The sequence below is a fragment of the Benincasa hispida genome, chromosome 9 (genome assembly GCF_009727055.1).
Source record: "Benincasa hispida cultivar B227 chromosome 9, ASM972705v1, whole genome shotgun sequence".
In the NCBI taxonomy this organism is placed as follows: domain Eukaryota; kingdom Viridiplantae; phylum Streptophyta; class Magnoliopsida; order Cucurbitales; family Cucurbitaceae; genus Benincasa; species Benincasa hispida.
The window spans coordinates 86,636,932-86,709,020 of NC_052357.1; the positions used below are offsets into that span (position 1 = coordinate 86,636,932).

At 34.5% G+C, this 72,089-nt stretch overlaps 3 protein-coding genes across 16 annotated transcripts; 1 reads left to right on the top strand and 2 right to left on the bottom strand.

Moving 5' to 3' along the window:
- Positions 1 to 2,110: 2,110 nt before the first annotated feature.
- On the bottom strand, positions 2,111 to 21,601 carry LOC120085624. 12 transcript variants are annotated; one of them, XM_039041709.1, is made up of 12 exons: positions 21,411 to 21,601; positions 21,136 to 21,248; positions 20,504 to 20,882; positions 19,753 to 20,034; positions 19,428 to 19,641; positions 19,141 to 19,250; positions 18,843 to 19,042; positions 14,656 to 14,759; positions 3,738 to 3,925; positions 3,427 to 3,626; positions 2,782 to 2,951; positions 2,111 to 2,396 (listed from the first exon to the last, which is right to left on the bottom strand). In XM_039041709.1, the coding sequence occupies exons 3-12, from the start codon at positions 20,760 to 20,762 to the stop codon at positions 2,333 to 2,335; spliced, it is 1,791 nt and encodes a 596-aa protein (XP_038897637.1). In that variant the 5' UTR covers positions 20,763 to 20,882; positions 21,136 to 21,248; positions 21,411 to 21,601; the 3' UTR covers positions 2,111 to 2,332. The 12 variants fall into 12 exon arrangements, 11 of the variants coding, with proteins under 11 accessions (XP_038897637.1, XP_038897642.1, XP_038897643.1 ...); XM_039041714.1 differs by having other exon boundaries at positions 19,753 to 19,959; positions 20,504 to 21,248; XM_039041715.1 differs by having other exon boundaries at positions 18,843 to 18,958; positions 20,504 to 21,248.
- An 8,359-nt stretch (positions 21,602 to 29,960) lies between these two features.
- Positions 29,961 to 37,642, top strand: LOC120085666 (protein SPA1-RELATED 3-like). Of its 3 annotated transcripts, XM_039041794.1 has the most exons (8): positions 29,965 to 30,348; positions 30,588 to 31,468; positions 31,636 to 31,793; positions 33,326 to 34,295; positions 34,373 to 34,519; positions 34,649 to 34,960; positions 36,614 to 36,673; positions 37,085 to 37,642. In XM_039041794.1, exons 2-8 carry the CDS (start codon positions 30,749 to 30,751, stop codon positions 37,268 to 37,270), a joined length of 2,553 nt encoding a protein of 850 aa, XP_038897722.1. In that variant the 5' UTR covers positions 29,965 to 30,348; positions 30,588 to 30,748; the 3' UTR covers positions 37,271 to 37,642. The 3 variants fall into 3 exon arrangements, with proteins under 3 accessions (XP_038897723.1, XP_038897722.1, XP_038897724.1); XM_039041796.1 differs by lacking the exon at positions 29,965 to 30,348 and having other exon boundaries at positions 31,327 to 31,468; positions 31,653 to 31,793; XM_039041795.1 differs by lacking the exons at positions 36,614 to 36,673; positions 37,085 to 37,642 and having other exon boundaries at positions 29,961 to 30,348; positions 34,373 to 34,565; positions 34,649 to 34,883.
- Positions 37,643 to 68,887: 31,245 nt separating this feature from the next.
- LOC120084969 lies at positions 68,888 to 69,376 on the bottom strand. The gene has a single exon (XM_039040781.1). The coding sequence runs from the start codon at positions 69,374 to 69,376 to the stop codon at positions 68,888 to 68,890; it is 489 nt and encodes a 162-aa protein (XP_038896709.1).
- Between the last annotated feature and the right edge of the window lie 2,713 nt (positions 69,377 to 72,089).

Genomic DNA, 72,089 nt, shown 5'->3' on the forward strand with positions numbered 1-72,089 from the left:
AAAATTAAAAATATATGAAAAACAATATTCAAATAAATATTGAAGTTTTATCAAATAGTGTAAAGGAGAAAAAATATATATAAACAAATTTTTTCTTCTAAATATTCACTTTGAATGACTAGAGATTTACAAGTGACAGTGAAAAGAAGAAAGAGAAAATCAAATAAAGAGAGAATAAAAATAGTTTAAAAACTATTGTGATTTATGTACTTTAGAAATTGCCCAAATTTAGTCAATAAATTTTGAAAATTGGGTTTTTATTGAAGTTGATTAAATAACATGATGGATTGGACAAAAGACCAAAATAAAATAGTATTTTTAAAAAATAATTAATTAATAATCAAATCCTAAAAAAATCTAACTCGGAGGAGATATACTAAATTTGTATGGAAATATAATTAAAAAAAGACTATTTTTTCAATTGGGTGTCCATTTTGACCATTCTACGCCATTTCTCTAAATAATAATAATGAATTTCAGGATAAGAAAATCCACGTGAATATATTGTAAACACATTTTTTACTACCTTATTTTCAACACTTATAAAAAGCAAAGGTAATAATGACTATCTTTTAAAAATAAAAAAGAAACATATTGTAACCATCAAATTCCTGAGTCATTTTAAATTTAAAAAAAAATATTTATATTTTATAGAAAAAAAAAATTCTAAAACTACAAAACACTTTTAAAACTTTTTGCTATGAAATCTAAATATTTTTAGAAATTTTCTATTTATAAGAATTTCCTTAAATTTCTAAAATTTGAATTACAAGACCAAAATTGTATTAATTAAATGTCATACACAGAGTATTATCGTTAATTTAATTTTTATATATTAAAATAATTTAAAATTTGTAGATTAGACATCTTAATTTTAGGTCATTAAATCAGTTGATAGTAAAAGAAAGATTCTTCCTAATATGTGATGTAAATGTGTAATTTACATGTTTTTATTTGATTCGCATCCTTCAATTATTATTATATATCTAGTACACAATTAATATATATATATATATAGCGAATATGGTTATAACATGAATTTATATTATCAATCTTGACGTATGAAGTTAAACCCCTCCAACCCATTTATTGTTTAAAATATATATATATAATATCAATGCTGCTCATTATCAAGGTTGACCGTTAGATCATTCGATCAGTTAAGTTAGGGGTTTCACACTTTTGGGTTGAGATCAACTTCTCCATCCTGTGGAAGCTCATTTCAAAACTATCAATATGAAATTGATGCTATAATTTTGACTTGAAGATCATCTTCCTTGAGTCTATGAGACCATTAATATAGATTTTTCCTCTTTATCTCGTGATGATTATTTTCTGTTTAGTTCTTTTTGTATTGAAAAAAAAAAAAAAAAAAAAAAAAAAAAAAAAAAAAAAAAAAAAAAAAAAAACTCAAGATAATTAATATAGATATCTTCACGGTAATAATTAAGTATACTTCCAAAACAATTTTTATAGAAGATTACATTAGATAAAATAGGTTTAATATATATTTGTTATATTTGAAAAAAATGGTATTTAATTTATGTTATTTATTTAAAACAACTTAAGACTGTTTGAGGTGAGGAGGAATCTAGAGGTATCTTTTTTCCTTAAAGAAAACAAACCTTAGAATTATCTATCTTAAGAGTTGTTTAGTCTGAAAAATTATTTAAATAGGTGTTTAGGAGTTTATGTTGCCTTTTTTTTTTTAAAAAAAAAATAACTCTTTTATTGTGGTTATTTAATAATATGTTGAGTTACTTTTCATTTAATTGTCTTTTAAATGTGAGTTTTAGTTAGTAAATATGAAATGAAAGGGAAAAAAAAAAAAGGAAATAAGTAATAACAAACTGGGGTTATTTTCAATAATATGTTTTAACTTTTAATTTAATTATTTTTCAAACAAAAGTGTTAATGATAAATAGGGTTAGTACCTAAACAGAGCATAGCTCAACTGATTTTTATATGTATCATCGACTATGAAATCTGTAACTCGAATTCCCCAATTACTATATATATATAAAAAGAGAAAAACTCTACCCCACCCCACCCCACCCCTTCTCCTCAAACACCTCGTTATTATGTAGCTGTCATATGAAGAGAAAGAAAATTAAATAATATTTTGACCTTATTCATTATGAGACTAACAGCAACATCAAAGTATTTTTCATCCCAGGCTCTACTAGATATTAACAAGTTGGCAAGGGAGAAAAAGATTCCAAAGAACATACTGTTTGGATAGAGAACAAAAAGGTTGTAATAATTTATCTTTACTTGACTGAACATGGCTTTGAAGATATCATCCGAAATCCAGCAAATGCCCCTGCCCTTATCAAAAGCCAGAGATGTTTGGTAGAATCTGGAAGTCCAAAACCAACAAGAAGCAGAATTGAATTCTGCAAGAAAACCAGCACACAAGGAAGCATTCAGGACTTCCATGTCAGTAGCAAGAAAGATTTAGCATATCTATGGATATGTGGCCTGGAAGAAACTTTCATATCTACAACAGAAACCAATATAATATATATATCAACAATTTCCAGTACAAAATTGGTATCAACTTGTCCCATCAAACAATGCTCTACATCTAAACCAGATCTCCCTGTATTAAGATGTAAAATTTAAGGAAATGAGAATGAGAATGAGAATGAAAATGAAACTAAAAATGTCAAAGGGAAAAAAGAAAAGAAAAACACTTTCTTTTTTTAATGTGAATTGAATTAGAACGAATTATCCTCTCTATGTCCAGAAATAACTTTACGATGCCGCTTTGAAGTGGACCTCTTATCATTTCTTCCTCGCCTGGAAGGATTTCTCTTTACTGGTGGAGTCTTTTGAACAATATGAACTGGAGGCCTAGAAACAGTATAACCATCAGGCACCGGTGGAGGACGACGGATAACTGCTCTGGCAGGAGGTGGCATGTGTTCCAGAAGTTCTCTATGATACGTCTATAAATGTGAAAGAGGAAAGAGCAGAATGTCAAGAAACATTTTTCTCAAATCTCAAAGAACAAAAGGTTTGGAACAAGATTGAAAAGCCTAGTTGAGAGGGAAAAAGGGGGGAAAAAGGGTTCTAGAACTCAATATTGCAAAAAGCTGAAAGACATGTCCATAGAATCATATGTTCCAGTAAATTTAGGACCTATTTGGATTGACTTGAGAAAAAAATATTTTTCAAAAAATTCATTTTTATTTAAAAGCTTTTGATAAAAAAAATTGATTAAAATATACTTGAAAGCTATTTCAAATGTGCCAAACACTCCAATTTCTTCTAAAATGACTTATTTTTTAAAATTAAACACTTGAAAATGTATTCCAAATACATCCTAAATTAAACCATGCTCTGTTAATACTTAATTCTAATTAGAATTTTTTAAGCTGCATGCATGCTTGTTTTTCTAACCAGAAGAAAGGAGTTCAAGACCTGTATAACAAAATTGCGCCTTTCACAGTCCAAGAACATGTTAAGGCTCCAATTGACTTTAGACATTATCTTATCTCTCACCATCGAGAAGCTTAACTGATCTCTTGAAGTAAAACGATCAACTTCATTGAACCAAAGGCAAGTGAATAAATTTGTTATAGGAACATGTTCTCGAATTAGAACGCATCCTTCAGGAACATCTGCAGGAAGCCCAATGTAGAGCCAAAAATTGTGAAACATAAAGAGATAGGTGGCATACATAAAAAGCAGGGGTGGAAAAACAGAACAAGTGCTTGTAATGAATAGCATACCACTAGTTATAGGAAGCTTAGCCAAAGAATATGGTGTTAACCCCTCGCTAACATAAAAATCAATCTGCTCGTCAATGGAGGAATTGTCATATTTTCCAGCAGCCTTATTAGCATCAGCTTCTTCAAAGACGTCAAATCGTTTATAGTGTCTTGAAATTGCAAAAGTTGCATTTTGACGCCACAAGAACCTGCCATGATAATTAACATAATGATACATCAGTGTCAAAAATACTTCGCAGTGATAAAGCTTAAATCAGCACCCAAACATACATCAGCATAGAACCTACAAACGAGAATCAAACCAAAAAATATATAGAAATTATTCATGAGAAAACATCATGTATAAGCAATAGGAAGAACCCATTATTATGTCGACTACCATATGATGTAAGAGGACATAAAAAAGATTCTTCTGTAAATGATGAGCCTTAACAGATCCATCCAAGCATTTTCAAAGCTTCCCACTAAAGGCAACACTGGGCCATTTGTTATTATGGTCTTAATTGTTCAATTTTATTGGTCACTCACAAAACATGAAAATAAATAAGATCCACAACAAATCTTTAGATAGCTTTTTACTGGAACTGAACAATCTCCCGTGCAAATTGGATTCATAATACAAAATGCGTCCAACAGTTCAATAAATGTTGGACAATCAAATAAGGTATGTATTGGAAAAAAAATGCACATTTCCTTAGTAATATTGAATTACCGTAGCCAAACAAAGCTCACAATCTCATTTATTTGTCTCATTAATTCAGTTAAGTCAAGAAGACAATTGGAGAAACAAATTAAAGTTGTGCCAACCTATTTTATTTTTGGTAAAAAAAATTGGCTCCCATGGAGAAAAATCAAAGAATACATGGGTATACAGAAAAGAAAAGTCTATGAAAAAGAACCAAACTACAAAAAGGGACTTAGTCACTAGCCGAGAAATAAGACCAAGCCAAGCGAATAGTTACAAAAAGAGCCTAGAAATGAACGTCCAAAGAGAAACAAAGAATTTTACTTTTATTTATTTTTTTTAATAAGAAACCTCAAAAGGAGTAAATTCAATAAAATAAAATAAAAAAAGATAGAAACAGCCTAAGGGCTGAGATGAGAGGACCCCACCTACTTCAAAAGAACCTTCCAATCTTTAGTGATCAATAGACTATAGTTACAAGAGAATCTATTGTGTAAAGCAATCCAACAAGATGTCGTATTTTGTACAACATTACAAAAAGAATCAAAACATTCAAAGTAACGAGCATTCCTTTCCTCCCACGAAAGCCACAAGAGAGCCCGGAAGTCTAGCTACCAATCACCACGCCTTACATTTCAGATTCCAAGCACTCAAACCCTCCAAAAGGCAACCATCAGTCTTTCTTGGCATACAAAACAAATTTCCCATGAGACCCGCCAGAAGTTCCAAGCCCGATGGGCAACATCACAATGAATGAAGAGGTGGCCAATAGACTCACCCTCAAACATTATTCTGCATCCATCCAGAGGCAGGAGAATACAATCTTTGAACATCCAAACATTGATAAAGGAGCTTTAACACCCTCTGAAGACTGTTATTTCTCTCTCCCCAAAACCCCCCACAAAATAGCACACACCTCAGCTTGCCACAAAAATCACCCTTTATCACGAAAAGGTGGGTGGAGGAAAAGCTCCTCAAATGACTCCCTACAACTTCGATGGCTGACAAAACTAAAACTTAAAACCCAAAAGAAAGCTTCAGACAACACGAGCAAATCACAACTCCACACGATATGTTCCATGTCCTCAACTCCCCTCCTGCAGAAAATACAATAAAGCAATCCAACCATTAAAGACCCTCTCCCTGAAGTCCAGTCCAAGATCTTAACTCTTCTGTGCAACACTTGCCACACAAAGAACCTAACGTTCTTGGAAATTTTCACTTTCCAAACCGCCCCAAGGATGGGTTGGATAAACACTAGATGAAAGAGCTACAAGAAAAACCTTTTGAAGGACATGAATTTCGAAGGCGGGAATCTCTTCGTCCGGGCTTAAAGAGAAAAGAGGAGAGGGAGGAAAGCAGAGCTAAGATGGTAACAAGTCCGACTGACCAAGGATAAAAGCAATCAAGTGGTTCCTGAGAGAAGATAAGTGATATAAGCTAGGGTATAAGGATAAAGGGGTGTATCCCCCAACCATTTGCCTTCCCAAAAACAGGTCTCCCACCTGTCCCCAACATCATTATGAATAAACTGAGAAAGCAAATGAAAAAACTGCCACTATCTCTAACCTTTTCGGCACTGCAGTCATTACATCCACACAAAGAAAGTCGTAAATGTTTTTGTTGAAAATAGGGTAATTAACCTAGGGGCGTTTATGTAATTATGTAGACCCCTAGGGTTTCCTACTGTCTATTTATAGAGTGTGTCCCTATGTATTCAGTGTATCAGATTAAAAATAATAAGAAAAGTCTCTATATTGTGGTTTTTCTCCTCGTACTAGGTTTCCGCGTAACTGTGTTGTTATTCTCTTCCCTACTCTTTTATTTGTAACAGTTTCTTTATAAGAAATCAAGCTTTCAATGAGCAGATGAAAGGATGTATTAAGGGCATACAAAAAACAAACCCACAAAAAGAGTTTCCGAACTACCTAGAGCAGTAGTCTCCAATCCAAAAAAATAAAACCAAGCTGATAACTACAAAAAGTCTGATTAACAAATGACCATATGAAGAAGCATTAAACCTTCACAACCTCTCAATCCTCCTCTAAAGATGTCTCGGCACTTAAAAAACCCTACTATTACCCTCCAACTTAACTCCTCACAAAATAGCAACAAGATTATAAATAAATAAATAAAGCCTACCAAAGCACATCTCCCGTATCCCATAACATAGAGGTTAGGACAACTTTATTGCTTATCATCCTATTGGTATGTCCTCTTTTAAATTGACTCATGTTCAATTTGTTGACGATAATCTATTGTTCACTGCGGATCCCACAGCTCAGACTCATCTTTTTAGGTTGTTTGCATCTTTGAAAGTGCTTCTGGTTTGAAAATTAATTTTTCATAGAGTGAACTATTGGGAATCAATATTATTGAGTCGAATTTGGATTGGATGTTGAAAACCTATGGGTGTAAGCACAAGGTAGCTAGCCTTCTACTTACCTTATGAAATTGCAATTCTATAAGCTTTTGGAAACCAGTTGTTGAACAGATACAACTTAAGCTACACAATTGGAAGTATGCTTTTATATCTAAGGGTGATCAACACATGCTTATTCAGGCTACGCTTTCTAGCATGCCTACTTATTTCTTCTCCATTTATCATACTCCTTCTGAAGTCATTAGGAGGCTTGATAAATTGATTTGAGATTTTTTCTGGGAAGGCTCTTCTGGTGATGGTGGGTACACAATGTTAACTGGAAGATTGTCCAACGTCCGAAATTATTAGGTGATATTGGTGTGAGTAACTTTCGTCATTGTAATGTTACTCTTTTGGTTAAATGGATAACACGCTTCATTCATAAGCATGATGCTTTCTGGAATTCGTTTATTGTTGCTAAATTTTATTCGACTGATTGTATTTGGCCCACTATAGTTCGCTATGGTTTATCAAAATCTTCTTGGCGGTATATTTGTCAAACGATTGATTTTGATGGCTGTTCGGATTCTTGGCTTAGTTGTAGTCCTCTATCTAATGCTTTTCCTCGTCTCTTTTGTCTAGCAATCTTTCCTACCGTCATGATAGCTTCTATGTGGTTTGCAGATTTAGAGGTTTAGGATTTGGACCTTCGTTGCCATCTTCATCTTAATGATTTAGAGACTCTTGAGTGGGCTTTTTTATCCCAATTTTTATCCTTAGTTAGATTGTGTTCTTGTCTCAACTCTTATCTTGGTCTCTTAATCCATATTCGTCTTTTTCTGTCAAATCTCGTGGGTACTGTAAAAAGATAGAAATAGAAGACACAAGGTTTATGTGGAAAACCCTAGAACGGGGAGAAAAAACTACGATAGAAAGTCTCCTTTTTATTTTTTTTAACATAATATGAAAGATACACAAGGGTTCTTATTTATAGGCTCCAACAAGCCTTAATACAAAAAATGAAAGAAAATTAGGATAAGGTAAATTACTATCATACCCCCGAAACTATAAACAATCACCTAAATCCCTTAGTTTCAACACTCCCCCTCAAGTTGGGGCGTAGATGTCAAACAGATCCAATTTGTTAACACATGAGTCAAAATTTTGCTTGAGTAACCCTTTAATGAGAACATCAGCAACTTGTTGATTTGATGGAATATACGGAATACAAATACTGCCATTGTCCAGTTTCTCTTTTATAAAGTGTCTATCAATCTCCACATGTTTCGTACGATCATGTTGTACTGGATTATTGGCTATACTTATATCTGCTTTATTATCACAATAGAGTTTCATCAGTAAAACACCATCTTGATGAAGATCGGACAATACTTTCTTCAACCAGATTTCTTCCCAAATTCTCAAACTCATAACTCTGTATTCAGCCTCAACACTGCTTCTAGCAACAACACTTTGCTTCTTACTTCTCCAAGTGACCAGGTTACCCCACACAAAGGTACAGTATCCCGAGGTTGACTTTCTGTCAATAACTGATCTTCCCCAGTCATAATCGATATAAGCCTCAATGCATTTCCTATCGTTTTTCTGAACATTAGACCTTTACTAGGAGTGCTTTTCAAATATCTTAGAATTTGATCAACGGCTTCCATATGTTCTTCATAAGGTACCTGCATAAACTGACTGACTACGTTGACAACATAGAAAATGTCTAGTCTGGTATGTGATAAGTAAATTAGTTTTCCCACTAGACGCTAATACCTCTCTTTATCAATAGGAGCTTTATTAACAAAATCTCCCAGTTTAGCATTGAATTCTATAGAAGTGTCAGCAGGTTTACATCCAGTCATGCCTGTTTCCTTTAAAAGGTCAAAAGTGTATTTTTGTTGTGAGACAGAAATCCCTTTCCTTGATTTGGCCACTTCCATTCCAAAGAAATAGTTTAGATTCCCAAGGACTTTAATTTCAAACTCGTCTGCCATTTTCTTTTTCAGTTTGGTGATCTCAACAGCATCATCTCCTGAAATATCATCCATATATACGATTACGACAACAATTTTTCTAGACACTAACCTTTTTGTGAATAATGTATGATCAAAGTATCCCTGAGTGAACTCTCAGGACTTAGCAAAGGTAGTAAACCTGTCAAACTAAGCTCTTGGGGACTGTTTCAAACCATACAAAGACTTCCTAAGTTTGCACACCTGATGATCAAACTGAGCTTCAAAACCTGGATAAGGGCTCATATACACCTCTTCTTCTAATTCACCATTTAGAAAAGCATTTTTCGCATCAAGTTGGTGGAGAGGCCACTTTATTTACTGCAACAGAGGGAAGAACCCAAATCGTGTTTAACTTCGGAGAGAAAGTTTCTGAATAGTCTACCCCATAGGTCTAAGTAAACCCTTTCACTACAAGTCTGGCCTTGTACTTGTCTAGAGTTCCATCAGATTTATACTTCAAAGTAAATACCCACTTGCACCCAACTGTTTTGTGCCCTTTTGGGAGAGCAACAAGGTCCCACGTATTATTTTTTTTCAAGAACCCTCATTTCTTCCATAACGGTAGTCTTCCACTAAGGAATTTCTATAACCACCTACATGTTTTTTGGTATTGTTGTTGTGTCAAGACTGGTAGTGAAAGCCTTGAACTCAGAAGACAGATTACTGTAAGATAGAAAGCTATACATAGGATACTTAGTGCAAGACCTGATGCCCTTTCTCAAGGCAATGGGCATGTCAAGAGAAACATCATAATCCCCAGGTTTGTCTAACTTCTCATTTGCTTTCCCACCTGTAGTAGGATTTTGATCACAACTTTCAGCTTGAGATAGAGTCTCACTCTCTTGTGTTCCTTTTGTAGTCTCATCACTATCAGCTACCCTGATATTTTCTGGAATCAACACATCAGTCCTGTCATTCTTAGTTACATCAACGATATCATCCTCAACACACAAGTTGTTATTGTCAGGGACACATTCATTAGTACCTTGAGCTTATGTTGGTTAAGATTCATGGACTGAAGCCAGCAGAACAGTAAGGGACACTATTTTCTTTATGAGATTCTTCTTGTAGTATGTTAGCCAAGGGACATGTTTAGTAGGTATAGGTTCAGGAAGATCAATAGGGACTGAGGATGTTGACCAATTAGTCTCTTCACTAGTACTCTCCCCCCTAAAGATGACTAACAGGGAAGAAGGGTTTATCCTCAAGAAATGTGACATCCATGGAGATGAAGTACTTTCAGGAAGAAGGAGGGAAGCATTTATAACCTCCCTGGTGAAGGGGATACCCAAGGAAGACACACGTTTGAGCACGAAAGGTAAACTTAGTTTGGTTAAGGCCATGACTATGGACAAAGACAGAGCACCCAAAAACCCGGAGAGGAACACCAGGAATAAGCCGTGTGGTCAGGTATGACTCCTTGAGGAATTCAAGAGGAGTTTGGAGTTAGAGGACTGGAAGATATTCGATTAATAAAATGAGTTGTAGTAAGAACTGCATCTCCCTACAAATAAGATGGAAGAGAAGAAGACAGCATGAGAGACCGGACAACCTCGAGGAGATGAAGATTTTTCCTTTCAACCACCCCATTCTGTTGAAGGGTATAGGTACACGAACTTTGGTGAACAATGCTTTTATAAAACAAAAATTCATTAAGGGCATTATTGAGAAATTCACAACCATTGTCACTTCGAAGAACAATTTTGGTATTAAACTGAGTCTCAATGGTGGTGTAAAATTGTTAAAATATCAATGAAACCTCTAATTTGTCAGTGAGTAGAAAGACTCGCGTAAGACGGGTATGATCATCGATAAAGGTCACGAACCACCGCTTTCCTGAAGAAGTGGTAACACTAGAGGGGCCTCAGACATCACTACGAATAAAGAGTAAAGGACTGAGAAGGTTTGTAAGGTTGAGAAGGAAAGGTGACCCTATGTTATTTTGCATGAATGCACACATCACAAGACAAAGAAGAGACATCAACTTTATTGAATAAACGAGGAAATAAAAATTTCATATATTGGAAATTTGGATGACTAAGGCAAAAATGCCACAACATACAATCTTTTTCTGAAGTTGAAAAATAAGAAGATAACAAACTAGTCCTATAATTGTTCCTAGAAGAAGCATCACCATCAAGGAAGTAGAGTCCCCTATTGTGTTGGACAATGCCAATCGTCATTCTCGAGTTCAAGTCCTGAAAGAAAACATTATCTGATGAGAAGGCAACTTGACAATTGAGATCTCTGGTTATCTTACTAATAGATAAGAGATTATAAGATATTTTAGGTACATGTAGCACATTCTATAAAGTTAAACCATAGAAGGGAGAAATATGACCCTTGCCCGCAATAGGAGCAAAAGACCCATTTGCAATTCTGATCTTTTCATTACCATCACATGGGGGATACAATAAAAAGTTATCAGACGACCAAGTTAAATGATTTGTAGGCCCTGAATCAAGTATCCATGGTTTATTTCATTTATACTTAGGAGACTTAAGGATTATGATGTACCTGATTGAGCTATTGCCCCAATGGAAGAGATAGCAGAGTCATTTTGACAATTCATCTGAGGTTGTGGCTGAGAAGTACTTGCAGATTCACTCACAAGAGCCCGACCAGGATTGGGCTTGTCATTCGGAGGGCATCGTTTGCCATTCGGTGGTCTACCATGTAATTTCCAGCACTATTTCTTTGTATGTCATAGTTTCTTACAATGTTCACACACTGGAGTTTGTTTCCCATTTTGCTTGTCACCATCATTGCCAAATAATTTCGCACTAAAAGCAGCTGAATCAGTAGTAGACACAATTGTGATGTTCATAGCACCGGATCTGTCTTCTTCAAAGTGAACCTCATAACACACTTCCATAAAAGAGGGTATAAGTCTTTCTCCCAGTATACGACCTTGTACTGCATCGAATTTGGAGTTCAAACCAACTAGGAAATCATATACATGATCTACTTCCACAAGGACAATCCCAAACAATTTCATGACACAAGTCCATCTCCTGCCAAATTAAGGACAATTTATTAAAGTATGAAGTGACATCCATCGTCCCCTGTTTGCATTCGTAAACTTGTTTATGTAGAGTGTAAAGACGAGATGCATTCTGCCTCTTAGAATATAATTTCTGAACTGCATTCCAGATATCTTGAACAATTGCAGCATACAACATGGTTTCCCTATCTGAGGCTCCATACTATTAATCAGCAGTGATCGTAGCAAGGAGTCTTCTCTTTTCCAAATGCACTCTTAAGGTCCCCTTGTCTAGGTCTAGGTATCTCACTAGTTAGATACCCAAACTTGTGATGGATTGAGACCAAGAGAAATAATTCTGGCCATTTAACTTTTCTCCTGCAACTAAGCTTGTGGAATTTCCCATAGATCCAGACAAATAGTTTGCAGTAGTTAAAGTAGGGAAAGAGGTTACTGGATTCTCTGGATACATCGGTAGACCGGAAGGAACATATGAATTCAATACGCTTGAATTTAAGTTTGTGGAAACGCTTAGGGCTACTCCAAGAGCAGCGATTTGTTGTTGAAAACTCGCCTGAAGATTAGCCAACTGTTATTAAACCATTGCCGGAGATAGATCCAGGAGAAAGAAATCTCGACGGCGGCAGGTATGCGGCTGGCAACTGTTTAGGAGTTGGACTGTAGCTCGTAGCCGGCACATCATACGCAGCTTGTGACTTGCCTCTTTGGTGGGCGAAAGACTCAACAGCACCGGTTTCAGATTCTGATGATGGCGGCTGCAGTCAGAGGTTCCATCAGCGGCGGTGGCGGAAGTAGGGGTCGTGAAGACCTAATGTTATCTTGCACCGGTTGGTTTTCCTCGACAACGATTAGGGTTTCGCCACCATGCTTTGATACCATGTTAAAAGATAGAAATAGAAGACACAAGGTTTACATGGCTGCAACAAGCCTTAATACAAAAAGGAAAGAAAATTGGGGTAAAGTAAATTACTATCATACCCCTGGGACTATAAACAACTCACATAAGTTCCTTAGTTTCAACAGGTACAACCGAGCCTTTTGTGATCGTTATCCTAAGAAAATAAAAACTTTCCTGTGAGAGTTTAGTCTTGTTGTGGTTAATATTGCTCACCAGTTACAAAGACGAATATCTTTAGTCTCTTTCTCCTTCTTGGAGCATCATGTGCCAATGCCATGAAGAGACTCTAGCTCATTTATTAATGCATTGTTCTTTTGCCTCGCGCTTCTAGTATATTATATTGAAAACTTTTGGGTGGTCTCTAGTATGTTCTAATACTAGCTATGATCTCTTTGCTTCCTTATTGATGGATCATCCTTTTGGTGGTACCAAAAAGATGGTTTGGTTGGCTATCATTCGTGCTTTCTTCTGGGATCTTTGGGGAGAGCGTAATGGTCGTCTTTTCAAAGGCTAATTTTCATCTTTTGACAATTTTAGTGACTTAGATTTATCTACTGCTTTTTATTGGTGCAAAACAAAGCACCCTATACTCAATTTTAGTTTATCTTATTTAGTTTCAGATTATTTTTTTTGGTAATATTTTAGTTTCAAATTAGAAGGTTATACTGTAATCACCTTTAGGCGTGGGGTTGCCCCTGTGTTATAATCAATGAAATGTTTCTTATAAAAAATATATATATAAAAAGAAATCCGAGACAAGCCTCTTATAATTCTTACCAATGACAAAGCTCCCAAATGAGAGACTTTTGAGGTTTTGACCAAAGGAGAAGATCTACATCAAAAAAGGGGAAAGTACCCAACTCACAACCCACAAAGGAAGCCAACTTGCCTAGCTTGTGCAAGTCACAATTTAGCCTTAAAATCTGACATTTGCCTCAATAAATCCTCAAACCTGAAATGGCCTAAAAAACCATAAGACTTGGATCATAATAAAAAAGGACTCCTCTCTTCCAAAATAGAAGAAAATTGTATGTTGACAAATTGGAGGTAAGAAAGGACGACTTTTTCTTTTCCAATTTGAAAGCCTTTACCAATGTTGCCCCCTCCACCCCCTTTGAAATAATATTGGTCAGAATGACCACCACCAAGAGGAAATGAAAGGGACAGAGCAGATCATCTCGTCTAAAACCTCTTGATGCACAAATCCTTCTCATTGGTTTACCATTGACAAGGATGGAGCACTTAACAAACCTGATGCAACTCCAAGTCCAAGATTTCCACTTACCTCCAAAGCCTCCTTTCTTTGGGCCTTCATCATTCCCTCACTGACCACCTCCGAGATCTCTTGGTCAGTGAGGGGAAAGCAAAGGCCCAAAGAAAGTGAGGAACTATAAGAGGAAGGTAATACATAAGCCACCAAGTGCAGGGACTTAACTGAAAAATGATAAAGTTGCAGAAACAAAACCCATGTCTTTCATCCAAGAATCCTCCCAAAAGTAAAGTATTTGAACATCCCCAACCAAGCATTTAATGAACTTAGAGAATAAAGGAAAACCCAAAGCAATAGTAATCTAGAGGTTTTTGTTTCAACCCTTAAACTCACCACTTGAAATTACTCGTTCTGATCCTATACAACATCAACATGTGACTCTATGAAGAAGTGCCACAACCATTTTGCTAATAGTGGCTCACTAAGATTGCCTATACCTAACCCTCCAAACTCCACGGGTTTCAAAATTACCTCTCATTTGACCAGGATCCAAAAATAAATGTAGATGGATGCAGAAAATTGAAAAAAGAAAAATAATTGGCATAATAACGGCCATGCTATGGGACAACAAGGAAGTAATTTATTATAGAATGCAAGTGAGAAGCTTAAAAGTGAGCAACTTAGAATTTCATGCTTTAGAAGTCCGAAAGCCCACAGAAAATAGAACATTGGACGTACCTCTCAAGAATTTGAAATGGATCCACAACAAGCTGAAGTTTTCCATCAATCCATATTGAGTATTGAATGTTAGGGAAAAGCCTATGCAGAAGAAGCTTGGGAATCTGCACAATTAGATCAAGTAAAACCTAATGAACCCATCACATTCCATCACAGTTCCAAACAAAAACACAAAAACCTATATAACCTGTTAATATATTGACCTCGTTTAAAAGGGATGAAAACATCTGTTGATTAATTTTTAAGTAGTAAAGTACCTTCAATCCAGAAACTGACTGCGTAAGATTTAAATCTAAAGAGTATATGTTCTCAGGACCCTATGAATGATGTTAACTTTGGCGCTAAGTTCAGTCTTACTAACTAATCTTAAAAAATAAAAAAGAAGTAATTTTATCAATTGGGATCTCTCATTTGTCTATCATTTTATCTTCCAGGTTCTCTTGTTTCTTTCCACGTTGCCAACCAACATCTAGATATATAGAAGTCCAATTGCTCTCTTCCTATCTCCAACATGTTATGGGCATATTTACTTTGCATTGTCTGGATGGGGATTATGAATGTCTTGGATCTTTAGAGGATGCATTTCAATGTCCCAAAACAGAATGACTAAATATGCCATCTAATTTGACTCTGGATCATCGGAACCTCAATGGTTACAAAGCATAAAAATGATGATGATAAAGTAACAATAATAAAATAAGGTTTAAACTTTTAATATTCTTTTGATCTCTCAACTTCCACAATTACTCTATTTTGGTTCTCATAAATTTAAATGTTCTGTTTTACCCATGAACTCTCCATAAGAATTCATTTTATCTTTATTGTTAAATTTTTTATTGCATCTAACAAAAAAGATAGCTTTCACAGTTACTCTTCTCATAAGTTCAAATGTTGCGTGTTATTCCATGAAGTTTACATAAGAACTCATATCATCTTTATTGTTAAATTTTAGTATTGCATCCAACAAAAAACCTTAAGCACACACTTTTAAACTCCATGTAGAGTTTGGCGATGAGTTTAAAAATGGACAGCATAAAATTTTTGTTAAATCTACACATAAACTTAACAAAGGAAAGTAAAATGGATCTTGAAAAAGTTTTTAAGATGAAAATAATTGATGTAGCCTAAAGGAGATAAAAGGAGAATTATCTCCAAGAATCAAGATTGTTGATCTTTTATTAGAATGAATAATGTATTTCATACAAGTGGAGAAAGTTCCTATTTATAGAGTTTTACTACAAGTGGAGTAAAAAGGGAATTAATCTAGAATATTATCTAATTACACAATTAACCCCTATTCTTCTTACATCATTCTACCCCTCCAAAAAGAAAACTCGCCCTCGAGTTTTAAAAAGGAAAAAATTATAAAGCAAACAAGGAATGAAATAAACTTGCTCAACGGATTATGACCAAACCAACCTCCTACATTTTGAACAAAAATATTATGATTTAAGGTATAAATTCGAGACAAAAAATCTAATATTGCCACCAAAAGATGAACTTCTTCATCGGGCATAACCCCAAAAAAGATGTTTCCTTCAAGCTCATTCAAACCATATTCAAAGGACCAATCACTGAAAAACCACCTTCCAAGAAAAATTATTCAAGCATCACGTCTTCTTTATCATTCGCTTCAAGTTCTTTGACAGTTTGGTGATCCATTTCCACCCCAATCAGTGTGTCATTGTTCTTGTTCGATTTTTGCTCGGTGTTTGATACTTCTTTTTCATCTTCTTCATTGGATTTTTCTTCTTCATTTGAAACTATTTCCAAATCAACATCTTCAAATTCTTGGTTTTCTTCATTTTTATCTTCAAGATTTTCTATTTGAAAATTTTCCAACCATGATTCTTTTGTTTTTTCTTCGGTATATGAAATCAATTCGTTCTTGAACTCTTGCAAATGAATTGATAGTTGATCAATATGTTGAGTCATTTTTCTCAATGAACATTGGATTTCTTTTGTTGTTTTCTTTATTTCCTCCAATGCTATAGGATCTAAGTAGTCATTTTGTTGGATTCTCAAATATGTTTTAATCTCATGATGGGTATAGGACTCAGCCATTGATTCTCTTAAATCAACCTTTCTTGATCGTGTTTCATAACGAAAAGAGTAATTTTGAGTCTTGAACGTTTTTCTTGGGCTAGCAAAATCCATTCTTGATGATTCTTGATGATTCTTTAATTCATCTAACTCCCAATCTTTACGTTGATATCTTGAAAAATGGGTTTGATTGGATCTTTGAGCCCTTTTTTGATATTGTTGCCTTCTTATTCCGTCCCAAACTGCCCTTGATACATCATCAGAATCACTAAAATCAAACTTCCAATGTGGATAATGATAGGTTCATTGAGAAAATCGAGCATAGGCAAAATTAGTATGTTGAAATTCTTCTTCGCAATCACTTGAGTCAGAATTCCAGCACTCTTTTTTCTAATAAATTTGATTTTCTTGCCCATACCAATTGTTGTATTTTTTTTTTCTTGGACGCCTTTTTTGGTCGGGAATAACATTCTTACAAAATCTTGAAAAATCCTTGGTTTCTTCTTTCTTTCTTGGAATTTCAAGGGTTCCCCCTAATTAGATGTGTGTTGTTTGGCAACGAGCATAACTCACGAAGCTCCCTCTTGTGATCAACGTCGCCAAGAGTTTCCCGGTCTTCCACCAGCGGCAGTCAATCTTGTCCCAGGCAGTTGCTCTGATACCAATTGATGTAGCTTAAAGGAGATAAAAGGAGAATTCTCTCCAAGAATCAAGACTGTTGATCTTTTATTAGAGTGAATAATGTATTTCATACAAGAGAGGAAAGTTCCTATTTATAGAGTTTTACTACAAGTGGGAGTAAAAAGGGAATTAATCTAGAATATTATTATCTAATTACCCAATTAACCTCTATTCTTCTTACATTAATAAAAGAATATTTGAAAGTGTCAAAACCAAATTAAGATCTTTCATTATCAATGCATCGTGGGAAACACAAGACATAAGCTAATAGAGAAAAATAGGCAATCACGATTTATGCTCCTTCCACTTCTGAGAAATGAATAGAAACAAAATTGTCGCCTATGCATCAAATCACAACTGTAAGGATAATAAGGGAGTTCCTGTTGCAGAAAGAAGAAACAAAGAACCGAACTTCAAAAAGTTTGAACAAAAAAAGTCTATATCAAGGCCAACAAGGATGCCACTCCGTAACATGTGCACGGCCATAGTGTTATCATTAGAAAAAGGGAAAAGTAGTAGGTTTCTAAATGGGGCTATGGAGTGAACTGAGTTTCAATTATCATCAGCATTCATATTCATACAACATGTTAATTATTTAACAACGTTCTCAACCCAAGAATCCACAAAATGACCAAGATCAAAGCATCCCAAGAGTTTTAAGCTACAAAATGGTATATATTTTATCAGAGTTATATTTGGCAGATCATGAAAAATGATGCCAATAAAAATACATGCATTCAAGCTGGTAAATTAATGCTTTGGAGATAAGCATTTGCTGTTCAGATTTAGGTTAGGACCAGGTTCTTCGACTTTTTTGGAGTAGATGCTGGCTCCTTCTCAGATTTGCGATGGTATGATGGAGTATGTAACCTTACATCCTCCTTCTATGGCAGGCTAGATTTTTGGCTATTTGAATATTTAGTTAGAGACAAATAGGAGGATTTTGAGTGTTTAGATTCTACATCATTTTAGTGATTCACTTTGGGTCCACATGATCAATCCTTTCTATTATTACCTTTGTTTCTGAACTTGATCATTACTTCTTGGAGCTTTTTTTTTTTTTTTCCTTTTTTTGTGAATTCAGTTCTTTATGTTCATCCTTTGATTTTGTATGACCGCATTCCAGTTTTACTTCTATTCATCTCAGTCTAAACATCCCTTTTTTTTTTTTTTTTACTTTTTTTTGGGGGAGTAAAAAAAATAGTGCCTGCCTAGATATAAGTAATCTACAACATACTCTTTGCTGCATTTAAGCCTCATATCCGCCCACGCAAACAATTTCATGGAACATTTATTTAGTCTAACCTTGCAGAAAAAATGATTCAATACAAGAAACAATCTTCTCACATGTTGAAAAAATCAACCTAAAGAATTCTTGAAACCAATATACTGTTGGAAGACTCAAATTTTTGGCACAGGTGTGGAAAGGAACAAATTGGGGAGAGGGAAAGAATTTAACTAACCTTGCCATTACGTCTCGAATCAGCATAAGGAACATTATGAACTACAATGATTCTCCACAAGCCAATCCTCTTTCTGCTATCTAAGAGGCTAGAATTCTTCATATACGCTTCTGTTTCTTCATCAATGAACATGTAGAAAGGAATAAATCTTTTTGATTCTTCACTAATATTAATAGGCTGTTGTAATACATCATAGTTCCCTTCGAAAAGAAAAAAGGGAAATGAAAATAGTAGTCACAAAAAGAACCACGTCCATAGAAAGAAGGTGAAAGAAAACTATTGCGATGCGACACCATACCAAATATGGCTGATGCAACAATGACCTCATGAAACTCCTCCAACTCCAAAAGGTCGGCTTCATCAATATCGAAACCACTCTGATTACCAGGTTTACTTCCTTTAACAAATCTAATAAGTACAGGAGAGCAGAAGACAAGAATGTATGCATTTACAACAACAAACAAATTTAACATTTTAGGAACTAAGAATACATGTATGATGAAAATCAAATTTTAAATCTTTGGAACAGTAATCATCACTACTTATTAAATCAGTACATGAAAACAGGTAGAAAGGAAAACATACCCACAGTGTACTGTCATTGACTCTTTTATATTAAAAGAATCATTCCTTTGTCTTAAAGAAGGATATCCACCAAAATCAGACCCCCCATGTGGTTCTGTTTTTATTGGATTTCTGTCGTGAATATATGTTAAATTACGTAGTACAGGAGAAATTGATGGTGCAATTGGCATACTAGCAATAGCCTGCTCCACAGGGATATAACATACCGGACAAGCTGGAAAAATTATTTAAGAGAACAGAAATCAGAATTTCTAACAGGAGGGTGAATAAATTGTACAGATCATGGTAGACATGAAAAAAAAATCATAAAATAACTAAAACTTACGACGTGCTCCAGTCCGCTTTCCGTTTGCTGGAGCTGGAGGAGGAAGCGCAAAGTTTCTGCATGGATGCAGTGATGGAAGGGAATGTCGAGGAAAAAAATAAGAGACTAAAGAACGATTTGGATGAGGGAAAGGAGGAAGCAGAGATGAAACTTCAGTTCTTTCAATCATATTCCCATGTGTAGATGTTATAAAATCCTTGAAGTTTTCTGTTATTGGAACAGCAGGATTTATCAAATGTCTTATTGTAGTTTCTTCATAAGGTGCCTTTAAATCACCGCTATCTGGTCAATCATCACAAGGGAAACCACAAAACAGCAGATGAAACAACTAAACACACGATGTTATTATTGCTGCAAGCAATCGTTGACACAATACACACACACACACACATAAAAAGCCAAATGACACATGGTTTTAAAATTCCATGATAAATTTAATAATAATCAAATTAACCACTGTGCAACAAATGAGCAAAGCTCCGTGTATGCAAGGTATATATTCAAACTCAGAGGTGAAATTAAGCTAATGTCTTGGTCTCAAATTCATACCGCAAAGAGCCTCACTTGAGGTAGAGGCAGAGATTTAGATACTACAAATTACTGAAATAAATGCTTAACTATTGAGTGTTTAGATTCATCTAATCAGAGTAGGTCCTACACTGCAGTCATCAGCCAATAAGTTCAGAATAATATCCATGCGATAATTGTGCAATACCCCCAAAAGTCAATAATGAAATAGAAAAGAACAAACCTCTACTGACTGCAAAGGATCCAAATACAAAAACCAAAAGGGCAAGGATAAACAAGAGGAGCATCGCAACCCTTCTCCGACCAAAGTATCGACAACACAAGGGAATGACTCTCTCCCTCTCTCTTGAACTTGAAAGATTTGTTTTCGAAAGCTTGTGCACAAGCAGTGATGTTGCTGAATTTTGCAAAGCATCATTTTGTAGCTGTTGATGCAGTGATGCATAGCTTCCCGTACGAAGACCGAATGACCCTCCAGTCATTATACCTCCAACCCCACAACTTCGACTTTCATCTCCTGTAACTTCCCAGGAAAGCAATCAATTCTCCAAAAACTGAATTACTTCCCAACACTGAAGTCTGAAGTGATGCACCAACTCTGGCTGTTACCACCACCAATCGTAAAAATTAATCAAGTTGAAGAATACAATAATTACAAACCCAGCATCGGTTGTGAAATTAAAAAAACCCAAATTCAAATCCACCAAAAACTACAATTCCTTTTCAATGCTGAATTCTATACGGTTGTGGACGACTTCAGGTCAAATACAATACGAGAAGTGAGGAAACCATCCCCGTAAAGCCAAAATTTAGACCTACAATCACGAATAACAATCATATATTGGATCTGCTAACCAGTCTCGCCGTAACATCGAACTCATCACACAACCACCTTCCAAAAGCAGAACTCAACTCTTAAACCCAGTGTTCCTTCCCCAAAACCGATTGCAGTGGTGGCTCGTTGAAGCCTACATATCGAAGAAACCAAAGCTGAGAAACAAACTCCATCCTATCCCATCCCATCCCCAAATCCAAATCAAAATCAAAATTCAAATCCACAAAAAACAGTCGCAGAACTTTATACCGTTACAGATCAGTGTCTGCTCCGATACAAAACCAATCTGACTTACCTCGAAGAGAAGTGGACTCCAAAGACAATCCAATTAGAAGCTCCACCGGCCGACGATTGTGGTTTCTTTGCCGGAGGCTATGAACAGACATTTCCGAAACGGGTATCCCGGCCACAAAATTCCATGGTTTTACGTACCCAACCAGAGCGTAGAATATTGGAATTTATGTTTAGCAATTTGCTTCTTTTTAATCATTTCTTCCTGATATTTTAATATTTATATATCTATTTGTTTTTCTTTTTGGATATGATGATCACTTTAGGCAAAGAGATAGTTATTATAGATGGTTATAATAGTTTGTATTTGAGATATAGATTATTTTAGTTTAGATTATAATAATATGTATTTAACTATTTTAGTTTGAGAATTAAATAGTAAATGTTGTAGTAAATAATAAAAAAAAAATGATGAATGTAAAATAGTAAAAATTGTAGTAAATGGGGGTTTTGAAATATTGTTGTTAGTTAGGGAATAATAGTGTTGCTAATTGGGGAATACAAAATAGTATTTAGTAGCAAGAGGTTGTTATTATAGTATTAGGATAGTCTGTGCCTCAAACACATCATTTGTTGTTGTTGTCGTTATTATTATTATTATTATTATTATAGTGTATAATCACTTTGTTAATTTATCTTATCATTATCGTTGTGGATAAATAATACTAATTTTAGTTCGACAATACATATGAGATGAGATATTCAAACCTCTAATCTATTAGTCAATAATTTATGTCTTAACTACAATTGAGTCTATATTTTAGTTGTAACTTTGTTTTATTACATGTAACAATTCTATTTTCAATAGGATCAAGTATATATATAGCTTATTAGATATTGAAATTATCGACAAACTTTTTAAGAATTAGCTCAACTCGCATCGATAGTTTTTTCAACTTTATATAATGAATTATTTATTAAAAAGAAAACATATATGGATGTAATGTTATTGTTGGTGACTTATTTGTGTTTGATAGAAAATATCCAAATAAAAACCTTATGGGTCAAAATTTAATAATAAATAAATAAATAAAAGGATTTTACACTAAAAGTGAAATTTGATGTCAATTAAGTATCTTTCATTATTGACGTGATCCAAATGAGATATTATGGTAACACATCACTTTTAAACCAAAGAAATCAAATCCCTCCATGTTTGCTTGTTTATTGTCTTGTTGACCTTATGAATTTAATGGACAAATATGTTTCACATAAGTAGCAATATTAAAGAATGATGTGCATTTTCTATTGGGTATTTGTTTCAGTAGTATTTAAATCAGAGTCTTATTATATAGACAAATGATTCATTAGTGAGGTTGGCTCTCGTTTTCAAATATTTTATTAAGTGATAACTCCATTTGAGTATTCTTTAATCAATTAAGGGAACACGAGTATGGCCACAATCTTGAAATTTCATTTACTTTGGAGAGTTACCTCATGCTCATACTTCCACACTCAATTCCATGGAAGAATGTCTCTCCTAAATCACAAGCTAATTAAATACCCATTTAGAAATTTAAATAAACAAATAAAGAAATTATTAAGCTTGTGCTTAGTAGACATAATACCCCAAAGGTTGATGTAAAAATTTAATGGAAAAAACTTTATTGACATGCATCGATATTAAACTGACATCGAAGTGAATGTTAGTCAAACATAATAAAAGACCTACAAAAAATGGAACTCACGATGCTTAAATCAATGACTAACCAGACTAGGTATATGTTTGGGAATAATTTTAAAATCATCAAATCACTTGTCATTTTTAAATCACTCTAAAATACGATTTCAGGGCGTCTGGAGACGGGACGGGGACGGGGATACCATCCCCGTCCTAACCCCGACTCCAATTTGATATACTTATATTTTTAATATATTATGAATATATATTTATAATATATAAAATAACTTATTTATATGTATGTTTATAATGTATAGACTTATAGTGTCGTGGAGCCTGATATTAAATACCTAAATTCTAAATCTAAGCCTAAAAGTCAAGTCCAAATTTTAATCAAATTTTAATTAAAATAATGGGAAATCCCCCAGGGAAACCAGAAATGGGGTCCCACGGGGACCCCGTTTCCCTGACAGGGGCGGGGATGAGGGAGAATTTCCCCTACGGGGCCGGGGACGGGAGACGCCCCCCTCTTTAGCTCGGCTTCGTTGCCAACCCTATGCATACATGACTTGTTTTTGCATACAATCAATCATAGAGCTATAAAATATGACATTAAATACATGCTTTTTACTTAATAAATTAGACCTTTTAGGGCTAAATAACTCACCTAAGGAGGAGTTATCGCACCTACTTCGATGGTCTCTCACTAATTTCAAGTTTTCTCTATTGGCTCTTTTCTTTCTCAACTTTTCCGCTATTTAGTTTTTCACGGTAAAAAAGGTTATCAATATGTCTTCTCCCACCATTTTAATTAAAACTCTTAATTTTAACAAAAAATCAACAAGTTAGTTGGTTTTAGAACAATTTCAAAGGTTAAGAGTTAAAGATAAAATATTTGTAATAACAATAGTAGGACTTAAATTAAAGTTTAGAGGCAAAATTGAAGCCTTACCTATTATTTATATTACTGTCACATATGCTTGTTATTTTACATTTCACCATCACATCACTTGTATATCTTCATTTAGGGAAAAAAAAAACACATAAAGATTATGTTATAAATTTAAAATTCAAAGATAAAAATGAAAAATTAGAAAGTTTACATTGTGAACTTTACTTCAAGTTAACAAGTGTTTTCTATATTGTAACCCTAATAATAATAAATTTTGATGGTATTTTTAATATTGAGTAGATAAAGGTTAAAATAAATAAAATTTAATTAACGTGGGAAAACATAAATATCATTATCATCGTCATTACTATATTACAAAGTTGATTAAAGAACAAGTACTAATATGCAAACTATTTAATTATTAACATTTTTTTAGTTTAATAAATACATGAGATGGGAGATCAATTCGAACATTTGATCTCTAAATCGATGATATATACTTAATATAAGTTGAACTATATACATATTAACCATTTAATTGTTAACTTCGTAATGATCATCACGGTAATTTTTTAATTTGATTAATAAACTATATAACTATTCCTAGAACCTCAAGAATAAAAAGGCCATTATATAGTGTATATATATTATCAATGGCTCAATGATGGCAAAACTGAAAACAATAAGGGCCATCTCAAATAAAACAAAACAAAAACAATGGCCTCCGGCTGTGGGGGGACAGGATTTTGTTCCCCTAGTTTCATATACTAACATGCATTTTTTTTTTGTTATTAAATTATTGTTATCAAATATATAGGTCACGTTGGTGTGCCCACACATGAATTGGTGTTATTTCTCTAATATACTTCTAAATTTTGAGCATAATTCAACGGATTTAAATGATACATACTTCTTCAACCAAAATATAAAATCTATGACTCCACGTGTGTTTTCAAGGTAAATAATTTGGATAAATCCAAAAACTCGTCCTTAAATTTATGTGTTAGTTGTAATTATACCATCAAACTTTTAATTATAAAAATTCGACCTCTGAATGAGGGTAGAAATTGATCTTGAAACTTACATAACTGTAAAAATTGTGATAATTGAATAAGTTTGAGAGTAATTTTTATCGTTTGGGATCCATTTTTTATAACTATGGTAAGTTTAAAGATCTAATTTTAACATTTGTATAAGTGTAAGGACCCAAATTTTACCATTAAAAGTTTGAGAGAATAATTACAAGTACCTTTATACTTTAGGGATGGTTTTTATAATTTGACCAAAACTAAAATAAACTTTAGGATAAATTTTAACTATGGGTTTTTTGTTTTTTTTTTTCCCTTTAAGAAATTACCTTTAACTCTAACTTAGAAAATGCATTTAGAAAAGACAATAGACAGTTTTTTCCATCAAAATAATGGAAGAAAATTGGTGTGATATTTAATGTGTAGAAAACAAAGAATATATGTGTCATCTTTTACAACATTATTTATGTTAATTGACATATCGTTGATGTGTAAATATTATTTTATTTTGTAAACTAATAAAATTGTAAATGATGTAAGTGATACATTTGAGTTCAAATGAATGATAACAATAATTTAAGAACGTACATAATTGAAAGGAGTCTTTTTAAATATAAAAAAATATTTACATTTGATAGCAAAAAGTTCAAAAAGATACAAATCCTTTTGAAACTTTTTTGCTTTAAAATGTAAATATTTTTTAGATATTTTTATTTATAAGAATTTCCCTAGTTGGGGGAAATGAATTAAAGATGTCATGTATGCTTTTGAACTCTGGTGCATCATTTTCCATGCCAAATTTCATATGCCATTGTGACGAGAAAAATATTAATCTTATTCAATAACTATTTAATTTTTGAAAATTAAACTTATAAATACTACTTCTACCTATGGAGAATTTATTAGCTACAAAAAGTAGTTTTAAAAAACTTGTTTCAACTTTTTAAATTTAGTTAAGAATATTCAAGTGTTTAGTTAGAAAATATGAAACTCGTGACAAAAAGTTGTAACAAAACAAACACCTTTTTTTATTTTTAGTTTTTGAAAATTAAGTTTATAAACATCTTTTCCACCATGGTTTGTTATATATTTTCTAATCTATTTAAAAACCAAGTCAAGATTTGAAAATAAAAAAAAGGTTTTTTGAAAAACATATTTTTGTTTTTCAAATTTAGCTAAGAACTTTCCACTATTTTACTTAAGAAATATGAAAACCATGGTAAAAAATTGAAAGAAAATTAGCTTAATTTTAAAAAACCAAATGATTCCCAAATGAGACATGTAAAAGTTTATGAATCCAAATTAACCTTTTTCTTGTCATTTATCCTTATCCGTTTTATTGAAGGAAAAATATTATATTGACATATTAGAAGGTAATTAGCCAAAGTATAAGTTTATTAAATGAACTACAAACTATATAATATAACAATCAATGGAGTTTTACTATTATTTTACATAATCAAACTAGATCTCTAAACCTTTATAATAATTCAAATTGGACCATGTCAAAATTAACCCAATTAAAAAGATTATACTTGCTTGTAGAGCCCACATTTATTGCAAAAGATAGAGCTCAAAAGCTAGTTACTTTATTTTGGATGAGAAGAAAATGAACCAACCTTAGAGAGGAGTAACCCTTTAAATATCAATATCTTCCTTTCCAACACTCCTCAATACCACACAATTCTAATACTAGAAGCTCACTTTTCATTTTAGTTTTCATTCTAACCAAGTTATTTTTTAGTTAAATAATATGAGATAGAAAACTCAAACATCTAAATTTTAGGATTAATTAGTTGAGACATATTCATGTTGACCACCATTACAAAAGTTTAATAGTTTAGATCCTATTTGATGACTATTTAATTATCCGTTTTTGAAAATCTAACTTATAAACACTTGTTTTAAATAATAATAATAAACACTATTTCTACGTAAATTTCATTATTTTGTTATTCAAAATTCAAAATCTAAAGTAGGATTTAAAGGTCAATTATAAATTAAGAATTTAAAAATTAATGTCTCATTTAGTTTTTGATTTTTAGTTTTTAAAAATCGTGTTTAGTTTTTCCCAATTTTTTAATTGTGATTTTCGTATTTCCTATTTTTAAATAGAAAAACTACATTTTGAAAACTATTTCTTTAGGCCCCTTTTGGTAAGTATTTGATTTTTGATTTTTTGTTTATGAAAATTAAGTCTATAGACACTACTTCCACCTAAATATTTCTTAATTTATTATATATTTTTTTTTATTAATAATCTAAAAGACAAAGCCTTATTATTATTATTTTTTTTTTATAGCAAACCAACTAAAACAAGCAAATACATAAAAGAAAAAAAGGAACGGTGAGCAGACACAATTATAGAAAGAAAAAAGGGATACTCCTCAAGCCAAACTTGGTTAATCTGAGATATCAATGCTTCCGAGGCCAGACAATGAGCCGCACAGTTTCCTAAACGATGGACAAATAACACAAACATTGTATGAAGCACATCAACTCATCCTTAATCGAAGAAGCCAGGCAACCCAACTCAGAAACATCCTCTCTTGACGAATAAAGAAGTCAACGCAAACGAAAACAATCAGGTTCGATTATAAGAGATCGAAAGCCTGTTTCAATTGCAAGAGAAAGACCAATCTTGATCGTCATACCCTCAGTCAGATCTGTCGAACCCAAAAGGCCCCAGAAATGGCAAGCAGAGAGCATCACTCGACCAAAGGCGCCCTGAATAATAACACCTGCCGAAGCAAATTGTGTTTCAGGAAGGAACCCAGCATCCACTTTCTGTTTATACCAAGAACCGGAAGGAAGGGGCCATTTAATCGATTTATGGATTAGAGCTCCAAATAACATATACATGGTCGGCTTAAAGACAGTGCCAAAGATTGGTTGCGTTATCTACCTCCGACTCTATCACAACATGGAACAGTTTGAATAAAAGATTTATAGAAAAATTATTTTCAGCTTCTAGAGCTCATAGCATCAGAAAAGAGATCTACGGGATAAAATGAGTAGTGAGTGAAACTTTTTTCGAATAATAGGAATGTTACAAGCAATTTTGTGCAAGCTTTTCCCACCACCAAATATCCGATCAATTTCTTATTCAATATTTTTCTTCTGGTTTACTTGCTTCTGACAGGAGTATGATTTATGCGAAAACATGAGGAGCTCTTGCTAACAAAGCCTCATCAGAGGCTAGTCAGTTTCTCTACCATGGCGGAAGATTTTAAGAATTTCAAAACTCGAACTACTGACTTCGACCCATCAAACTCTAGAGAGGTAAGTGAGTTAAGATCTCAATTGTCTAACTTTACTGCTCTTGTCACGCAAATGGCCCAAGGAGGAACTCATCAAGTTTGGAGCATGCAATCTAGTAGGACACTCTTCTAAAGTTTGCACTCAAGAAAGACAAGTAAATTCACTTGGTGGATTCCAAAGGAAGTACAATCCCCATAACAACACATTCAACTCTGGATGACGGGACCATCCAAACTTCAAAACGGGAGGATAAGGGCAACAAAAAAATAGAGCTTATAACCAATCTTCTTTATCTTCGTGTATGTTCCTAGAGGATATTGTTAAATCCTTTGCTGACCATTCTCTTAATTTCAAGAGGATGTACATCAACTTCAAAAAGATTCCATTCAACTTTCTCAATATACAAAGTCCCTACAACAAGAAACAAGGACATGATTTAATAATCCAGGTACTCAGATCACCCAGTTGGCAGCTGCAGTAAGTAGACTAGAGAACAAGGCTTCTGGAAAATTGCATGCTCTGCCTGATCATCCAAATGTGAGTGCAATCACACTTATTAGTGGTAAGGAGACCCCTTCTACTTCTTCTATACTTATTGTCATTCTTGTTCAATCTCCTGTTGACACACAAGATGAGGTAAGTAAAGAAGATGAAAGTCAAGCAAAAGTACCACTACCATCACCACCCACACCTAAGGTAAATGCATCTCATTCGCCCTTTGTTGAACCATATGTTCCTAATGCTCTATTTCACAGTAGGTTAGCTAGAACTAAGAAGGATAACAAGAATGAAGAGTTTATAGAGATGTTCCAGAAGGTGCAAATAAACGTTCCCTCCTCAATGTTATTCAATAAATATCAAGGTATGACAAATTTCTTAAGGAATTTTGCACTAAAAAGAGAAGAGGAAAGGACAAAGATAAATTGGTGGTAAGTAAAAATGTCTCTAGTTTACCGAAAAAGAATATACCTGAGAAATGTCGAGACCCAGGTATATTTACATTACCTTATGTGATTGGAGATAGGAAAATTTTGCATGAAATGCTTGATTTTGGAGCCCCTATCAACGTTATGTCCCATCATATATATGAAGATCTAAAATTAAACGACTTGCAAAAGACTGTTGTAGTTTAGTTTTTTAATGATTCTCCTCTCAAAAGTGAGTTAAAGAGTTGAACTCAAACATTTTGTTTGTTGTATGTTATGTTTTGTTTAATAGAAAAAAATATTCTCACAAAAAAGAAAAAGATTCTATCTATTTCGGGATATGTTTAGCTTATACAGTAAATTCATTTTTTTAAGAAAACAATTTATTTTATTTTGAAGCATGGATATGCTGACGCAGTTAATATCATAATTAATATTATTTTAGTGACTTTGAAACCAAAAGATACTGCTTTTCTTCGATTAGTACAATAAAGTTTTTTCTTAAAAAAATTAATGGTGATTAACAATCTTGGAAGTGGTGGCATGTGACAAATCATTAGGTGAAAGTTTAAATTAATTGCATTCAATTAATCGGTTTCCTAATCTTTCCCCATTAAAATAATTAGTTATTTACCAAATGTGGGATGACGCACATGGAAATTTGAAAAACAATCCGTTCTAAATGACCAAAATACCCCACCAAATTGTATTTAATTACATTTTTGCTTCAACCAGCTTGAGGCCATGGTTGTGCCACGTAGTCGTATGGAATAAAGCAAGCGGATAATGAAGATCAGTGGCCTGCAGGAGCCCTAGAATAAGAGGGGAAAATAAAATGGTGGGAAATTTGAGAAAAAGTGTTTCTTAGTTTCAGAGGGAGCAGAAGGGGAGCGAGAAAATTATTGGGAATTTTGTTTTTTTGTTTATTTTTATAGCATGCATTATTAACGGTCCGTGTTTTTTGTGGGAAGATTTTGTGTGCCTTTTTATTCTCTATTTCTTTGCTTCTTTTTTCCTTTTTCTAGTGAAAAAAGTATTGGGATTTTATGAGGTGGTGGTGAATTTATGTGTGGACAGCCAACTAAAGCATTGGGTTTCTTTGGTGGAATGGGTTCTTTTGCCGCTTGGGGGATGATGGGTTTGTTGCAGAAACTGAATTCTACTCTTTCATGGCGATGTTTGTGATCTTCTTCTTCTTTAGCTTCTTTCTGAAGGTGGGTTTGCTTCTTTTTCCTTTTATTTCCCCCCCTTTGTCGGGAATTTCGGATATCTTTTCTCAAAAGGGTTGTTTGTTTTGGGGTTACTTTACTGGTTTCCAGAGGGGTTTGCATCTTTTCTTCTTGTTTTTGTTTCGTTTTGCATTTATTGTTTTTATTGGTCGAGTGATGGTGGGTTATTATATATGTGAAAGGTTTTGTATTCTAAGTTCGTTGGCCTTCTTATTTGATACCAGGAGGGAATTCGTCATAGGAGTTTGTGGAGTTGAAGATTCTTAGGTCAGGAACATGGGGATATTGATATGTTTTTAGGCTGGTGTGTGAGGTGCTAATAAAGAGTGATGATGGTAGAAGACAGTGTTTGTGATAGTACTGGAAGAATATATCCAGTCCTTGGATGTTTGCGTACTGGCTTATGTGCAGCTTTAAGTGGATAACAATGGAGGCATCATCTGATCACCTTAGGAACCAAGATGATATATCTGGGGTTTGTGAGGAAGATATACTAGCTGACCCTTATGTGCGTTCTCATAAATGGAGTGATATTAGCTTGAGGCAATGGTTGGATAAGCCAGGAAGATCCGTGGATGCTCTTGAATGCATACATATATTTAGGCAAATAGTGGAGATTGTTAATATTGCTCATGCTCAAGGCATTGTTGTTCACAATGTGCGTCCTTCATGCTTTGTGATGTCTTCTTTCAACCATGTAACTTTTATTGAGTCGGCATCATGTTCAGATTCTGGCTCTGATTCTCTTGAGGATGGCTTAAATAGTCAAATGGCAGAGGTTAAAACATCATCTTCTCCCTTTCCAAGCAGCCTTGGAAGCGAGGGTTTTCGATCTGTTATGACCCCTATAAATGCTTTGTCTGACACTAGTTGCATGCAGTCAAGTTCAGTATATGCTGCCCAAGCATCGTTAAATGAAGGGTCTGGAAAATGTAGAAAAAAAGATAGAAGACATGTCGAAGAAACAGAAGATAAGATGCAATCATTTCCCATGAAACAGATATTGGCCATGGAGACTACATGGTACACCAGCCCAGAAGAGGCTTCTGATGGCCCAAGTTCCAGTGCTTCAGATATCTACCGGTTAGGAGTTCTTCTTTTTGAGGTTAGTAATACTGCAAGTTCCATCCGTGTTATTATATAATTAAGTGCTTTGGCGCCATTTTAACTTCTCCTTGCTCCCTTTTTGCCATTAACACTTACTTGCACCTTTGGACATTCTATTTTTAGTTTAACATATAAGCTTGTCTGATAATGACACTTGTGACCCAGTTATTCTGCTCCTTCAGCTCGAGAGAAGAGAAGAATCGAACTATGTCCAGCTTGAGGCATAGAGTGCTTCCTACTCAATTGCTGTTGAAGTGGCCAAAAGAAGCTTCATTTTGCTTATGGTTACTGCATCCTGAGCCAACTAATCGACCTAAGCTAAGGTGACCCTCCATTCATTAGAATTCTTGGGTTACAAATTGTTGGATAAGTTGTTAGTGCCTTTTGTGATTTTTCCCCTTTTCCTGAAAGCCAACTTTGCAATAAATAACTGGAAGGAACCTTTGCTTTCTCCAGAAACCATTAAGTTGGAAGGAAGAATCATGCAACTAACTACATTATAGTGTAATTTGTTTAATAAGTTTCAACGGTTTTGCTTGTATGTTTTCCTGGCAAGGTGTCTGTGCAGTTCAACAAATTGGTATTTGTTCAACTAATCTCATGAGTGCTGTCAAGTCTTTTTCCTGTATCCATGTTAAAAACCTTTTAGCAAAGTTTGAAGGAAGGCGGATATTTCTTCTTACATGAAGATCAGATCATGGTCCAACTTGGATAATATTTAGATGAGTACAATTGCGTCCATGGTTGAAACAACTACTTCACAATTAAATGAATCTAGATGTCATCATTTTATTTTTGTTTCATCTGTTGTTTTAATTAGTATTTTTATTTTACTAATAGGGAACGGGATTACTATTGCTAAGGAAAGTTGCAAAAGACGATCTGTGGTGATGAGATATTACCTCGGGGTAAACCCTCCAATTGGCAATTAATAACAAAATGTATGTTATTTCAGAAGTCCCTTTTCATGTTAGACCATTGAGAAACAGAGAGCATACTCCTAAATGGATGAGAAAACCTTACTATTGCCTTCAATTTTTTGTAATCATTTCTTTCCATCCAAATAAGCCAAGGAAGACCATGTTCTGCATTTCTCCTAAGAATCCCTATTTCACTTTGAGAGGAATCCCACAAATTAAAGACGTTGATGTATGAAGTCCATTGCATTTCATGAGGCACGTGATGGAAAAGGAAATTGGATTTGGTCATTTCACATACATGTAGGTCATCATATTACAGTAAAATTAACTTAAGCTAGAAAGGGAGAGTGAGAGTATTCTGAGAATTGGAATTGAGGCCAATCTAACACCAGTGTGTTTTATGGATATATTGAGGGAGAAATCTTTGGAAATATTTTTAGAAACGAAGCTAAGGATTTGAGTAGGTGGTTGTGTCCTTTTAACGTTATGGAGGCATCTCTGGCAGGATTTCAGTTTAACCTATACCTACTTGCAAAGGCCATGGATCGGTAGAATGCTGGCTCCCTTTCAGCAAGTAGTTGTGTTCTGTGGTATGGTTTATCAGATTAATATTTTTTTGGAGGCTTCTATAAGCAAGAGAACGGTCTACTGCCACAAAATTGCAAGACATTCTCGCTATTAATTCAGGCTGACTACTTGCTGAGTTTTATATTCAAATACTTAAGTTTTTCTTTTCACTGATCCTTTGCTAGAGCAGTGACATTGAAATCAAGCTTATGCATCTTACAGAAGACTCTTGGTTCTAGGATTATAGTTATCTTCCATTGTATTCTTATTTACTTATTTTTAATAAATAGTGCTAACTTTTAGTAGTGCATCTGTGATTTATCTAGAGGACACATTTATCAGGCTTCTCTTGTCTTCTTCTTTTACAGTGAGTTATTGCAGAGTGAATTTCTCAATGAACCAAAAGATGACCTAGAAGAACGTGAAGCAGCAATCAAGCTTCGAAAAAGAATTGAAGAGCAAGAGTTACTGCTAGAATTCCTTTTGCTTATGCAACAAAGAAAGCAGGAAGCTGCTCATAAGCTGCAAGATACAATTTCATTTCTCTGCAGTGATATCGAACAAGTTATGAGGCACCAAACTAATTTCAAGAAAAAGGTAGGGTCACGCACTGGTCTTGTGAAGGACGATCATTTACCATTAAATCTCCCTTCAATGCCTCCTGTTAGGAATACTGATACTGCTGGTATGGGATCAAGGAAACGATTTAGGCCAGGAATTTTGACCCATGATATAGAAGCATGCGGTGATAATCTTGATGACTGTGAGAAGACGAGTTCAGACAATGAAAACGAACAAGGTGTACTTTTTAAGAGTTCTCGATTAATGAAGAACTTCAAGAAATTGGAGTTAGCATATTTTTTGATGAGAGGTAGAGTAAACAAGCCATCAAGGCAGTTTGTGAAACACTCATCAATAAGTAGCGATGGTAGGGGGTCCGTGGTTTTGACTGAAAGAAGTTCAGTTAATAATTTGGCTTCAAAAGAGAGTTGCAATGATAGTAGACAAGGTGGGTGGATAAGTCCGTTCCTGGAGGGTTTGTGCAAGTATCTATCCTTTAGCAAGTTAAAAGTCAAGGCAGACTTGAAGCAAGGAGATCTATTGAATTCCTCCAATTTAGTCTGTTCTCTCAGTTTTGATCGCGATGGAGAATTTTTTGCCACAGCTGGTGTTAATAGGAAAATTAAAGTGTTTGGATATGACTCAATCGTGAATGAAGACCGTGATATTCATTACCCTGTTGTTGAAATGGCCAGCAGGTCGAAACTAAGCAGTGTTTGTTGGAATCGTTACATCAAAAGTCAAATTGCTTCAAGTAATTTTGAGGGTGTAGTGCAGGTAACTGATGCCATAATTTTTATCCACCTTTGAGATTCTATCAATTTGTGGTCATAATATTGTTGTGATGTTTTTAGGTATGGGATGTCACAAGAAGTCAAGTAGTCACTGAAATGGGAGAACATGAGAGACGTGTATGGTCCATTGACTTCTCATCAGCGGATCCAACAATTTTGGCTAGTGGGAGTGATGATGGATCAGTTAAGCTCTGGAGTATCAATCAGGCAATTCTATTTTTGCACTTGGTGGATGTCAGCTTTGAAACTAAACGTACTACAGTAATCTAATTGCATGCTAAAGATATTTATCTGGAATGTTTGATAATTTGTTCCTTACTTGGGTTGCTACTGCAGGGTATAAGTATTGGAACAATCAGAACAAAAGCCAATGTCTGCTGTGTACAATTTCCTGTGGATTCTGGCCGGTCCCTTGCATTTGGTTCAGCTGATCACAAAATTTATTACTATGACATGCGGAATATAAGAGTACCTTTGTGCACCTTCACTGGACATAACAAAACTGTGAGCTACGTCAAGTATATAGACTCAAGCACTCTTGTTTCTGCATCCACTGATAACACCTTGAAGCTCTGGGATTTGTCCATGTGCACATCCCGGGTTGTTGATTCTCCAGTTCAGTCGTTCACAGGCCACATGAATATCAAGGTACCAATTTTATTTGTGGAACTTTGATTACGTATTTTAATGTTTTCCCATCTGCACTGGTAAAAAGGTAAGTAATTTCTCACTCACTCAGATTCATGTATTAATTAGGAAACAAGTGGGTGTTTGCACCAGGTTTTTTTTTTTGTTTTGACTCAAACGGAAGCTATATTGCATTTTTTTTTCTTTTTGTTTTTGTTTTTGTTTTTTCATTAAAAATGATTGAATGGAATGAGAATGAAAGGTGGGAAGGAATCCTAATAGGAACTTCTGATTATCTTTCTTGGTTTAGTTTATGGAATGGATGGTTGAATCATTTACATGAATGATTCCTTTGTCTTGTAGTTTCTATTATCGTTTTCTAACAAAATGAAGTTCTGCTTCCTTACCCAGAAAAGAAAAAAGAAATATTTGTGAGTGGTTGGCGCGAATTTATATGCATTGAAACTAATTTCATCGGGAAACTACTAACCATTTGGTATAAAAAAAAACTCAGAGATACTTAAGGTTCTAGCTAGATGGTTGTCATGGTTCAAACCTGTGTCCTCACGGATTTACAATGTACTAGTGATGGTGGTGGTTTTTATTACTACTACTATTATCGTTAGAAAACATTGTTTCTTTAGTGAACGATAGTAACCTTATAAGCTGTGTTTATACCAATTAGAAAACCTAAATGGACTTTGGGAAGGTGTTACCTTTTAAGAAGGCTGTCCTTTCATCTGTTCATTGGAAAAAGTCTCTTGCCCCTGGAAGAAGGGGCTTTTTAGGTATGGAAATACCCCTAGAAAGGGATTGAAGTGCCTCTTAAAATGGCTGTGGAGGTTTCCTCTTGAAACAAATGTGTCATGGCATGAGGTGGTTTCCAGCAAGTATGGTATTGAAGGGTTTAGTTGGTGCTCAGGAGTTTTTCTTCCTCTCTTTCGACTGAACTCTTCTCTTCATTAATGGAAAGATAAAAAAAAAAAGAAGAGAAAAGAAATAGAGTTTTGACATCTTAAAGTCTAAATGTTGGTGGAATCGTTATTATACAATCTGGCTTCACTCTGTTTTCCCTGCTAGACTTCATGCCCTCTACCCTTCTCAAGTGGAAATCTGAGGTCATTACAGATTTGTAAAGAAATGGGAGAATTTTCTAAAACAATTCTAGGAAGGTTAGAACTATTGGATACAGTTGTTTCCCGATGGAATACTTTAGGAGTTTGTAAGCATTCTCCTTCTTTGATTACTTTGAATTAGAAACTATTTTGCTGTTTTTTTTAAGAACTATATTTTCTAAATATTAAATTACAAAAGAGGGGGGAGGAAAGGCATCCAATTGATACAAAGTACATGCTATAACTATTGAAAGGAGTCTATAATTAAGGCCAAAAGAGGGTCACAAAACAATTATATATGTATATATTGGTTTGGTGTACAGAAGAATCTTTGTTCATTAAAAGTCAAAACATCAACGAATCGAACTACGGGATGCTTCCTTTTCTTTCCACCCTTTTCACCATCCCAAGCAGTATGTGGGGTTACTTATATTTGTTTGCTATATCTGTAAAATGTTATATGGGTTGCTACCCTCCATTTGACAATAAAAGCTTCTTACCCTGCAAAAAGCACTGAAGTTGATGAATAGCTGATGGGCTATTTGAATTTCTACTGCAGAACTTTGTGGGGCTGTCCGTCTCTGATGGTTATATTGCTACAGGTTCAGAGACAAATGAGGTTAGTTTAGTTTTTGCATCCGTTGCTTTTGTTTATTGCTAAAAGCTATTACCTTCAATTTTAGATAATGCCACCTTATCTCATTCCTTGTCGCCACCAATGATTCAATCTGAATTTCAATGACTTCTTCCGTAATTGTTTACTCCTCAAAACTGCATCTAGGAAATCTCTGTCCATCCGTTCTTGTTAGACAAACTTTTATGCTGTCCTATGCTTTGTGACTTCTAATCTAGCAATGAGCACTCTTCAATGTGAAATTATGAAACATAAAGATGCATAATGGATGGTTGAATCATTAGGGTTTAGGGTGTTTGTTTTTTGTTTTTTTTTTTGTTTTTTCTTTTAAATAAATAATTATCAACTATCATCTCATCAGCTTTTGGAATATGTTTTTCTATTCCCTGGATGTAGGTTTTTATCTACCACAAAGCCTTTCCAATGCCAGCATTGTCGTACAAGTTTCAAATCGATCCTCTTTCGAGTCATGAAATGGACGACTCCGCACAATTTATCTCTTCGGTTTGTTGGCGAGGCCAGTCATCTTCATTAGTAGCTGCAAACTCAACTGGGCATATCAAAATTTTGGAAATGGTTTAGAAGAGAGGTAATGCCTTAAAGAAGGGTAAGTTGTTTGCAGAAAAATTGAGGCAGAGAGATATGTCGTATACCCAAGAAAAGCTTGTGCAGCTATAGCTTTTTACAAAGGTTAGATCTTAATATTAAGCAACAATAATTTGGCATTATATCAGAGTGGGGGGGGGGCACTTTTGTTTGGAAGAGATTGGTGTTGCTCAAGTCTGTAGATAGCAATTCAAAGCAGTAAGAGAGAGAGAAAGAGAGAGAGAGAGAGAGAGAGAGAGAGAGAGGTGTGGGGGTGGGTTGATATCCCTATATTCATGTATAAATTGAATGCAAATCGTTCAGAGCAATTCAGTATATGGTAGTCTTGCATCCTCACCCTCACTAAAAGAAATTATTATATGTGATCATCATAGTGATGCTGTTCTATGAATAACGTTGTAAGTTCAAAATCTGTCTACATGCATCCTAATGAGATGGTTGGCCATGTTCGATCGATTGACCGCCTAGAGCAAAGGATTAAGCTAAGTTGTTAAGTTGAATAGGGGATCCTTTCAATAAGCATTCTCTAGCTAATCTAGATAAATTCCAATTTCAATTAATCAATTAGATGGTGGAAATTGATTAGTAACTTAGCATGCAATTTCAATTAATTGCATGATCAGCAACGATGGCACATATCCCACCTAACCCTAGGCTTTCAGCCGCCTCCCACGGACAAAATTAAATTCTGCATTCTCTTGGTCCAACTAATACATTCAATGGCCACTGACATCTCAGGTCGTAATCCGGTGGCAGTGGTAATGAGAATTGTGTTACAAATCTTACATAGGGTATACATTTTCGTAACCTAGGCTTTATATGTTTGTTTGGTTTTTTTTTTTTTTTTTTTTTTTTTTTGTGTGTGTGTGTGTGTGTGTGTGGTAAAAGATAGGACTAGGGGAGTATGTGATTAGGTGTGGTAGGCTGTGAAGGGGTGAAATTCTACTAGGAAGCTTATGAATGACAATCATGTGTCATCTTTGTCTCTCTTCACACAGATAATTAGAGAGAGGGGAAAGAGAGGTACGATAATTCCCTCCCGTACATGTAGAAATAACTCCCTATAATGGAGAGTTATTTTATTTAAAAACATTATGTTAAAAACAAACTTTATAATATAATATTAACAAAATAATATATGGTTGATTAATTACCATTAATTAATAAATTATATGTTAAATAATATATGGTTGATTAATTACCATTAATTAATAAATTATATGTTATGCATCTTAATTATATTAAAATGCAACTCTCCCTTATAACTTATAGTTTATACGAATCCTATTCATATAAATGATATTTGAGTCTTATTCAAATATTTATCGCTCACGTATTGTCTAGTCATAATTATAAATCATATTTATAATCAACTAAATACCATAATGTATCAACATACATTATACTTTATATTAATCTTATCAACATAAATAATACATTTAATTCCCTTAAATAATTTGAATAGTTCAAATAATTTCAAAAGCAATTATCCCTTGTTTTTTCCTTAGTGAACTAGCAATGAGACCTAATGGACCTACAAATTAGAAGCTCCAATACGAGGTTAATCAATTAAACTCTTTAATTAAATTAATCAACATTAATAACTGTCGGTCGCTCCATTAAAGATCGACAGTTGCATTCTTCGCACTGTAGATATATTTCTATGTCCATGGATATAACCAATCAACAGTAAGTTGACCATTTACAAATTGCTCATAGCTACAAACGTGTCAAATTATCGTTTTACCCCTATAGTTACATCTAACTTCTTAAGTACCACTGATTCTTCTAAGGAACAATTAGTTATAGTCCAACTATAAACTAGACCACTCTCTAGCTAGTGAGAGAGTGAGGCGCCTCATTGTTCAAGACCTGAAATCAGCTCTTCAGGGAGAAATTCATTTACTTTCTCTTAAGATGTGAAAGAGTGAATTCCATCTTATGAAGTCGTGTTCCCAACTTCCCAATTGGATGAATCCCCAAAATGGTAAGCATATTAAGTTAGCGAAATTGACGACTCTCACCCATACAGATCAAAGGACCGTCTTCATAGACAGAGTTCACAACTCACTCAAGATTAATGTAAACCCTAGAACTTGACTTCCTAAATAGCATGCTTGAAAGCTCTTATTATTGTTGTTAATTATTTTAGAGAAGGTTTATGGAGTTAGTTTTATTTTGATTTAAGTATGAAGTTAGTAAGTGAAGTAATAAAAGAAGAAAATTTTCTAAGTGTTCAAGCTCTAAAAAGGAAAGAACTAAGTCTTAATTGAAAAATATTCCCACTGTTAGTAAAAGAAGCTCTCGGGTCCAAATAAGAATTTCCAACACTTGGTGAAGTTTTGAGAAGTTTAAGAAAAATGAGGCTGGGTGTGGGGAGATTTGTGGCATGAGGAAGAATGCAGCTAAAATGCCTTGACGGTGAGCAAAGGAAGGCATGCTGTAGGCAAGCTTGGGCGAAGACCTTGGTGGGCAAATCATGGGAAGGCTTGCCAAAAGAAAATGAAGCTTGCAAGAAGGCCTAAGTGAAAAGTGAAGGAGCCTTGGACAAGGAAGATTGGAAGCTGTAGGTGATGGCATGGGAAGTAGCATAGGTGGTGGAAGAGAGCCTATGGTTGAGAGACGGGAGTGTGAAGGCCATGCTACTTGAGGTGTTGGTGTGCGAAGGGAAATATTTTCTTAAGCCTGATTAAGAGGCTAAGTGGCATAATTAGAAACTTCATACAAGAGTTAGTGGCATGAGGTGTCACTTAAATAAGCAAAGTAGTCTTGTGCAAGCGCCTGAAGTCAGCTTGCGTGTCCTAGTACCCACATCCAGTGTTAGTGAGTGTGGGACTGTGCCATCCAGCCCATTGGTGTGCCTAGGTTACCGTAAGCTTGACATTGGCCTAGTTTTGAAATTTTAGTGTTGGTAAGCCATTGTGGAGTCCGTTAAGAAGTATCGTTGATGTTAAGTTATTGAATTGCATAAATGAGGACTCTAAAAAGAATATAAAGCTTACTTAAGTTAAAGGAAAAAGGACCTAAAAGGCTAAGTTAGCTAAGTCATGTAAGCTCAAAGGTGAGCAAATATCATAATCCAAGGATTGTTTATTTATGTGACAGACCAAACAGAGATTGGAAGGGCCTATAACCCTTTTAAAGCTAGCTAGTATCAGTGAGTAACATAATTTTATAAATATTATTCTTAAAATGATTTTCATGCCTATGTTTTATGAATGTTTACTTAAGTGCTTTCAAAGCCTTTTCTAGTCGAGCATGATTTATGTTAAATGAATGATTTACCAAGCATGAGTTTCCTCTTGAAAAGCTAAAAGCTTCAATGTTTTAAAAACATGAATTTCTTATAAAGGAAAGTTATATGCTATGTTTCCATATGATGTTCCAAGCATGATTTCGATAATGCAAAGCATTCTTCGTATATTCATGAAGGTTGAAACATTGAACAATTTCTTATAAAGAAAAGTTATATGCTATGTTTCCAAATGATAACTAACATAAAACCCATGACATTAAACATTGTCATCATCAACTTTTACTACTCTCCTAACTACGCACGTGATAGTTAATAGTAATTTAATGTTACAAGTCCAATTAAACATGTAATCTACGGAATTGACATTCATTATAGCATTTATTGATGACCAATCAATATAGAATAAAAAGAAGTAACATTAAAAGATAAAGAGTCATGCAATTCCATACAATTCCTAAGTATTAATTCAAATCTATATGTAAATTCAACAACACCCTGAAACAAAGAATCTAGCCACTCACGGTTCTCAAAAACATATTCACATAAAAAATTGATGGCATTCGAATAGAGAAAAACAAAGAACAAGAGAACCCCGTCCATAACGCTCCTCCTTTGCTAGAATCGCCACTCTTATCTCTGTTAGCACGTCGGGAAGTTGAACGGTTTCCACAATCGTTATTCACTCTCTATTCTTTGGCAAGGACTCTCTCTTTTGGGTTTAGATGTCTTCCCTCTAGGTTAGGATCGTCCTCTTCAGTGTTTAGAGGCGTACAAAAAATTAGAAGATCGTAAATTAGGAACCAAATCCTTGCCAAAATTAACAAAATTTTCAAATAAGGAAAGCCAACATCGCAATGCTCAGACACAACATTGCAATGCTGGTCTAATTTTTTTGTAGCGTTGCGATACTTAGATACAGCGTTGCAGTGTTGCCTCCTTAAGTGCACTTCCTTTGAGCATTTATCCCTGCATCACATCGTAATGTTGCAATGCTATAACTAGCATTGTGACGCTTTGCCCTTTGGCTTCATTAGTATTTTTCCTCTATTTTCTTCATTCCCTTTGGTCCATTGCTCAACCTTTAAGCCTAATTTAATCCTATTGGCTTATTTTGAGTATAATTCACTTCTTGATCATAAATCCAGAAAATCACTAGCAAACACGTCAAATATGATAAAAACACATTAAAAACAATCCTAAATCTAAGGCAAACAATGTCCATTTTGTGTACGTTTCACCACCCGAAACTTAAGATTTTGCTAGTCCCGCACAAAGAAGAAACAAGAAAATAGAAAAGTTCTAAATAAGTGTGCTAGTGATTCATGCCTCAGAGAATAGTCACTTGAGAACTCAAGCAGAAACATTCAAGCAAGTCTATCATTATGCTCGTCCATGCCAAATCTAATCATCTTCCATATGTATGTGTGCAAGTCATATTCAATTTAAACTTAGAGACTAAAGTTCGGCTCAAGAAAGCTTCTCCAATTTTTTCCCTACTCTAGCTCATGCACCAGTCATCAAGTATCCACACATTTCAAGAAAGTAATATGTCCACTAAGGTACCTTAATTAGAATCTCGAGTTTTAAAACTTGCATAATTTTACCTAGGGGTACTAGCTTTCACACACTCATTGCTAGGAATTGTACCTAGTCAATTCCCAGGTATCCCAACTAATCACAGGAAGGTAGCTCTTTTTACCCCCATCCATGCATACAATTACAAGTTTACAAAGCATAAAATAAAATCTTTATTTTAAGCACATGAGTGATCACTATATTTTTTTTTTCAAAGGCGAACAAAATATTCTTTTCTTTCCTCTTAGTCTAACATTACAAACCATCATGTCATCCACTCTCCAACTGATGGAGCCTTTTGAGGTGACAATCAAATACGCTAAACATGATTCTAGTTTTAATTAACGTTTCTAAATTGAAGTGACTATGTGCTCATGATATGAGAAACTCAAAGAGGGACACAGATAGATCATATTTCAAGACATTACTATCCTATTTCCACTATGAGTCATTCAACATGCATATTCAAGTCTCATCATGGACAATCAATATCAACAACACATAACAAATAACTCATACAAACTCTCAGAACCCAATTAATTTTTTTTTTCAAAATTTCTACATAACATGCATAGCAGGATAAGACTAAATAAACTTGCAAAATAGGATAATCAAACAAACATAAAAGTACGAAAGACACCTCCCACCCCAAACTTAGAAATTTGCATTGCCCTCAATGCAAGAAAAGAATAAAACACAAAGAGACAAGTTTGGGAGCATGTAGGAGTCCACCAGGCTAGAGGAAAGAGTACTTTGTGTTGAAAATAGACCCAGAAAAATATGAGAACAAATGAGTGATGCTTTGACTTTAAAAAAAAAACAACTAAAGCAAAAACAGAAAAATAAATAAAGCAGTAAAATTATTGGGTTGCCTCCCAACAGGTGCTTGGTTTAACATCTCTTAGATAGACCGGATCCCAAAGTCATTATTTGAAAACCAGGTTCTTTATCTTTCTTTCTTCATCACCACAATAATGCTTAAGTTTTGACCATTGACTTTGAATCTCGATTCTTTTTCTCCTTGCACTTCCACAGCTCCATAAGGAGAAGCTTTTAACATCATAAATGGTCCTGACCATCTAGTCTCGAGTTTACCTGGAAACAAACGTAAACGTGAATTAAAAAACAAAACTCTTTATCCAGGATAAAATGTACGACGAATGATCTTCTTGTCATGCCATTTAGTAGTTCTTTCTTTGTACAACTTGGCATTCTCATAATCTTGATCACAAAACTCTTCCAACTCAGCAAGTTCCACCAATTTCTTCTCTCTCACCTCCTGTAGATCAAAGTTTAACTTCTTGATAGCCTAATAATCTTTGCTCTCTAGCTCCAGGGGTAAGTGACAAGCCTTTCCAAACACCAATCTATACGGTGAAGTACCAATTGGAGTCTTGAAAGCTGTACGGTAGGCCCATAATGCATCATCTAACTTGAGAGCCCAATCCTTCCTGTTAATTTGAATTGTCTTTTCAAGAATCTGTTTGATTTCCATGTTAGATACCTCAATAAGACAGTTAGTTTGAGGACAATATGTTGTGACAATCTTATGTTTCACACTATATTTAGACATCATGGAATCAAACAACTTGTTACAAAAATGAGATCCCTCATTACTTATGATAGCCCTAGGTGTACCAAACCTTGTGAAAATATTTTTATGCAAGTATTTCAAAACACTGCGAGTATTATTATTCATAGTAGCTACAACTCTACCCATTTAGATATGTAATCAACTGCAACTAAAATATATGCATGACCTCCAGAAAACACAAGAAAGGGCCCTATAAAGTCAATATCCCAAACATAAAAAAGCTTCACCTCCAAAATAGGAGTCATAGGAAACTCATGTTGCCTACAGATATTGCTAGTACGTTGGCACCTATCACAAGATTTAACAAAAGTATAACAATCTTTAAAAAGAGAAGACCAATAAAAACTTGATTGAAGTACCTTAGCTGTAGTTTTAGTTAGTCCAAAATGATTGATAACTCTAAAAAAGAGTTATAATTCCTAGTTTAATTTAGGCTCGTCAATGGATTTTACACGTTAATTATGTTATTTTGTAGTTATTGAGCACTAAAGAAGTAGAATTGGGCTTAAGATGTCAAACAGGGTTAATTTGAAGCAATTTGAAGATAATTTGAGCACCGGACTTCAAAAGAGGGAAATGACCAAAATACCCCTGATAGAGCATTGCAACCCTCACAACACTATAACGTAATGCTGTAAGGCATAATGTGTGGATGCAGATCAGCGTTGCAACGCTACGAATTTTGACAGAAAAGTGCTGAAATCCGCGCGCACCTAAAATTTGCATCAGAGTTGCAACGTTTCCTCAACCCTACCCCAACGGTCGAGGGTCGGATGGACAAGAGCATTGCAATGCTGCGACTGTTATATAAATCGTTTCTTTCCAAATTAGGTAAAGGAGAGAGAAAAGTTAGGTCGTCTTGGAGAGTATGTTGCTCGGTTTTGGCCATTCCATGCCAAAACTCATGAGATTTCCTTTCATTATGAGTTATAATCATAAATTTTGGCATCGTGAGTCAGATTTGATGAACGATTGAAGGCCACGACGTTGATTCTTGAAGTTTATAGGGATTTTCTTGAATTCTTCGAAGTTTGTTATGAATTTTTGACTGGATGTTTTTGTTTCTTTGTGATTTCCATTCTTTGCTTTAAATTCTAGCACAAGCATATAGGATCGATGAATTGACGACTCAGATTTCTTATATGTTTGTCTTTGCTATATGTGTTTTTGATGCCCATAATTGCATTAAAAGCATTCTTGATTCAGTAGCAATAGGTTTTAGTTTGAATTATGGCATGATTTCTAGGCTATCTAGGATCACCTAATTAATAACAAAATCTAAAGATTGGAAATGCATTAGGATAGAATTGACCATTTTTGCTTAATTTTTTAATCAATCCATGAACGTAATGCAATTAACTAAGTAAATGTCTTTGTAACGAGCTTAGTTAATTTAGGGATTAATGGCATGTTTATTCTCATTAGAAGTTTGTATGAGATGTCCCTACATTCGATTAGACTTGAGAAATCGTTAATTCAAGATTGTTTTCATAATTAATCGATGATTAGATTCATAGAAAGCCCTAAGATCTCTAAAACAATGAAGGTAATCTTATGTTCCATCTCTCTCTTTCTCAATCTATCTTACTTTTCTGCATTTTAATTTTCGCATTTAGTTTTCCTGTCAATCAAACCAAAACCCTCATTTTTACTAGTTTCCACAATCAAATTTAGCTTTGAGAGATTTAATTCTTGGCATCTTTGTGGTTCGATCCTGTGCTTACCATTTGTGCTACCTAGTAGTATAAGTAGTAGTTCGGTGAATTTAGAAATATTATTTGCTTAGGCTAGGGGTCTAAGAAACGATATTAGATTCTCTACGGCCAACAAAGTGGCATCATTGTTGGGGAGACAAACCAATTAATCTCTTTTAGTTGAATTTGACTTGTAAACTTTAAAAACCACAAAAATATTTTTATTTTTCTTGTGTCTACTTGTTTTATCATGACAAATAATTTGAACATTTATTATACCCTTCTTGTGAGGTGAGCGACTCAACAAAGAGAAGAAGAGGTAAGAGAATTTTGTGCGCTTAGAAATAAAATATTTGAACTAACCTTTATTGTTCAAGTTTTGGCTACAAGGCATTTGCAGGAGCTTGAGACATGTCGAGTCTGTTTACTTCAAGGTCATTCATCCAAAGCATGTCCTCAATTTTTGTGCGGTCCTGTGCACGATACCTATTTTCTTTGGGAGATGCCTAGCCCGAGCTTGACGTCAATGAATGCTTCTTTTGCCAATTTAGGTATTTCGTTGGAAAATTTGGTTAGGGAACTTTCTAATAGCTATGGTGAGTTTGTGTAGGAACCCCCTATAATCATTAGGAATTCTCAAGTTACCAGCAAGATAGCTTCTATTTTGGATCCGAAGCTAGAACTAATTTTCAGAGTCCGAGTGACCTTGTTGCTCAGATTATTAAATTAGTTGGGAGACTTGAGGAATCCTTGGTGCATCCATCTTCTGAGAGTACTAGGATGAGCAGAGAATTGACCAACATTGATCACCTCGTTGAGAAACAGATTCCTCACACTCCCAGCCAGGGTATGACGTTGAGTCCTATAATATATGAACTTGCTGATAGTTATTTTAGTGCATGCAGGAATCTATTGAGTTTCACCTGGAGATTCAAGCCTCCATGCTAGTTAAGATGGATCTTGTTTCTCAATTTGCAATTTCCATGTCGACACTGGAGAGCCGTCCAAAGCTTCATAATGTTTATACTATGGAGGCTGAGTTTGTGGGAGAATTTTATCTTTTCAGTGATGATGATGTTTATCCACTGTTATGTTCAAAACAAGTCAGTGAGGTTGAGTATGAGCCCAAGCTTAACGAGGTGTCCCAAGTTATAGAGTTAGAGGCTTCCAAGCCTTGATTTATTCTTCCGTCTGGCATCTCGTTTATTTTTTAATATTGCTCATTTTCCCTCACGAGTCAGAGTCTGTTGAGTCGAAGTCTATATTTTCAGAAGAGACAGTCTTTGAGTCTTTTATTTTAATTCCCTTTTCTTTTATAAATGAAAAAAAAAATCACAAATTCGACTTGTCTGGTTGTTTTCAAATGATGGGAACCCTTATAGCCTTGATAGGCTATATCGACTCATCTAAGAAAAAACTGGAGAAATACGAGAATTTTTTTGTATCTTGATAGAGGACAGGTCACATCGAGCAATCGACGTTAAAAATTTGCCCTTCCTGGAGGGAGCCAGGTGAACAAATTTACTTTTTTTTTTTTTTTTTTTTTTGTAGGTTGCTCTCATTGGCCCTGAAGAAGAAAGAAAAATCAGATAAAGTCACCTTCTTACCCATCGCCCCGTGCATATAAATATTATCAGGGGAGGTTTTTTGTTCCCTTGTCTTTTTTTATTTCATTGGGCTTAACTAGAGATACATTGAGGACAATGTATCAACTTAATTTGGGGGTAGGGTACCTGTTGGGTAGAGTTTCCTTTTTAACTTTGGGTCCTTGAGCGGTGTGCTCGGACAATGTTTTATGCTTAATTGTTTTTTTTGCTCTTTGCTTAGTTTGTTATGATGATAGTTTATGACACACTTGAAAGAATCGTGAGGTCCACTGTGGAAGCGCATATCATTTCTAATTCTCAATTTTCACAGAATACAAAATTATAGAGAAATAATTATGCAATTTAAACTAATTTAACATCATGCAAATTGGAAAGAATTAGGGTTATAAATTACATATCGTTGAAGAACCGATTCTTCGCGTATTTCCTCTTCAAAGGGTCACGAATTCTTCGCAAACGAACACCCAAAAATCCAATTTTGACACCACCACTAGAGAGACTCTTGTATTCTCCTTGGGGTTGAGAATTAACAGGAGATGTGGGTTTTGTTATTCTTTTGGGAAGAGGAAGGAAATTTTGAGAGGAGAGGAATTTTTTCTTGGGAGAATCCTTTTAGGGAAAAATCACATAGACTTACTCCGTGTGAAAAAGAAGATGAAAACGAAAAAACCAACCCCCACTCATTTCCCACGATTGATTAAGGAAATAATTAAGGGGATGGAAGTTGAAACTCCCTATATATATATATATATATACACATATACATATACATATACATATACATATATACATATACATATACATATACATATACATATATATATATAACTATATGTTATATCAAATATGACACATAGTCTATAGTTTACATTATATCAAATATAATATAATCTATAGTTTTAATTCTCTCAATTAATCATGGTATTTAATATAAATCAAATCTATATTAAATTTAATTATATGAACCCAATTCACATAATTAATATTTGAATTATATTCAAATATTTAATTCCTCTCAAATAAACTTTATATTATAATGTATCAAATATATTATATTAATTTATATCATATATAATTAATTTGAATTAATATTTTGTGTATTCTTTTAAAATACAATGAAAATTTTGATTTATTCATCATATTAATGTCGAACCCATGAAAATAAAATATCAACGAAAATGTCAACTTGTCGATGAAAATTTAATACTATGTTTAGAATAGGTAAAACTAGAAGTAGAGTTATATATATATATTTGATTATTTGTAGGATGGGAGGATTAAACCTCAAACTTTAAAATTTGTAGTATAAATTTATGTCAATTAAGCTATACTAATATATTAGTATAACGGTTATATAAATTCACATTGAAAGAAGTATAAAAGTGTTGGAGAGAGAGAATATGAAGGGAAGAGAAAAAACAAGACTTTTTATTATATTTAAACATTGACTTTATTCTATTTTAGTTGTACTTTGTAGATTAAGGACACGATTAAGTTAAATTTTTAACTTAATGTTTCCAAAGTGTAAAAAAAAAAAATGTTTGCAAATAGTTAGAATGTGAATCTAAACATTAAAAAAAAATAATAATAACAAAATGAAAATCGTGCGAGTGTAATATAAAAAATAATTAACTAACTAATTTACAAACTATATATTTTTTATTTATTAATTTATATTTTTGTTTTGAGTATTTTTTTTTCTTATATGTATTTTTTAAAATCCACTTGATATTTTATCGATATTTCTATCGACATATATAAAATTGAGATTTTGACATTTTTATCGATGTCAATATTTTAAATTACTTATATTTTCTAAGATCCAAACTCAATCTTTTTAAAGCTAATTTTTATAAAATTAGTTAAATAATAATAATAATAATAATAATCAATTTTGCGGGAAAAAGATATAATGCCAAAATGTTTTCTATTATAAATATGATAATTATGTAGATGTCTGTGCATAACCGTCATAGGTTAAAACTCATCCATTAACCTCTTCAATTAATCCTCCATAATTATCTTGTCCCCTCTTTATGTTTCATTCTTGTAACCACTATTCTCACAACCCTATAAATAGAGGTTGTAGAGATCATTTGAAAACACACCTCAATTGAGCATAATATATATGTTCTCTACTTTCTTCTCTCCATTTCTCTCTCATGTTCTTATGTTTGTTCTTCTCTCATCTCTATTTTATAACACATTATCAACACGAATTTCTACCACTAAGATGTTTGTAGAGGTTGGAGTTGGTTCATTAGAACATCATGAACGTTAGAGACCCACTTGAATTAATCTACATATTTTCAAGGTATTTAAAACTAAAGTTCAAAGAAGATGAGTATTCTATATTTTAATCATATATGTGATTTATGTGTTTGAAAACTGATTGTTAAAATATATTTAATATTACTTTTTACATTTGATCTAATCAAATTGTAAAACTCATACAAAGTTTTATGTGAGCATTAAAACTAAAATTTTCAGTAGTGGTTTGAAGTATTTGTGAGTTTTTTTTTTTTTTTTCCTTTTTTTCCTTTTTAGCCTTATTTGCAATTTGGGTTTACATCTTTTGTTGGTTAATTTGAGACTTTGCATTCTTTGTTGGCTTATTATAAAATTAAAGGGAAATCTTTTACAACTATTAATTATGTATTTGAGTGGATTAGGTCGTTTTTTGTCTCCAAGTTTCTCAAGCATATTGAATTTGTTTAGACATATACTTGTTGGACTCCAAACCCCACTATTTGCAAATTCACATACTCTATATGTGCATGGGTCTTCATCACAAATTTTTTTGCGTTGATGATGAGTATTTCATGTGTTATGAATAAAAGTTAAATTGTTCAATAATAAAATTTAGGTTTGAGAAACTTAAATACCCTTATTTTGAGTGTTCTAAAATAGAATATTGAAATATTTCATGACTTTAAATTTGTACTTCAATTTGATATGTATATGCCAAATATGCTATATACTTTTATGTGTATGTTTAAAATTATTATATAAAATATGTCATTTAAATTAAAATTTATCATAGAATGTAAATTACATGTATTATTTTTAAATTAATTTATATTTTTGAAAGATTTGATTGATATGTTTTCCGAATCAATTCATATTTCTATATCTTTGAATAATTATTATATATGAAAAATTAAATTAGGATATTTATTTTTTTGATTGGATTGCATACTTCTAGATAAAATTTGAGTTTCTTTTAAATATGATTATAATTATTCAAAATTATCTTTAACTCTATTTGCAAAGATTCAAGATATTAAAGATCATTTCTTAAAGTGAATTTGTTTTAATAAGATTAACAATGCACTTAGATTCATTAATTTATTAACGATTAAGAGGACTGTAAGGGAACACCTCTACTTGGGAACTAACCTGGGAGTTGAATTAGTTAATTTTTGTTTACAAGATTAGAATTGAAATTTATTTGATTGTTAAATATTTAAATTAATCTCATATGGATATGGTGGTGCATGTAGCATGAAGACATTTTGAATTGGACACGTGATGTGCATGTAGCATGAAGTAGGTGGAGTAGATGGAGTTGGTAGAACTTGGCAACATGCATGCTTGATACGTGGCAAAGAGAGAAATGAAATGATGATTGTATGGAATGGAAAATTATGAAGAATATTTTGAGAGATATGATGATTGTATGGAATGTAAAATTATGAAGAATGATGAATATATTGGTATTGATGAGACAAAAGTTTAATATAATAAATGTGTTTGAAATAATGATGAGAACTTTTGGCAAATCGAAAGATAATAAAAGAAACTAAAGAAGTTGTTGAATTATAAAATTTGGTCAATGAAATTTGATGTAAATAAAGTAGTTATTGGAAATATTAAAATGCTAGGAACTTTGAATTTTGTTGGAGAAATGAAGAACTCTTTATTCTATTTCACAGAGTACAAGTTCTCTTATGGCAAAGACTCAAAAGACTCGGTAGTAAAACTTATGTCCCTAGATTCATACTGTTGGGTTTTATGTCCTAAAATCTCGCAATTTGTAAAATAATAAACATCTTCTATAATCAATATACTTGTTATTGATTTCATAATTTGTGCGAAAGTCTAAATCCAATAAACTAAGACCCATGACTATTGTATGAGTACTTGAACTTTATGTGGAGACATAAGAGTGGATCAAGTTTGAGTAAATAGACAAAATGATCTATGGTACGTGAATGAGGTTAGGTACCTTATTCTGGTAACACCATTGGATGCAGCCTACTCTGTAGTTGTTACAAATAGTTGTAAAGTGCTACATACAATGTGATCCTAATACGTACATGTTATGACATGAAGAGTTGAGGTGTCCTATGCAATGAGTTTGCATAAGATTAGGACCAAGAAATAAGTCACTATTACTTTATAATGATGTTTATGAAGGAAATTAGAAACGAAGATTTCCATGAGCAACGGAACAAGACTATTCCAAATTACAATCATGAATCAACAAAACATTTACAGACGACTTAAAAAAAAACGGTTATGCAATTCATACAGAAATTACAACATGTAAAATATAAAGGAACAGAGAGTAAAACTCTACACACATAGGCAGAGCGTCTCCACGCTCCGATGCGCACTCTAATCAAATAACAGCGACCACGAACACTCGATCTACACGACCGCAACACTGACGAACACAACACAAACACTTCGCGCTCATCCTCAACAATCTCCTTGGTTACGAACTCCTCCACAACACGAACGACCTTCACAACACCACGAATGAACTCCAGAAAACCGACGGTGTCGAGTTGAGTCTGATACCACCAACAAGGCAACCTTGGTATTCTCAGTGTGAGAATCTAGAGGGTGGCGCTCTGTTCGGACACTTGTTATGAGGCAGACGAAGGGAGGAAACAACGATCGCGTACACGACTGGACAAATGGGAGATGGTGAGACTTATCGTATAGGTCGTACTCAATCGTTTAGATAAAGCTATGCGATCGTTTAGCTCTATCGTTAGCTCGGTCTGTCACGTACAAACTTTACACGATCGTTTACCTTGGGCAATACGTCTATCAAAGCTATGCGATCGTTTAGTAAAACTGCACGATTGTTTTAGCTCGCCCAGTCGTCATTTAGTAAATCTGTATTTACTTGACGACCCGTGAGTTTCTTTGCACGAGAGACAAAAACTCAAAAACTTTTTTCAATCGTTTGTAAAACCTCATTTTTTAAAAAATAGGAAACCAATTTTCTTTTAACTCAGGTTACCATGATTCCAATAACCACCTACTACTTTGGTTATTTAAAAGAAAAACAATTAATTATCTAATAACTAATATTATTATAAACATAAATGATAACAAACTTATCATACTATATTTATAACCTATAATTTTAATATTTCATCTCATGAAACATATAAACCATAGTTCTTTTTCCATTCCATGGTATATGTAAATCTCATTTACATCAATCCTCCACTAGATGTATCTTATATATCATACCGATTATATCATATATAATCAAAATACCTCTTGTCAATTTGAACATTTCAAATCAATACCAAGAATTGACACTCAACAGAATCCAAGCTACCAAGGGAACCTTATGAACCTGTAGATCCGAAGCTCCAACGGTACGTGAATAATTGACTAAACTCTTTAGTCACGGGATCCACCATCCGTTAACTGCCAGTCACTTCATTAAAGATTGACAACTAAACTCTCCTCACTACAGATATATTATGTGTCCATCTTAACCAATCAGCAGTGCGATAACCCTTCACAGATCACTCGTAAGTACAGCTGAGCCAACTGTTATGCCCCTATAGTTACATCTGTCTCCTTAAGTACCACAGACCCTCAAATGAACATAAGTCATAGTCCTACTATGACTGAGTCTTCTCTTCCAAAGAGAAATTGTGGCCACTATGTTCAAGCCCTAGAATTAGCCTTTATGGGAACAATCTTTCTACTTATCCCTGCTTCGAGAAAGGAGTGAATTCCATCTTGTGGATTGAGTTCCCAGCTCCCAGATTAGACAAGTCCCCAAAAAGGTAGGCATGTTGAGTTGGCAATCTGGACTCGCACCCATACTAATCAAAGGACCGACCTCAAAGTTAGGAGTTCCCAAAACACTCAGGATTGAGGTCGTGTCACCTATGGTCATTTAGGTAAGATGCAAGTCTCTAGTATCAACGGCGTTATATACAGAGTCTAGTCATCTCGTGGTCCAGGTCTTATATAAACTCTTTGTATAGGACACCCCCACTCCACATCTTCATATGAATAGTTAGGATCGACCATCTGTAGTAGTTTACAACACTTGCAAACCTCTACAAAGTGGGTCGTATCCGTAGTGTCACCAGGATCAGGTATCCCACCTTAATCATTATACTACAGATCAATTTAGGTTATCACTTAAGGCATGATCCACTTGTATATCACATATACATGCTTAAGTTCACATAAGATAACCAAGGAGCTTTGTTTATTGGATATGAGTAAATTTCAGAATTAAATAACAATTATTTTATTCATTGAACAATGTGTATCTTTACAAAACAACAAGACTCTGGGAGAATTAGGACACCAATCCCAATTCTGGCTGTTATTGCCGTACTGAACATTTGGTCTTTTAGCTGTTGTTGCCGTACTGAACATTTCAATGTTAAACAAGGCTTTTATGACTAACGTCCTTAGTATATATAAGTTATTTTCCATTGAACCATAACCAATCTCCATTCCATTCTTGAAAATAAACACTTTATTCTTAGAAAAGGAGATAGTGTAGCTTTGTTCAATGAGACAAGAAACCGAGATTAAGTTCCTCTTAATATGAGGAACTACAAAAACATTATCCAGTAACAGATAACGTTTCTTGTCAATAAATAACTTCAGCCTGTCTACAACAACAGCTAAAACAACCTCACCATTATTGACTCGAAGAGTCATCTCTCCCTGTGGCAACGTTTGCCAGGAACTAAATCCTTGGTAAGAGGAACTGACATGATTGGTAGCACCTGAATCAAGGATCCAGACAGAATCATCATTCTTTATCAGACATGTCTCCAAGACCAATAAATCATATTTAGTGTCTTGTCTCCTCTTTTGGAGAGTAGTGGAATGGATGTCATTTACCACGAAATTCGTTTCACACGATTCTTTCCACTGTAATAAATCGATCATTTTTAAAAACTTTAAACGGAAATACTAATGTGTTGTTGAAAAGAAAAACACATTGACCTACATTAGGTTTTAAGCAAATACCCATTGTAAAACAAAACAACATCCAATAAGGTTTTAGCAAAACTAACATGAACCCCATGTGACATCTAGTTTCGCAATGACGCTTCAAAGGTTTAGGACAAAAGCCGCCGAAGAGAGGTCAGTTATCCTTCCTTTGAATTGAGAAGATCTCAATCAATCATTAATACCAGAACAACTCTTGTTTCTATAACGATTATCCATCATTGATTTGGCCAAGAGATCATTAACTTATTTAACAATCTCCCGTAAGTGTGACCCGCCATTTTAAACCCTAAAGATCCGTCCCAAAAGGCCAATCCGAAGGGAAAAAATCCGATTGGGGAAAAATCTAAAGCAACTCTATCTATTTCTGAAGTTCACCTTGATATTGACCAATTGCACAAAACCCATCCGAAGGGGGCCGCTCCGAAGGCGACACGAGGGCGTACAGAATGATCTTACGGTGTGAACCAATGACAGAGACCATAGGACGTGTTGACACATACCCTTCACCCACTTACTATAAATACTCTCTCCGTCCACCTTGATATTGACTCATGCAAACACCATCCGAAGGGGGATGCATCCTAGGGCATCTCGAGGCCAAGCATGAATTTCACAGTGTGAACATATAGGGAGAAACGTGAGTGAAAGCATAGACATATCTGATACGCCTCCTCCTCCCATTGAGTATTTTATAACCTTGGGTTTAACTTACTTAAAAAAAACACGGCTAAAGATTTTAACTAAGTGACTTTTAGGTTTTCCCAAGAGTAGCTTTTACCTTGGATAGTTGAACAACTTTTGATCATCATCCATTAAACTCTTTAACGGAGTCTTTGACCAATACATCGCATGCTTGTTGAAAATTTATCTAATTCACCTTTGCAGGTAGGTTCCCAAGTAGGGGTATTACGTTTCCGTCAACTTAAGAATCCCAGCCTAGCCAGAACCCGTCTTAGACAAAAGGTCCCTTATAGATAGGTTTACAACAAATTTAATCTTTTATTCCAACCAATTTAATCCTATTAAACCGATTTTAAAAGATTAATCTAGGTTACTAAACTCTTTAGAATCACTTGAACTTAGGTGTATCTCAAACCAATTTTAAAACCTTTTTAAAGCACTTGAGTTCACCCTAGCATGCAACTCTAAATTATTGATTTTAGGTCTAATTTCCTTTATAACACTTATAAACGGAAACAACCACAATGCTAAGCTAACACATGCAAGGCATTCACAACGATTATAAACAGCCTAAGTGTCATGCTCAATGCATTGTCTATTCATTGCTACTTCTTTTATATAACACTTATACAAAAACCACAAAGAAACAAGCAAGATATGTTTCCATTCACCCTTAGACTATAGCATTTATAATAATAGAATGATGCATGATAATGCTTAATGCATGCAAAATATAACTCTTATATTTCATGATGCATGCGCATGCTTTCAAGTAATTTCTTCATGCAATATTATAAAAATTATAATACATGTTGCATGAATAATTGCACAATCTAAGGTGGGTTTTTAACTATATGACAAACACTTTGGCATATAAGCACCATACATCACATGTATAAGTTATAAAAGTCGATGAACCGGGTAAAATTGCCTTAAAAATATATAAAAGAAAAGCTAACTATTACAAAGACAAGGTGTCTCGGGTTCAAAAAGGCGAACCGGGTCTTGAATCGCTCGACAAAGCATTGGTTCTCCAACCATCCATCGTGTATTAAGCTCCCGCGATCGTCTACACGATAAAACAAACTTTTTGCTCTGTCGCTTACCAGCGCTCCCAGAACTAAACGATCATTTAGCATACACTATACGATCTTCTAGAAAAATTCGCACGATCGTTTATCTATTATTGCACGATCGTGTACCTTTATTAAGCGATGAAGCCTAAAGTACACGATTGCTTAGCACGCTCTGCACAGCGCCTGCCTTCCGCAATCGTCTAAATGACTACGATTCCGCGAAGCACCATCACCTAAGTGATCGCTTAACTAGCGTCTCCGTATCGTATACGTGCGATCGCTTAGCTAAGCGATGAAGCTTGCTAACTACACGATCGTCTAGCGCACGCCTTCTACTAAACGACGAGCATTGCATTCTCTCACTACGATCACCTACCTCCAGCGCCCACGCGATTGCGCAACCAACGCGACACGATATGGTAAACGATTTACCCCATCGCTTAGCATTAGCTAAATGATCGATTAGAAAATACTATACGATCGTCTAGAACAAAAAATCTAAACGATCGCTTAGTAAAATCCCTACGATCGTTTACCTGAGGCTACACGATTCGACCAACGCTTTATCTTCTTCTTCGTTGAGAACAACATCGCCATGCGCCGAAGCTTCATCACGAATAACTCGACAAACTCGAACTTTTTGAATTACAGACTCGATTGCAAAGTTAATTTCACCCAAAACGCAAGGGCCTTTACAATTAACACTTTGTAATACCGAAAGCTTTAACAAAAAGGCAATTAAACCCGAAACGTTCATCACATTCATCCACAAATGTAGAAAACGGTTAACTACAAATGCAGAAACCCATCGCGACTGTAAAAAGCGTTCAATTCAGATCTGTAATTTGGAATATCAGAGAACCTGGCTCTGATACCAATTGAAGGAAATCAGAAACGAGGATTTCCATGAGCAGCGGAACAAGACTATTCCAAATTACAATCATGAATCAACAAAACATTTACAGTCGACTTCAAACAAACGATTATGCAATTCATATAGAAATTACAGCATGTAAAATACAAAGGAATAGAGAGTAAAACTCTACACACATAGGCAGAAGCATCTTCACGCTTCGATGCGCACTCTGATAAAACAACAGCGACCACGGACACTCGATCTCCATGATCGCAACACCGCACGAACATAGCACAAACATTTCACGCTCGTCCTCAACGATCTTCTTGGTCATTAACTCCTTCGCAACATGAACGGCCTCCACAGCACCACGAATGACCTTCAGAAAACCTCGATGGTGTCGAGTTGAGTCTGACACCACCAACAAGGGGATCTTGGTATTCTCGATGTGAGAATCGAGAGGGTGGGATCTGTTCAAACTTGGTATGAGGCAGATGAAGGGAGGAAACAACGATCGCGTATACGACTGGGCAAGTGGGAGATGGCTGAGACCTATCGTATAGGTTGATGCCTAATCGTTTAGATAAAGCTATGTGATCATCTAACAAAAGCTATTCGATCGTTTAGCTCTATTTTTTAGTTTGATATGTCGCGTATAGACTTTACATGATCGTTTACCTTGGGCCAACGATCGTCTATCAAAGCTATGTGATCGTTTAGCTCGCACCTGCATGATCGTTTAGCTCGCCTAGCCATCGTTTAGTAAATCTGTATTTACTTGACGACTCGTGAGTTTCTTTGCGCGAGAGACAAAAACTCAAAAACTTTTTTCAATCGTTTGTAAAACCTCATTTTTTAGAAAATAGGAAACTAATTTTCTTTTAAACTCACGGTTACCATGATCCAATAACCACCCACTACTTTGGTTATTTAAAAGAAAAAGAATTAATTCTAACCTATATTATAAACATAAATGATAACCAACTTATCATACTATATTTATAACCTATAGTTTTAATATTTCATCTCATGAAACATATAAACCATAGTTCTTTTTCTATTCCATGGTATATGTAAATCTCATTTACATCAATCCTCCACTAGATGTATCTTATATATCATACCGATTATATCATATATAATCAAAATACCTCTTGTCAATTTGAACATTTCAAATCAACACCAAGAACTGACACTCAACAGAATCCAAGCTACCAAGGTACCTTATGGACCTGTAGATCCGAAGCTCTAACGGTACGTGAATAACCGACTAAACTCTTTAGTCACGGGATCCACCATCCGTTAACTGCCAGACACTCAACTAAAGATCGACAGCTGAACTCTCCTCACTACAGATATATTATGTGTCCATCTTAATCAATCAGCAGTGCGACAACCCTTCACAGATCGCTTGTAAGTACAACTGGGCCAATAACCGTTATGCATATGTAGTTACATCTGTCTCCTTAACTACCACTGATCCCTCAAATGAACATAAGTCACAGTCCTACTATGACTGAGTCTTCTCTTCCAAAGAGAAGTTGTGGCCACTATGTTCAAGCCCCATAATCAGCCTGTTGGTTCGGAAAAATTTAAGGACGGATGGGGTTGTACATGCAATCATGCTTTAGACATGGCTTAATCTATGCGTTTACGCCCATGCATCAGAGGTCATGCGTCGGAATGAAAATGCGTTAATCTAGTGTGCAATGACCATTTGTTCCTATCACAAGTTTTCTTACACTTGCGCCAAGTATAACGCGAACGTAAGTTTCTCGGGTAATCCGAGGTCGAACACAGGGACTTGTCACTCGATAATGCTTGTGAAGCAATGCATTTGAGGCGATGAAAAGAAAAAATAAAAAGAAGAAGCTTAATGGATTTACACACTACTTCTACTCCTATCTAAACAGATTGAGCAATAGAAGACTTGTGATGAGAATAGATAGATACACAACAACCATTAATGCATAGTGATGTTTATTTTCTTAAATCGCCTAAGTAATCCCAGCTCATTGCACTAGCGCATCGCACACCTCTCGGTGGTCAGCCGCATGACTATATCTCTGTAGTGCATGGTTGCATCGAGCATAAGATTGTGCCTATCTCTAAGAACAATACATACTTTACTTTAGTGCGTTCCATTTCTTACCTTCTCAGGTAGTTAGACGCGCCTATTTAACTTATAGACAAGCAATGTAACAACCCATAGATAAGCGTTGTTACAACCTTTCACCAAGCAAAGAGGATTAACTCACTATACTCGCATAATGCACACCTCTCGATGGGTTGCTACATGCGTCCTATCTCTAGGCTACACGATTAAGTATGCGATCACCTTTGATAAATAAACGTTGAAGATAAACAATGATAGAGATAAAGATGATGAAGAAGATGGCATTGAAGGAATCAAGAGATGCATTGATTTCAAATCGTCTTATTATCTTAAGCTAAAATGTAATACAATACAGAGGTTAGAAGAGAAATGAAGGACTGTGCATTAAGGCTGTCGGTGGTGCCATGGATGAATGGTGGAGATCTCTCTCGAGCTCTATCTCCGGCGAAAGCTCCGGTCGTCACTCGGTCTAGTTTGTGGAGGTGAAGAATTCTCACTGAAAATCTTGCTCAAGCTCTCATCTGTGATCGCAAACCTCTGCCTTGAGGCAGAAGTTCGGATGTCTTGAAATGAAGGTTCAAAAGGCTATTTATAGAGTTTAAATGCTGACAGCTATCATGATTGTGTTATAGCTCACTGCTGCTTTTGTCGCGGTATGGGCAATGTCACATTGTCTTATCTTGTTGATACTCCCAAGGTATGCATCCGAGCTTGATTCAGCTGAAGTATGAACACGTTCTACCGATCTTGCGATCATCCTTCTATTATGGTTGTCACTCCGTGGCTGCAATTTCCAATTGATCACCGCAACTTCCATGCGATGGACGCATGCGATCCAACTTTCAGTGCATGCATTTGTCTTTGAAATCGCTTGGTTTCAGCGCATGCATTTGTCTGTGATTGCTTATTTCAAACGCATGTGTTTGATTCCTGCGATAGCTACAAAAATAGACACTTTGGCATGGAGTAACGCATAATATTGGGGTCAGTGAGGATTTAGGTGCTAATCGACGTAAAACTCAATTTTTCGCAAATGCTAAGTATTATCACCGCATTTTCTACTTATTAGCCCTCATGATTCTAAATAAAAGGCGTATAATAATTGGCATTTCTGCCAGTTATCACAGCCCTTATGGGAGCAATCTCTAAATAAAACGCATGTGGCTGAGGGATTTGGTTTAGTGATTCGAGGATAAAACAGATATTTGACCCAGTCGTTATTACGAACAACTTGTGAAGGGTCGACTTGTTGATTATGGTTAAATCATGTGGACATAATATCTATAGTGAGGGGAGTGCAACTATGGGCTTTAGTGGAGTGACCCATTAGTTAACGAATGGAGATTAATTTGGTCTAATGAGTTTAGCCAATTAATCTCGGATCGTTGGAGCCCACGATCTGTAGGTCCAGTAGGTCCCCCTACTAGCTCGTAACGGACTAGGTTTAGAATAGCGTGATAAGTTAATTTGAAACGTTCAAACTAGAATTAAGGGAATCAGTAATTATATGAGATATAATTACATGTTTAATTTTAGAATTAAATGGAATGGAAGAATTTATATATTTAAATATGATTTAAATATATAAAGATGAATATGTATTAAAATTAATTTAATATTTGATATTAAAGTAATTAATTTATGAAATTAATTAGATTTTTCATTTTCTAAAATCAAAATAGATTTTATAAAATCAAATTTTGATTTTGTGATAAAATTAGAAAAAGTAAAAAAAACAAAATACTAAAATGGAAAAAAAAAAGATTTTCCATTATCCATCTTTTAAGTAGCTTACACATAATGCATCTTCTTGGCCTTGTCTTCTCCAGGCATGAGCTGCAACTCATACAACTCTTTTCTTTGCATGTTGATCTGCAATATAATGAAGATATTTGAGTGAAAATCGGACATGCAATCTATAGAGATTTTGAAAGAAATTTTGGTTTGAAGAAAGAATTCTTCAGCTAGTTTTCTACAGTGAGCATTTCTCCTTCTTCCATTGATTCAAGCTTGTTTTGAGTCCCACAACTCAATCTAGAGCACCAAGAGAATAGTGAGGAAGATCTTGAGGTGGTCTATAACAAGATATGGAGAAGATAGCAGTTGGTGAATGAGCTTTGAAGAAGTTCTACAAGAGGTATGTCTTGAAACTCACCTGTTTCTGCAAAAACATGCTTTATATTTTGCCAAAATTAGTAACTTTGAGTGCTTAGATGATCCTTGTACTTCTGTTGTTGTTGATACAATCCTACACATACTAAACCTCCTTTATATAGAGATAGGAAGCTTACCATGCATTACATTAGCTAGACACATTATAAGACACATTAGTACATAAGATGACACTTAAAGTTTAAAAGCCAAACATTTGTACAATACATTGAAACTTAAATTTGACATGCGTACAACATTTTGTCTTCATTTGGATTTTTTTGTCTACTGATTTGGATCAGTAGATTGAGTTAGCATGTGGATGTGATGCACAAAATTTGCAAATTCGTTGTCCTCCTCTTCTTCTTGAATGTGGGATGTATATTCTTCTTGGATGGTAGTGGATTGAGACGAAATTTGTTGAAGGATAATATTGAGTTCTTTTTCATTTGATACTTGTGTCATTGCAGTCATCAATCTTGATTTTTGAATCAAGAATTGTTGGTTTTTTCTAGGTTTGGCTTCATGTTGTGGGGATAGATGGAAAACTATTTTTCCACCACATTTTTTGAAGCAACGGCTGTGTTGAATTTGTCCCACAACTTGATTCTATATGATCGAGAAAGGTAGGAGATAAATTTTATTCTGTAACTGAGTAATTCCAGCAAAAGATCCATGCTAGATGAAAATAATTTGAAAAACTTAGAGTTAAGTCAAAAGAATTTGAGAAAATATTATTTGAAAAGTATTTAAAACTTTTAAGAATTGGGTATGGTAGGATAGTCTCATTATGGCCAAATATATCCCATTAATCATTAAACCATAATGAAAAATTTTGAATACATGTTTTGTCAAACATTATAAACCAAGAATGATTAAAATTGTTTAACCAAAACATATTGTACCAAGCATTTTGATAATCGATGTATGAATAAGTTTATGGAGAAAATTGATGAGAATTTTTTTTTTTGGGTATAAATACTTTGATTCCATTTAGTTGGAGTTAAAACACGAAAAATTCTAACTTTTGAAAAGGTAATTCTATTGGGGTCGTCTTTGTTCATATTATGAGTGATTTCAATTGAGTCGGTATCAACAAGAATAAATTCATAGAATAAACGAGTTTTTTGTGGATGATTTGGAATAAAATGGAAATTTGACGGAAATGTTTTTTTGAATTGTTTCAAGCGTAGAGTTACCTAGGAATTCTGGTTCAAGAGTTGTAATATATGAAGTATGGATTTTATTATGGTAAAAAGTAGATGAAGATATCAATAATTAAAAGTTTTGTTTGAGGGTATAACTTCTGAATTTTGAGAGTTTGAGTTTGTAATGGCTTGGACATAAGTGGTTGGAGGAGTGGATGACTCCTTAATTTTGATAGGGAAGAGTTGATTGTCAAGGCAGAAGGCTTTGAAGGGATGAAAGATCCCAAAATTTGAAATTTAGTTGATAACGGTATTGCTATATGATTTTTCCCTTTTCAATCCTTCATTCCTGGTGATGATTCTCCTTTGAGAAATTGAAACGCTTAAGAGTACGAGGCTTTAGTTTGTGGAGGTGTTGATTGTTGTTGTTATTCTTGATCACGATCATGCTTTTCTTTTTTCTTGCAAGTAGAATTCACTTTTTCTTTTCTTTCTCTCTTTCACTCTCTCTTTTAGTCTTGCCTTGAAGAAATTCTCTAGTGAGGTAATTAGGAAAGGGAGTTTGTACTTCCTTTTATAGCTTCAATCTTGAAGTCAAAACAAGAAAGTATTGCTTGCCATTTGGCAAAAATTTATCGAGAAACCAGAGTTTTAACATCCTTTTGTAAAACATTTGTAGTTGCTGTGCAATCAACATATTAAAAAAGTTTTGTTGATTAAATTATTTTGAAATTTGTTGGTACATAAAACAATTGATAAAATCTCTTTTTTATGGTGGAATAATTTTTTTGAGATCCTAGCCAGATACCCGAATGATATCTAACTAGTTGTTCGATACTATTGATGGACTATTTGAGAATGTCTCCATATTTTATATTTGATGCATCTGTTTCTACAATGAGTGATGCATGTGGATTGATGATGGATAAACATAGAAGACTCTTGACTAGACATTTGATGGTTTTAATGATGCATGTATGTTGATGAGTCTTTGGAGGGGGATTTTTTCTGAGTATTTCATATAAGGTTCATATGTTTCTCGTAAATTTGGAATAAAATCTGATATATAATTTAAGCAACCTAAGAATCTTTGTAATTGATTTTTATTGGTGATTTCATCTGGAAATTTGTAGCAAATTCTATTGATCTTTGAATTGGTTTTATTTTTCCTTGAAAAATATCGTATCCTAAGAACCTTATTTTTTGTTGAAATAATTTTATTTTAGGTAAAGAAACAATTAAACCATTTTATTTAATTATTTTGTAAAATATTTTTAAATTTTTAAATTTTTAAATTTTGTTCTATGGATTGTGAAAAGATTAAAACATCATCAATATAGTCAGTTGTAATTCTTGATATGGGTTAAAAATGTCATTCATAATATTTTGAAATTCATAAAGGGCATTTTTCAGTCCAAATGACATTACATTCCATTCGTATTGTCCAAATGGAACATTGAATGCTTTTATACTTATCTTTTCAGCAATTTGAATTTGTCAAAATCCAGATTTCATATCAAATTTTGTGAAGATTAAGGCATTTTGTATTCAGTTAATTAGGTTTTTTTTTTTTTTGTATGGAATAACATATCCATTCTAGAACAGAATTTAAAGGTTTGTAATTGATTACAAGACGAGTACTCCTTATTCAATTTCTGCTTAAGCAGCACGACTCCAGGGTGATTTGCTAGGTCGTATAACTCCTTTCTCTAGAAGTTCTTCAATTTCTTTATGGCAGTGTTTTAATAATTCAGCATTCATCTATATAGGTCTTGCTTTTATAGGAATTTTTTATATATATGGTAGGCTAACAATGTGTTGCTTTCTTTCCCAAAAGACAGTAGGAATAGAAGCACATATATCTTTTTCAATTAATTCTTTAAAGCGATTAATTTGATTTTGGATATAAGGGTCATCTAATTATTTTTCGATTCTTTTATAACTTATTTCGTCTTTTAGAAATTGTATTTGTTGTGTCTTTCTTTTAATGGAATTAATAGTTTTAAATGTTGAGAAATTTTGAATATAATTTATTAATTTAGTAGATATTGGATTTACAAATTTGAAAGTAATGTTTTGATCTAAATTTTTTTAATTTATTTCTTTCTCATTTACTGAGAATGGATAAAGTTGGGATAGGAATGGAGTTCCTAATATTATATCTTCATCTAATTCTTTAACTAATATGAAGGTATTTTTTAAACAATATCTTTGATTGCTGATATGTGCATTTGAAAGTTTGTAATGAATTTTTAATCGTTGACCAATGGTACCATGTAATTTCTATGAGGTTGTTTTAAAATATTTGGTAGGTATTAAGCCTTCTCGTATATAGTTTTGATCCGCTCCTAAGTCAATTAAAACCTAAGAAGTTAAATGGTATTCCTTATTTATGACAAGATTAATAATAGAGTACCATTTTTGTATTTGAACTTTATTAATAAGATTGGTAAACGATTCATATGAAATTTTATCGGCGTTGTTATCAGTTTCTATGTTTTCAGGATTCTCAGAAGTAGAAGGTTGATCAATTATTTGTTGAGTTTGAAGTAATAAGAGTTCGAATTTTATTTGAGAATTTTCTTTTTTAATGTTGGAAATTTCTTCCTTTATTATATTTATTTCCTTTTGAAGATCAAGAATAGTTACTGGTTTTGTTTTTTGTTCGAAGCGAGAAATTATATCTTTAAGATTGTAATGTTGGAAACTTTGTTGTTTAGGTTCTTCTATAATAAGATCTTTAAGTTTTTCAAAATATTCTCTCTTAATTTCAAAGTCTTCAATTTGACGAATGACTTCAAAAAGAATTTCTTTGTCTCTTGAAATATCATTTATAGTTTTATTGCATGTACATGTCTCGATTTGATTATCACTAGAGGATATTGATATTCCATAATCAGAATTATCAATATGTTCTTGGATTTCAAAAATTTGGTCATAAGAAGATTCTTCATTCTCGTCTGACGAAGAGGAAGAGTCTGAAGATGTTAATAAATTTAATAATCAAATTTTTAAATCTTCATCTATTTCTAAACTATTAATTTTTCCTTTCATAGGACAATTGGGAGCTATGTGTCCATTTTGTCTACATTTATAACAAGTAATCTCTTTTCTTTTCTTAGTAGTTTTATAATTTTTAAATCTTCTTTTCTGTTTTGATCTATATAAGTTTGTTTTGTTTGGGTTATTTTGAAAATATCCTTGGGTTTTATAAGGTTTTCAGTAACAATTTTATTTAAATTGCTTGGGTCGTTTTCTTTTTTAGGGAGCTTGTATTTTCTCATAACCATATTGAGCACAAAAAGACAAAAGTTCTTGTTTTTGTTTATGAAATTCATTTTTTTATTTTTGCCTTCAATTTAAGGTCCGTGCATAAAGCTAAACCTTCATTGTTTATAAAGTTAATTAGTTCACCGTAGGTTAGATTATCAAAAGGAATTGTACCTTGATAAGTTTGTCTTATTATTTGGCGTACCTTTTCTGTAAATAATTTTGGCAATCCTGAGAGGAATCTTTCTTTCCAATATTGATTATTGCAATATGTTCGGGTGTAGACTTTGCTCAAGAAAATATCTTTATACCATCTGAAATCTTAGAAGTTTCGGACAGGTAAGGTTGGAAAGAATTTCAGAACTTCGTTCTTGGAAATTGAACGAGTTCTCCTATAAAGTTTTTGGTAATGGTGTAAATCAAAGTTGCAATAGAATCTTGTGTTTGACTTATTCCTGAACTACTTAATTCAACTTTAATGGCAGTTAGTATTTTTGTTTTGTCACTTGAAGATACATAATTATATTTTAAATTGTCAGTGAAAACGGAAATTAGCATTTGAGCAATTTGGTAGTCTGTATTTTGATGTATTTTGTAAACAATGGCTACTAAGGTCATCTCATACATAAATTTAGAATTTGATGTTCAGCCATGCCATCTATATTCCATTCATAGATGTCATTTTCTGTATATTTAGCATGGCTTAATTGATGTCTCTCTTAGTATTGCATGTCAAGGAGAGATGGCCTGGAATAATAGTTTCTTAATTTTGGATATGTAGGATTTGTTATCTTTTGAAAGGTGAGATTCTGAAATTGTTTTTCCAGGTTATTTTCAAAATTGTCTTCTAATTTATGTAAGTCATCAAGATTGTCTTTATTTCATGTATGTCAGAATGATTTTTACCGAGAGTTTCATTTATAGTATTAATTCTTGATGTTGAGGTTGATGTATTAAATGCTTTTGTGGAATTTAGATTCCGGTTTTGTAATTGAAGGTTAATTTTGTCTAAAATATTATTAGATTCTTTACTTCAAAAATTAATTAGTTTTAAATTTTTATCATATTTCAAAAAGTTTAAACAAAGGTTTTGTCTTATCAATTAGTTGAGGATGTGATTTTATAGGATAATGTTGAGATTCAAGTTTGGATTCTATTCTTTACTTGGTTCGATATTGTATGTAAAATTTTATTAGAATAATTATTCTGTAATAGTATATTTTTAATATCTTTTAATGTTTGTACTTTTGTTTCAATTTCAGGTATGTAGCAACCCCACCTCCTAGAACTACTAAAAAGGGGATCGCTACTGCATGCATGCATAAATATTTTCATTGTGGAAAATAAAGTAAATTAAAATAGAATAATCACGATTTTGAACTGCTTTAGGTATATAAGAAAATGTTCTGACATTATCTCAAAATCTTAAATCATTCAACCTGGGCATCCTTTTCAGCAAGAAACAAATCATAAATAATAAAAAAAATTATAATAAAACCATGAATGTAATAAAAACAAAACATGCGAAAATATAAAGGGTCAAATGCAGAAGCGAATTTTGGTTCCTTTGTCACTGTCACGGATTCCTCTTATCAGTCGCCCGAGTGTCCTTGTCCTTATCTAGAAAAAAAAATAAAGATAAAGGGTGAGTATAAAATACTCGGTAAGTGATCCCATTACCGGGATCAGACTATGCATCCATGAGCAAAAAAAGATAGCCCGTAGCTCATACAGCTACATCGGTTTTTTGATGATGAAAGGAAAACCAAAAGACGTACTATCTTGCCTTGAAACACATGTCTAGCGACCCGTAGGCACACCGTCAAACATGATAATAACATGAACGTGAACCCGTCGACTCACGCATGTCCAGCGGCCCATAGGATCACCGTCAAAACATGAAACATGAAAATAAAAGTAACATGAACGTAAACTTGTTGGCTCACTCATGTCTAGCGACCCATAGCACACCATCAACATGGTAATAACATGAACGTAAACCTATCGGTTCACGCATGTCTAGCGGCCTGTAGGCACACCGTCAAACATGATAAAAACATAAACGTAAACCTGTCGGTTCACGCATGTCTAGTGGCCCATAGGCACACCGTCAAACATGAAACTAGACCCGTAGGTCTTATGAAATAAAACATGCGTCAAGGCGAGACAATAAGCCGCTCTACTGGTCTATTCATGTATCACATACATAATATTAGTACTGATTAAAAATTTGAACATGCTCATAATACTTGTAACTGCCATGCAACATGCAATCATAATGACAAACAAAATCATGCTCCAAAGTCCACTAAGTAACTTTATAGGTCTAATCTAGGTCGCCTGGCACGAAGGCACCAGTAATAGTATCACTTACCTCAACTTGGTCTCAAAAGTCTGCACAAATAACTCCTTAATAGCCCTTGGATAAAACTTAAACCAACCCTAAGACATTAACCACAAGTTTAGTTTAGCAACTATGGCCTAGGAAGTGAGTAAAAAAATTAAGTAAATCCTCGGGGTTCAAGTCCAAAGGATAACCAACCAACTTACACAAAACATACCCAAACTAAACTCTCAGTTGAAAAGAATAGTCTCTTCTTTGATAGCAATGCCCCAGAATCTTCCAAAATCCAAATCCTGGAAGTCGACACAATAGGTAATAACCAAAATTGTTTCCAACACCAAGTGACACTCCAAAAAGACTCAAACACTAACCCTTGCCCAAAATAATCCAACTCTTGTCCAATCTCAAAAAGGCAGTGGCGGATGAATGACGCCGACTTGGCTGGGCGCGACGGTAGAAACAAAATTGGACGGCGAGACAGCGATGGACGACTGAGCGCGGCGACGAGACAGCAGCGAATGACCGACGCTCTGACGCTGCGACGGGACGGTGCTGGCAAAGCAGCAAGGTGAGGCGGTGCTGCGGCTAGGGTTTGGAAGGAAGGAATAGAAGAAGAAGAAGGAAAAAGAAGGGGACGGCGTGCGGGGGTTGAGGAGAGAGAGAGAAAAAAAAACTTACTTTTTTTTCTTTCTCCTTTTCTCTTTTTTTTTAACCTTTCCTCAATATATATATACTTATATGTTCTTCTTTTAAAAAAATACAATAAACACATTTAATTATCTCCATAGATAATCAAATCTCCAAATGCAAGCCAAAATAAAACTCAATTAATTCTAAATAATTAAATCATATTCTAGCTTAGCCAAAAAAACATAAATCTCATATAATTTATCCAAGTAGCCAACATTAAAAAAAAAATAATTACAAAATAAATCAGGATGTTACATTCTCCCCCCCTTAAGAAACTTTCATCCTCGAAAGTTCTAATCCTGAAAAAGCTCGGGATAATGCACCCTCATGTCATCCTCACACTCCCACATTGCTTCCTCGAACTGTTGATTCTGCCAAAGAACCTTCACCAAAGCTATCTCCTTGTTGTGCAAAACTTTCACTTCCCTGGCTAAGATTCGAATGGGCTCCTCTTTGTAGCTCAGGTTCTCATTTAAATGCAAAGGCTCATAATCCACAACATGAGATGAGTCTGCTACGTACTTCCTCAACATGGAAACATGAAAAACATTGTGAACTGCAGAAAGAGATGGGGGCAAGGCCAGCCGGTAGGCTACAGGGCCAACCTGCTTCAAGATCTCAAATGGCCCGATGAAACAAGAGTTCAACTTACCCCTCTTACCAAACCTCAACACGCTCTTCATAGATGCCACTTTCAGAAACACCTTTCCACCTACCTCAAACTTCAGATCCTTATGCCTAACATCAACGTAACTCTTCTGCCTGCTTTGAGCCGTCAACATTCGGGCCCTAATCTTCTATATTGCCTCGTTCATGGTTTGTACTAACTCAGGTCCTAGTAATTTTCGCTCACCAACTTCATCCCAGCATACAGGTGACCTACAACTCTTCCCATAAAGGGCATCAAACGGTGACATGCAAATGGTTACCTGATAACTATTATTATAGGCAAACTTTATCAAATGCAGGTAAGAGTCCTAACTCCCTGCAAACTCTAGCACACAAGAACGTAACATATCCTCCAGTGTTTGGTTTAAACGCTCAATTTGACCGTCAGTTTGTGGGTGAAAAGCCGTACTGAAATCTAAACGTGTACCCAATGCTGCGTGAAGGCTCTTTCAAAAGCTGGAGGTAAATCGAGGGTCCCTATCAGACACGATGGACACTGGTACCCCGTGCAATCTTACCACTTCTTTCATATACAACTGGGCCCACCTACTCACTGAATATGTACACTTCCCTGGAATAAAATGTGCCAACTTGGTGAGTTTGTCCACTATAACCCAAATTACTGTAAAACCCTTCGCGGTTCGCGGCAAACCTACAATGAAGTCCATCGAGACATGCTCCCAATTCCATTTCGGTATGCTCAAAGGTTGCAACAAACCTGCTGGCTTTTGTCTTGGGGCCTTTACCTGCTGACACACCAAGAACTTACTGACAAACTCTACTATCTCCACTTTCATGTTATTCCACCAGTAGCAACGTTTTAGGTCTTGGTACATTTTGGTACTGCCAGGATGTATTGAAAATGGGGAGTTATGAGCTTCCCATAACAGATCGTTCTTGAGGTCACTATCTGCTGGAACACATAAACGTCTTCGAAAAGTAAGACCATTATCTACTGACAAGGAGAACTCACCACCCTGTCATGTCTTCACTTGTTACGTTACTTTAATTAAGTAAGGATCACTGCGTTGAGCACCAATGATCCTCTTCCTTAAACTTGGTTGTATTGACAATTGTGCTAACTGCGCAGAGATCTCCCCTACCACCACTGCTATCTCAACCCGCTCAAGGTCCTTACATAAACGACTATGAAAGAAAGAAAGGCCTAGTCGAAGGAGAAGGAGGCAGGCGCTAGCTTATGATTTCCGTTGTCCAATCAACTAATGGGGTTTTGGGGTGTGCAACCTGAACTGCTTAATCTATTCCAGAATGTCAAAGAAATGGTTGCCCTAATCAATAAGCGAGGTTGACGGGCGATCCTAAGGGAAGAAGAATGAAAGGGATAAGGCTTCAAGAAGAACCTAAAGAGGAAGCTCCACCGAAAGAAGAAGAGAAAATAAGACTCGAGTTTCTGGAAATATTTCAATAGGGAGTTCCATAGCGAAAACGGAGAGAGGAAAATTCAGAAAAGAGAAAAAAAAAAAAAAAAAAAAGAAGAAGATTGTGGTGATAAGGGCTACTGAATGGGTTACCTTCCTACTTAGAGCATCCGCCACTACATTTACCTTTCCTGGGTGGTACAGAATCTCACAATCATAATCTTTCACTAGCTCCAACCACCTACGTTGTCTCATGTTTAACTCCTTCTGAGTGAAGAAGTATTTTAAACTCTAGTGGTCGGTAAACATCTGTATCTTCTCGCCATACAAATAGTGCCTCCAAATTTTTAAAGCAAAGACCACAACTGCCAACTCCAAATCATATGTGGGATAGTTCAGTTCATGGTTCTTTAGCTGGTGAGAGGCATAAACAACTACCTTACCTTGCTGCATCAACACGCACCCAACCCTCTCTTGGAGGCATCACTGTAAATAACAAAACCACCTATTCCATCTGGTATGGTGAGAACTGAGGCAGTAACCAACCTTTGCTTGAGATCTTGGAAATTATCCTTGCAAGCCTTACTCCAAATAAAGGAAGCTCCTTTTCTGGTCAACTGGGTCAGAGGGATGGCTATACGAGAAAAGTCTTTCACAAACGACGATAATAGCCCGCCAACCCCAAGAAACTGCATACCTCTCCGACTGTGGTAGGACGAGACCAACTCGTGACTGCCTCGATCTTTGCAGGATCAATAGATACACCTTCCTTGGACACCACATACCCTAGAAAGGACACTTACTTTACCCAGAACTCGCATTTGGTAAACTTAGCATATAACTGTTGCGCCCTCAAGGTCTCTAGAACCTTTTGTAAATGTTCCTCGTGCTCTACCTCTGTCTTGGAGTAAACCAAAATGTCATCTATAAAGACTATCACGAAGGTGTCAAGAAATTCCTTAAACACCCTATTCATCCGGTCCATGAATACTGCAGGAGCCTTCGTCAACCCAAATGACATCACGACAAACTCATAATGCCCATATCTCGAACAAAAAGCTGTATTGAGGATATCACTGTCCTTTATCCTCAACTGATGATACCCCAACCAAAGATCAATCTTAGAAAACACTGTAGCTCCCTGCAACTGGTCAAACAAGTCATTAATCTTGAAAGCGGATACTTGTTTTTTATAGTCACCTTGTTTAGTTCCCTGTAGTCAATGCAGAGCCGTAATGAACCATCTTTCTTTTTCACAAACAGCACTGGCACACCTAAGGGGACACACTAGGGCGTATGAAACCCTTATCCAACAACTCTTGCAACTGAACCTTAAGTTTCTTCAGTTTTGCTAGGACCATTATGTACGAAGCTTTCGAGATAGAAGTTGTGCCTGGCTCTAACTCGATAGTCACGTACCACTGGCTCCAAAGTCAAAGAGACCTTA

Bases quoted from the DNA above. Each gene is read 5' to 3' on its own strand.
- LOC120084969 (XM_039040781.1), bottom strand. From the start codon at position 69,376: ATGTTGACGGCTCAAAGCAGGCAGAAGAGTTACGTTGATGTTAGGCAT.
- LOC120085624 (XM_039041709.1), bottom strand. From the start codon at position 20,762: ATGACTGGAGGGTCATTCGGTCTTCGTACGGGAAGCTATGCATCACTG. The intron at 19,642-19,752 runs GTAAGTTTTAGT...TAATTTTTCCAG, and splicing joins AAAGCGGACTGGAGCACGTC to CTTGTCCGGTATGTTATATC. The intron at 19,251-19,427 runs GTATGTTTTCCT...TGTACTTATTAG, and splicing joins TCAATGACAGTACACTGTGG to ATTTGTTAAAGGAAGTAAAC.
- LOC120085666 (XM_039041794.1), top strand. From the start codon at position 30,749: ATGTTTGCGTACTGGCTTATGTGCAGCTTTAAGTGGATAACAATGGAG. The intron at 31,794-33,325 runs GTGACCCTCCAT...CTTCTTTTACAG, and splicing joins ACTAATCGACCTAAGCTAAG to TGAGTTATTGCAGAGTGAAT. The intron at 34,961-36,613 runs GTACCAATTTTA...TTTCTACTGCAG, and splicing joins CAGGCCACATGAATATCAAG to AACTTTGTGGGGCTGTCCGT.